Source organism: Nicotiana tabacum, chromosome 16 (assembly GCF_000715075.1).
Source record: "Nicotiana tabacum cultivar K326 chromosome 16, ASM71507v2, whole genome shotgun sequence".
Taxonomy (NCBI): domain Eukaryota; kingdom Viridiplantae; phylum Streptophyta; class Magnoliopsida; order Solanales; family Solanaceae; genus Nicotiana; species Nicotiana tabacum.
Window position 1 is genome coordinate 168,445,256 of NC_134095.1, and position 72,089 is coordinate 168,517,344.

A 72,089-nucleotide genomic window follows, 5' to 3' on the forward strand; every position below is an offset into this window, starting at 1 on the left:
CAGCGTCCCCTTGGAAATTGGCCCTGAAGTGACACATCTTAGAGACCCGTGGTATGATTTGTCTCCTGCATACTTTCCTCATAACCCTGAGAGGAGCGTAAGGGTATATGCCCCTCAACCCATTCAACACCAAGTGTGGAAAATCTCTGGACCTGATGATGAACTCATTGGTAGGGTACCACTCGAACATCCACTGGACTTACTCCTCGGTCAAAATTTTGAAAAGTTGTACCCATCCTACAACGTCCTCCGATTGAGCAAACATATCTAGAATGTAGTTCATTCTTTTGGGATGATGGAAGGCTATGTGATCATTCCACGGCCTTCGTGGAAATTCCTGATGGTATTGTCCCTTTTGGAGATGTTCCAACAACTAGACCTGTAACAGCAAGTTGCAACCCTCGAAGAACCTGAACCCTTTTTGACACCGTTCCAAATCCCAGTAGGAACGATAGTGTATGTCTCCCCCTCGATCCCATCCATCAGAGCTTTGGTTACCATGGTCAGCCTAGTATGGATTCTATCTCCTTGGATTGGGAATACTAGCATGCCCAAGAAACACATAATAAACACGAAGACCCTACGATGAATCCAACCCAGGGAGGTGATTGAAAACTCATCGTCAAAGATACGGTAAGAGCTGTTGTGATCGTATCTTATATAAAGGAACTCAAAAGGTATGTAGGAGTCTTTTAGGCATTTCAAGTTTTCATTCTTCTTTAGCCCTACCACTTTCAGAAATCCCCTAGCAGTGCGATTTTTAGGTGCTAACAGATTAGGGCTATCCCAAGGCAATCCAGCAAATCCTCCTATTTCTTCTAGGAGGGGAGTCATTTCTATGTTCCCAAAATAGAGCACAACCCTTTTCTTGTCCCAAAACATAGTTGTAACCTCGATCAGCATTTTGTTGAGTTGAAGATCCATCAGAGAAGACAAGTTTCCTAAGACTCGTTTCACATGGTTTTGGTCACATGAAGGAAGATCCCTCCACCAGTCTAGCAAGAGTGAGGGTGTGCTAACCATACCGAATCTGGGGACCTCGTGCCTCATTTTCTGCAAAACAAAGAGAGTTAGGCCCTTTCCCCCTCCAGGTTCATCTATTTATATAGTAATGATTAGCATATTGGCACTTACTTCTCCAAATTAATGCACATAATCGTGGTTACATCCGTTGGGATTATGAAAAACCCGATGGACTTTTGGACAAGGCTTGTTTTAAAGGGTTATTATGCGGACAACATATTAACCCGGCTAGGTTTGACCATGATGCATGTACAATTGACCAGAGTAAGGCTGCTAGAAGTCTAGACTGAGACCCTCAAGCGGACAACTTGAGGGGGAAAGGCATGAAACCGTCGAACGCACCGCTGATCGACTAGTTTTACCACAAACACACCTTTTCGAATTTAAAGGGTGATGTATAAGAAAAACACAAAAACTCATCAAGCGTTGCTATAGGATTAATTATGCACGAGTGGAATATGATGTTGAGCATGATTTATGCAGCAATAAATAACATGTTGCCAAGTATTTGCACGTAAAAAAATAATAAATGCAGTATTTAAATAATTTAAAGACATTTACGGAAAAAGAAAACAAGGAGACAAGTCAGTTTTTGGAATAAAAGAATCATAAATGCTTGAAAATAGACAGTTAAATTCAAATAAGGGAAAGGGTATGCGGGATGGAGCATACTTGGACTAATTCATAAAAGAAGTTCGTTATGGTAAGAGCCTAAAAATATCCCCAGCGGAGTCTCCATGTTGTTGCACCCCTTTTTTTCCCCTTTTTGATAGGGAAGTCCGGGTTTTGACATTCATGGGGGAAGATAACTCGTTTCCTTTTGGGAATTAGGTATTGAAGAGTCGCCACCTAACAAATTATGGTGCATTAGGGCACCTTGAGCAATTAACTCATGGACTAGTTTCCATTACCAGAGATTTAGGGTAAGGGCTCGAAATAACCTTGAGGGGAAGGTGTTAGGCACCCCTCACGGTCCCAACGGTGGGTCCTGGCCGAACTCAAACTAAGTAATGAAACAAGTAAAATGGCTCGAACAAGTTATACATATATAAAGAAAAGTAAATTTATTTAAACAACGGGAATTGGGAAAGAGGGGTCCTATGTTGGTTGGCCTACATGATCATACCCACACAATGCCCAGTAATCACTCCTCAATGAGGGGCTACACGTGACATTAGCGCGTAGTCATCATATCCTTATTACCCATATCACTCCCCTTGGTCCTAGCCTAAAACGTTCTATCAACCTTGAAAGATATCCTATGCGTGCATTACCCGTCCCTTCCTTATGGCCCTGGAGGTATTTAGGACCTCTAATTTAGGTAGTTCTAGACCATCCTAAAGTACTTAAAGGAGAAAAATCTAGGCGTCACTCAAAACAGTTAGGACTGCATTAAAGAGAAAAATTAAAGACTCATATTTACCTCCACAAACATAACAAGTAAGTGCACGCCTCAAACAATAGTTTCAAGTATTTAAGAGAAAACCCTAGAACATGATATCTAGGTGAGCAGAGATTATACAGCATTGGATTAGGACCAAAAGTGTCAAATACCTATTCAGCTTGCCTACTGATTTTAGACCTGTTTGAATATGAGCAGTCACAGATAACAGAACATAGTTTTACAGTTGCAGGATTTTAAGTGCCCTGTAGGCTTGCCTAGGCGTGTGATAGTGATGTCCTATGAGCATGATATCTATTACTTATTAGGAACACAGTAAAACAGTAAACAATTTTTAAACGGGCAATTTGGATCCTATAAGCATACTTTCTAGTGATATTGATTAACACGAAAATAGTAAGTTATTTAATTTGATTCGGAAGTGACAGGAACGAGTCAAACTGATTTTAACTAAACTGGTTTTAGATCATATAGGCATGATTTCTATCACAACTGATTTTAAATCCTATTGGCATGGTATCTAATTATTTAAAGGTGATTTTTTTATCTTATAGGCATGATTTCTAAGGAGACGAATTTGAATACATGCTGTAATGGAAACTGAACTTCAATTACTTTACACCCTATATGCATGATATCTAATTATAAAGCTGATTCCGGTCATATAGGCATGGCTTCTAATTGTGTGAAATTAAAGCATGCAGAATTTATTTAAACCCAAGCAGATCCTATAGGCATGTTATCTAACAAACACATTTAAATCAAAATAGACCCTATAAACATGTTATCTACCCGATTTTACCCACAATATGCAACTACCCACCCTTTTTCATTAATCACCCCACTATTTGTTTTACAAATAATTATCACAGACCAATAAATTGAATAAAAATACATAATTAGAATAGAAATTAATCTATAGTGAGCCTGAAGCAGGCCCAAATGATTTCCAAGTTTCCAGTAGTCTCAAATGCCAAAGTTCCATAGCCAATTTCATGTTTAGGTGTGTCAGAGTTCCCTAAGGACCTCAAGGATCCCAGGCAGTGCTCACACCTAGACCTTTCTCAAATAACAACTGATTATTGTGCAATGTGGAAGTGTCAGTCCTGATATGCCAGAGTTCAAAGAGATCTCAAGGGTCTCTAAGTAGTACATATACCAGAGGGGCATGACCTAGTATTCTAGGAGTAAGTGAAAGTGAATAATGGTTTGAAAGAGTTTAAAAGAAAAGTCTTAGGATTGAAATTTTTTTCTTAAAACCATTAGTGATAAAATAGTTTTGAGGAAAGTGTAAAGAAACAATTTGCAATAAGAACACAAGTCATAGAACAAACAGTTTTCGGGAGCACTTTGGCAAGGATCTTTCACATAAGGAAGAGGGGTTGGGAACATAGAGAATACACCTTAATGGAACACATAAACAACAGGATTCATAGAGTTCTTAAGGTGTTCTACAGAACTAGTAGGTTAGATAGAATGCATGTCATGCAGCAAAGAAGTATGTTGAGGCCATTCTAGGGAGAGTAACTAACTTAGCAGGAGTGAGGCAGAATAGGCAAAGACTTAGATGAACATATTAGGCAAGTGTAGGCATGCTATTACACAAAAGTAAGGCTTAGATATGCTAGATGGGCAATAATCAGTCAAAACAGGCTAGTTACATATGTAAGACATGTTAGACAGACAAGTAAAGTGGAGGCAAGCAAATTACATATTTAGATAAGGCAGTATTTGGCATGCTAGGCAAGCAGTAAATAGAAGCATGAATGAGCTCAGGGTTGATGAACTAATGCAGTAAATAAACACATAGGTTTGGGTTCTGAAATTTAATCAGAAGCATACCAGTTAGAGGAAGAAAACACAAGATATAAGACAAGTGTTGCACAATCCAGCCTTGGCTTGCAGCAGGCTAGAGTGACAAAGATCACAAGTAGCAGAGAGAGTAGAAAGAGCTTTTATAGTGTAGAAGTGATAGTAGTGATAGTTTTTTGAATTATTGTTCGTGTCAAAAGTTAAAATAAGAGGGAGTTTATATAGTAATCAAGAGTTAAACAAAATAAGGTAAGGGATCAATTATGTAGCAATTAGGGAAATTCACAGAATCAGTCACACACACAAAATCAGTAAGTCTTCCCCTTAATCAAGGGATAATCAATCAACGGTAAAAGCATAACAAACATTTAAGGAAGGGAATCAAGTAAGGCTTGGGTATAGAGTAGGTAATTAGGGGTGAATGAACAGGAGTTTCAATTAAGGAAACAATCACAGAGAATTAGCAAATAACAAATAAGGCAAGGGAACTAATTAAGGCAAGAAGTTCAATCAAACCGAGTAGAGAAGTAAGAATCAAAGATTTTGCTAAGGAAAAGAGTTCAAATCAAATTAGAAAATAAGAACTTCAGAATAGTCAAGGGTTCAAATAAAGAGAAAATCACGTAAAAAGTCAGCAAGTCTCGCAGACAAAATAAGGCAAGAAATGAATAGTCAGGATTCAACACATAGGTCTTAACGAAGCAAATTGGTAAAATCAAACATTCAAAAGAACTCTGATTTAAGGAGAAAAATATGTTTACCATGAATAGCCAGAAAGAACATAGACACATAGAATCAATAGAAAAGTTGAACCAAGAAACTTTAGTAGAGGAATATTAGGATAAAAAAAATCACGAGACATCTAATTGGCTAAAGAAAAATCACAAGAACAAAAGTAAGAACAAAGTCAGTACACAAGTAACTCAGAAACCAAACAAAAAATGTCGAGAAATTAGGGCTTTTAGAATAAACGAGTTAAGGTTAGAGCAAACCTTACGAAATCGGTTAAAACATATGAGAAATAGAAGATAAAACACTCAAGATTATCAAATGTTTTGGAAAAAAGAAATTTCCGGAAAACCCTAGTTTAGAAAGATGGAAAATCGTTCGAAAATCAGATGGTTCTTGTAAAAATTGGAAGGTTCTCGTAAAACTCATACAAAATAGGTTCAAACCCTCTCAGATCTGTATAGATCTAAGAAGTTTAGAAAAAATTAAGGTTTCGAGAGGAACAACACAGAGGTGAAGAAGCAAGCTCAGAAACCCATAGATCTAAGGCAATATAGGAAGCGCTTACTCGGAATCACATCGGAACAGCCTGAAACATGAGAGAAAGGGCCATATATGCAAGCAGACTAACCTTGGCCCCTTGAGGACCCTAGAGATGGTGATACCAGTAGAGGAGAGGTCGTTAGAGGCCTGGGGTAGGTGAGAAACCACCACGAATAGCTATAGATGAGTGACGATGAGGTCCGATTAGGGTTAGGTTTTGAGAGCATTGGAGAGGAAAGGGATTTCAAGGTGACTGTGTGGGTGAGAATGACCGGGTTTGGGGAGTCGTTTAGTTTAATTTAGGAAATGGTTAATTGTGGTCGTTGATCTCTGTGATCAACGGCCGAGATTGAAAGAGTTTGGGGCCATGTCGGGCATTAAAGCTTGGTCTAGGTAGGTTTAGCTTAAAATTGGGCTGGGTATTGGGTCAAATTAGGATCAGAATTGAATAGAAAATAGGGCCAGATTTTAAATAGCCAATTTTAATGACTAATAATTTACAAAAAATAATAAATGAGTACCAAAAATATATTTGTGCACTAAAATGACTTAAAACAGTTATTTATCATTTTAAAATATAAAATATCATTTTATGCATAAGCAATATAATTATACATTAGTATGGGCTATTATTGCAAAAATATACAATTTAGCCTAAAAATATAAATATAGTTACAAAAAATACACTAAAAATATTTAAACACTATGTTGGCATAAATAATGAATTTAGATGGCTAAATCATCACAAAAGTAATTTGAAGGATAATTATTGGATATTTATATAGTAAAAGAGAAGAAATAAATTGATTTGGAGCTTTTAAATATATGAAAAAATGATAAAAAAATTTATGCATGCTTATAACTACATATGTACTATTTTGAAAGTATATATATGTGTTTAAAATATATGAGAAAAAATTGTGTATCAACAGTTATATTCGATGAAAATAACCCCTCGGTCGAGAAAGGAATTACTGCAGGTGATGAAGATCAAGCTCTAGAAATTCAGGAGACAAGCAAATCTCAAGAGTCAATTGATAAATCAGATGCTACGATAGAGTCAACTAATGAAATCAGCACCAGTCTACTAGATCAGCCGAACGAGTCGACTACTAATGTAGTGCGTCCAAATGAATGGAGAAGCGAACCTGAATATCTTCAAAAATTCATCATAGGGGATCCAAATGAAGTAATGAAAATCAGGGGAACTCTAAAAAAGAAAGCAAACATAGCATTAATCTCCCAGGTTGAACCAAAGAAGATAGAGGAAGCTCTAAAAGACTCAAGTTGGGTATAAGCAATGCAGGAAGAGTTAGATCAGTTTGGCAAAAATCAAGTGTGGAAACTGATACCCAAACCTGAAAATATTTTTGTAATTGGAACAAAGTGGGTCTTTAGAAATAAATTGAATGAGTATGGAAAGGTCGTAAGGAACAAAGTCAGATTAGTTGCTCAGAGATATTTACAACAGGAAGGAGTCGACTATGACGAAACTTTCGCTTCAGTAGCTCGTTTGGAGTCTATACGAATCCTTCTGGCTTATGCATCATTTAAGCTACTGTATTCATGAATACAATAGCAAAAATAGGCATGAATCAGGGAAGTCCAGCTAATCAGTTGTTGTATTCAAATGTATTCAACTGTGTTCATAGCGTGAAACATGAGATTACAGCTGGACAACTTATTGTATTCGACTGTACAGGGGATTACACTGTTTTTAAACGGAAAGTGAATCAACTAACATAATAGACTCCTAATATAACTCAACAAACTCAATTATAACACACAAATTTTGTATTTTCAGTTATAAAAAGATTCTCAACCAAAAAATACCTCAAAAACATAGCAATCTTCAAATAAATTATATAATACATCTGAATACATAAATTATATTAATTAAAAAAACACATGAATACATTCATGGCATATAGAGAGATAGTGAATACAATAAAATACAACGGGATACATTGAAATGCAATTGAAAAAAGACAGTGAATACAATGAAATACATAGAATACAGCGAGATACGTTGAATTATAATGAAAAAAGACAATGAATACAATGGAATACAGCGTGATACGTTGAAAATACATTGAAATATTAACAGAAAATCAAGTTGCTCGGCCCCAAACTCCGTCGTCTTTGTTCAAGAAAAAACCCTAGAGGAGATAGTGCCACCAAAAGCCCCAAACTCCGTTGAAATTGCTTGTGGCTTCTTGTAGTTCATTGTAGTCAAATACGTGAATTCCGAAATAGTGTGAAGCCTTTCCAGGGTCCGTTATTGAGGAGGGATAAGAAAGAATGCTATTGGAGATCAAAGACGAACCAACATCACTTTTCTTCTGTCGACGACGATAGAGAATGAAAATTACACATGCCACAAAGGCAGTTAATGACTGTAATTGGGTACAAGCATCAGTCAGATACTAAAGATGGCAGCGATATCTGTGGCGACATTGGTATTCTTGGTAATGCTTGGGCTTTTGGTGGCACGATCTTTGTTGAGATTGAGCATCGTGTTTTCAGGAAATGGGGAAGAGAACGCATGCAAGTAAAGAGAGAGAGAGAGAGAGAGAGAGAGAGAGAGAGAGAGAGAGAGAGAGAGAGAGAGAGAGAAAGAAAGAGAAAATAGTGTAATTGAATAGCGTATTTAGTGGCTTAGGGGTAGGAGGTAACCAAAATTAGATATTTTGTTATAAACATTAAAAGGTATCTATAGAATATAATTTTTTAAATGGTATTTATTTAAAATAAATAAGGTGTTAACCTTTGCTATAGGAGGTAAAAATTCCATTGAAAAATAGCTACATTCAAAGTAATCGAAATATAGCCACTTTTCATATAAAGATAAAATTTGAATAAAAAACACTCTTAAAATTCCGAAACTATTCTAGCATAATATGCTGGAGTTCAATTTTTTTTTACATATGAGATTCCAGCATAATGTGCTGGAATTTCATAATGTGCTGGAGCTCCATCATAATATGCTGGAAGTTTTTATGCAGAAGCTCCATAATCCAACATATTATGCTGGAAACTTTCTTTGTGCTGGAGTTCCAATATAATATGCTGGAAGTTTATGCGCATTAGCTCCATAATCCAGCATATTATGCTGGAACTTTACGTATTGGCTATTTTTCAATGACTTCGCAAAACACTGGCTATTTTTCAACTATCACTCCGAAATCTGGCTAGCCCGTGTTATTTTCACCAATTTTCATTTAGAAATGACACTAGGTAGCCACTTTAAATGGATGCTATTAAGGAATTAGCCAATGCATCCTGAATTTTAGTTTTTCAGTTCAATTTTTCGGATAAAAATATCTTGAATTGTCCAGAAAAATAAGATTATTAGTTCAAAATTTTCGGACAAAATAAGTACTAGTTAATCCATAAATAGCATCTTTAAAAATGGTCGTTTATTCACTTTGCCCAATTTTCATCCTAATTTTGGGTTCACATGTTAATTTTCGAGGCCCATAATTTCAATAAATAAAACAATTGTAAGAACAGTAATATTATACGGAAGTAAACGTTGTCCAATAAGTAAAAGGGTGTAAGTAACACGTATTGGGGACAAAAAGAGATTGCATATTGAGATGATTTGGTTATGTATGAAGTTGTTAAAAAAGGGACAAGGTAGACCTAAGATCACGTGAAAGAAGTTATCTTGTAATACCTACAATTCCCTAAAATACCTACAGACTTAATAAAAATAAGACACAAAATACAATGAAAGATAAAATGTTTATATAGAAGATACCGATTAGTTAGAAATATGTTTTAGTTATCTTGCTATATTTACTTTAATCCTATGTTTTTAAGAGTCTTAACCTTATTTTGTATATTCTAAACTTTTTATTTTTATTTTATATAATATTAACCTGAAATAAATTTAAAAATAAAAATATGATCACTAAGAATTCATATAACTAACTTCAATTTATTTGCATTGAAGCGTTGTTATGGTAAAACTTCAACAAATAACTTACACATAAAGTTTTGTCCACTTTTGCTATTCTTTCCTTGACTTCTATGTCTTAATCCATTGAGTTGATTTTTCATTTTTCAGAAATCTTTTCAGTTGTTGATTTGTCTATTCTTGAGTTATTGGCCACCCAATTCCAGATCATCAACATAAATAAAGTAACAAAAAAATAAAAATATTAAACAAATGACCACTACCCAACAAATAAAATACACCTAGATCCAAATTGAAAAAAAAAAAAAATTAGAAAATTTTGAGTCTTAAAGTATACCTCTCACCAAACTGCTCCAACTGAAGTTAACCTTCAAGCTAAAGCAACTCCCACCCCACCCCCCACCCCCCACCCCCAATCCATCCCTTGTCGGCAAACACAAAAACACTCATTTTGTAACATTTCGCATACTCTTAAAGATTCAAACTTTAGTCAAATGCTAGATTTAAGAATCAAGACTTGAACTTTCTCATATAAAGATTCAAATTTTAGTCACATTTTTGTGTACTGTGTGTGTGTGTGAATTGTGGAGGTGGGATTTCAATGTTAGTCCAAGATCGTGAGGGTTCTGGTCCTAAATCACCAAAAGGACCAAAACCCACTAGGGAAAGATCATCAATTCCCTTATCAGTATCATCAAATGCCAAGAATCTTGATTTTTCTACATGGGTTTCTGAAAATCTTTATAAAGTTCTCACCTTTTTATTCTTAATCTCCACAATTGCCATTTTTTTCTACCTCCATAGTGCTGCTGGTGACACCACTACTCTCCTTTGTTTGCAGTCAACTCAAACTCACTCTATTAAACCTGAATTTCCCAGAATTAAGTGGAATGATATACCAAGAATCTCAGATAAGTCTACACCTTATGCAAATTTTAAATCTGAGAAATGGATTGTGGTTTCTGTTTCAGATTATCCATCAGAAGAGCTTAAAAAGCTGGTAAGGATCAAAGGGTGGCAGGTTCTTGCAATTGGGAATTCAAAAACTCCTAAAGATTGGATTTTGAAAGGTACAATTTATTTGTCTTTGGAAATGCAAGCTAAGTTAGGATATAGGGTTGTTGATTACTTGCCTTATGATTCTTATGTTAGAAAAAGTGTTGGTTATTTGTTTGCTATACAACATGGTGCTAAAAAGATTTTGGATGTCGATGATCGCGGTGTTGTGATTGATGATGATATTGGTAAACATTTTGATGTTGAATTGATTGGTGAGGGTGCTAGGCAAGAGGTGATTTTGCAGTATAGTCATGATAATCCTAATAGGACTGTGGTGAACCCTTATATCCATTTCGGGCAACGTTCCGTTTGGCCTAGAGGTTTGCCATTGGAAAATGTGGGTGAGATTGGACATGAGGAGTTTTACACTGAGATTTTTGGTGGAAGGCAGTTTATCCAGCAAGGGATCTCGAATGGTTTACCGGATGTGGATTCGGTGTTTTATTTTACTAGGAAGTCAGGGCTTGAAGCGTTTGATATTAGATTCGATGAGCATGCACCGAAAGTGGCGTTGCCCCAGGGTATGATGGTGCCAGTTAATTCGTTTAATACGATTTTTCATTCTTCTGCATTTTGGGGTTTGATGCTGCCAGTTTCTGTTAGTACAATGGCTTCTGATGTTTTAAGAGGATATTGGGCGCAGAGGCTATTATGGGAGATTGGTGGATATGTTGTAGTGTATCCTCCCACTATTCATCGGTATGATAGAATCGAGGGATATCCTTTTTCAGAAGAGAAAGATCTACACGTAAATGTTGGCCGTTTAACCAAGTTTTTGGTAGCGTGGAGATCAGGTAAACACAGGTTGTTTGAAAAGATATTGGAGTTAAGCTATGCAATGGCTGAAGAAGGCTTTTGGACCGAGCAAGATGTCAAGTTTGCCGCTGCATGGCTTCAAGATCTGCTTGCTGTTGGGTACATGCAACCTCGACTAATGTCTTTGGAGTTAGATCGGCCAAGGGCAAGTATAGGCCATGGTGACAGGAAGGAATTTGTACCTCAGAAGTTGCCATCTGTGCATCTTGGTGTAGAAGAGATAGGTACAGTGAATTATGAAATCGCCAATTTGATCAAATGGAGGAAGAATTTCGGCAATGTTGTGCTCGTAATCTTTTGTAGTGGACCTGTTGAACGTACTGCCTTAGAGTGGAGATTGCTTTATGGAAGGATATTTAAGACGGTTATCATATTGTCCAACCAGAAGAATGTAGATCTTGCCGTTGAAAAAGGAAATGTGGATTATATTTACAGGTTAGTCATCAATATCCTTTTTCTTTCAATTTTTAGTTTTTTGGGAAAAAGTCTCTGGTTTCCGTTGAATGTTTTCCTTTCTCAGAAAAAATTATTTGTTATACATTGGTTCCCATTCTTTTGGTAGAGGTGATCAGTAGATAAATCAGTGAGCGCACTGAGAGTTGTCATGCGAGAGTGAGAACTAATTATTGATGGAACTCAGTAGTCACAATGCTGCCTTCCTAATTAAGTAATGGTTGTACTGATACAATAGGAAAGTCAGGACCCTGTATACAAGGCGTATAAAAAAGGTAGAGAATCTCAAAAAAAATGTAAAAGAGTAACTAATGCTGTTATTAATCAGATCCCATAAGTGCTCCAATAAAAAAATTTAACAAAAGGTAAGAATCTGTGGAGTACTTCTAGATCCCCTCCGGCGACCTTTGGTTTCTCTCTTCTAAATGGTCCACATGAGTGCTAGAGGCGCCATGTACCATTCTCTATATCTCCTTCTTCTCCTCTAAGCTTTCCCAGCGAAGAGGCATATCCTTACCCACCATTAACCATTCACTTCCGCTATTCATGCCTTTTTGTCTGACGATCTGCTTGCTGTTGGGTACATGCAACCATTACCCACCATTAACCATTCACTTCCGCTAGTCAAAAAGGTTTTGTGATAGAATCATATTGGAGCTGTTTCTGCACTTGATGATATCAAAGTTACCAATTTCTTTATTTTTCCTGGAAGTTTAGCTTATTACTAGCATAAAGTGTTGAGTTGACTTGAGGATTCTCTACAGATGATGTTGGAGAGTGACCTAAAACTATTAAATTGTAACAACTTGAAAGCCATCAATCGCTATTCCTTAATATAAAGATAGCTGATTCATAAACAACAACAACAAAAAAAAAACCTAGTGTAATCCCACAAATGGGGTCTGGGGAGGGTAGTGTGTACGCAGACCTTACCCCGACCTTGAAGGTAGAGAGGCTATTTCCGATAGACCCTCGGTTCACGAGAGACGAAAAGAAAGCAGTAGCACCCAGCATTAACAACAATAAGATAGTAGGAGATAGCTGACTCATAAAGTGAAATAGGTCAGTAAAATGCAGTTCACCATACAAGGAATATGTAGTAACCTTAACATATTAATGTGTCCCCATTCTATTTACGTGTGAGCAGAAATTTTGTCTGTCGGAGACTGTGGCACTATATGTTGGTTTAGGCGATTGTCATTGCATATAATTGTTCCTACAAACAGGAAGATCTTGTGCGAAACAGGACTTGCTGCTATAATGGTGCTTGCCCGGAGAATTTGCTTCTGACTTATTACTCCACTCTTTGATTGTTGATAAGCTCATTAAATGAAATGTGAAGTCTTTTTCTTAAACATCTAGTTTCTTTGCTTCGTATTCTAATTCAGTTCTGGATAGAACTTCGGTTGCAACCCTTGTTGCAATCCGTGACTCTTGTTGTACCAACCAGTAAATAAATGCTAGCAGTAATGGAAGATACTCCTACCATAGCATATGCAAAAATACCATGACTTTCTAGTTTTTCTTTATTCGAGAACTATTCTAATCATGTTTGTCTAAATTTTTCTCTTGGCTACATGAAAGTTCCAATATTCTTGATTTAAATAGAATGTTGGCAAATTTTGTTTCAGGTATGCGCCAAAGTTATTTGATAGATACTCTAGTGCAGAAGGCTTTCTATTTCTTCAGGACGACACTATCCTTAATTACTGGAACTTACTTCAAGCTGACAAATCTAAGCTCTGGATAACAAACAAGGTAAGTACATATATGAAATCCTTATTTTTGGTATCAATCTTGTTAGTGGGAGGTATCTATTTTTTGTTTCTTGTTACAGATTCAGCCAATTCCTACTTTTTATGGTTTAATTAAAGGCATTTTACTGTTAAATTCTCTCGTTTCTTATGTTATTACTTGTACTTCTTTCTGTTATTCATAGTCATCGCATCTCTTTCTTATTATGCAGTTATCCAAGTCGTGGCACTCTGTTTCAGTTGCTGGCAATTCAGACTGGTTTGTGAAGCAAGCAGACGTCATTAAGAAAGTGGTAGCAACAATGCCAGTACATTTGCAAGTCAATTTCAAAGAGTCGATGAAAAATGACGAGACCTTAACACTATGCAGTTCAGAGATATTCTACATCCCTCGACGTTTTGTATCCGACTTTGTCGACCTCGTTAATCTAGTGGGGAATCTAGACATGCATCATAAGGTTGCAGTGCCAATGTTTTTTATGGCGATGGATTCTCCGCAGAATTTTGATTCAGTGTTGAATTCAATGATTTACAAGAAGAAGTCTCAGGGTAATTTGACAACATTTTATTCAGCCGAAGCGCCTGCAATTCACCCGTGGAAAGTATCAAGTGAACAAGAGTTCATAAAGCTGATCAGAGTTATGGCAGCAGGTGATCCCCTATTAATGGAGTTGGTATAGTATAATGATAGATTCAGTAAAGATACTTGAAGGATCCCACAGGGAAAATGTAAAACATGTAAAGTTTATGTGCAGCTGAATTCTGCTATTCTTTTATACCATTCTTTAGTAGGGGGAATGGGGTGAAAGGAAGGTTTTGTGCTCTTGTAGATTTTTGTTGTACTACTATTTTAACTCTCAAAATTTTGTGGCAAGAGAATTGAAGGAGAAAACAGTGTTACTAGCTTTCTTCCGATTTTCAATTTTTTTTTCATTTTGCTTTTGAATATGCTAAAGTTCCACAGAACAATCTTTGTACATTTTCAGTCCTGTACATGTATACAGATGAGAAAGTTAATATTGCTTTCATATTTTTTTTTAAAATTTTGATGTTCGAACAGTTCTTGAGCCGAGGGTCTGTCGGAAATAGCCTCTCTACCCCCTCGAGGTAAGGGTAAGGTCTGCATACACACTACCCTATCCAGACCCCACTAGTGGGATTTCACTGGGTCGTTGTTGTTATTGTTGCTGCTGATGTTCGAACAGTTGAACTATAAATGTCCCAAGACTATAGTTGACACATTTGGAGTGTGCTTGGTAAGACAGAAGTCATCTCCATGAAAAGTATCCATTGTTTGGTTGGTGAGTGAAACATATTTTGCAAATATCCATTGTTTGGTTGGTGAGTGAAACATATTTTGCGCAAAAATATATATTGAAGAGCTATAATATTATTAGCAACCGAGAGTTTTATGATGAATCTTTTAGGTACTAATTATTAATAATAACGTCTAAGTGTTAGTTGGAACAAATAACATGAAATTAATAGTCAAGATAATTGTAAGTAAAATGATTTCCGACCATTCTCCTCTTTGATGGATATGTTTTCCTTGAAAAATGATTTCTAGTTACCGATCACCAGAAAACGATTTTCTCATAAAAAAAATCTTCCTAGAAAATGACTTCCGTCGTACCAGACCTACTGTAGAAGTAACATTTTGAGAAGACGAAGACAATTGCAAGTTTCAAGCTCAAATTTGATTATAAGGAAGCAGTATTTTCTCACAGAAGTAGAAGGACATCCCCAAAAATGAACAAAATTACACTGGGGACTGTCAAAGGAATTCACATCAGCAACAGTTAGGAAACAGAAAGGCAACAATCAGAGATCATTTTATTTGCTATACATTTATCGATCGATTCCCTCAATCTTGTCTTCAACTTCTGAGTATAATTGCTTGAGTTTCTCAATGTTCTCTTCAGAAGTTTCCCAGTATCCACGCCCGTTGGCTTCCAAGAATGTCTGAAGCAACTTCCTGAAAGAATTTGGGTTTGTGTTCATGAGCCTGTTCAACATCTCCTGATCTTGAATGAAGGTTGTGTTGGCTTCTTCATATACCCAATTATCAACTTGGCCTGAAGTTGCACTCCATCCCACTGTGTTAGTTAATCGTTTCTCAATCTCACGAACTCCTTCGTAGCCAGTGGATAGCATGCCTTCATACCACTTAGGGTTCAACAACTTTGTCCTTGCATCAAGCCTCACAGTCTCAGACAACGTACGTACCTGAATCATCATGTAAGTAGGCATTAGACATAAAGTAAAAGAGCTTCTGTGAACTGAATGAGTTACATATTTCGAGTTATCAAACAAGTGATAACACTCACCTGAGCATTAGCAGTAGTGGTGTCAGCAATGTATGCACTAGGCTTCTTCCCGTCTTTCCTGAGGTTCTGCACAAGGTTGGTTGGGTCTGAATCGAAGTAGTGACTCACGTCTGTGAGTGAAATTTCTGATGAGTCAAGGTTCTGGAATGTGGCATCAGCCGTGCTAAGAGCCATCTCAAAAACTTTCCTCTTCTCAGTCATGCCAACACCAGGAGCATCACAGTCAAATGCAAATGACTTTCGGCTCAAGTACATGTCTTGAAGTTGCTTCTCATCATTCCATGTTGAATTCTCAACAGCAAGGTTAATGTTGGAAGAGTAAGATCCTGAAGCATTTGAGAAGATCCTTGTAGCAGCTTCACGAACATCAACTCCGAGTGTTTTTGCTTGTTCAAGTGCATGTTTCCTGATGTAGTTTTGGTCTTCTGGCTCGTCGAGCTCTGCAACCATCTTGACTGCTCGGTCAAGGAGATTCATCTATTGGAACAAAAAAAACAATAATCATCATCTGTGTTTGTAATCTAATAGAACAAGCAGAAGATATTGTAAATAGAACAGCTTGATATTGCACTAGTGCCAATACCTGATTAATGAAGAGATCTCTGAACACCCCAGAGCAGTTGACAACAACATCAACTCTAGGCCTTCCAAGCTCTTCAAGACTAACAGGTTCCACCCGGTTAACCCGTCCTAACGAATCTGTAACTGGCCTAACACCAATCATCCACATAACCTGTGCCAATGACTCTCCATAGGTCTTGATGTTGTCTGTTCCCCAAAGAACCAGAGCAACAGTCTCCGGGTACTTGCCACCGTTGTCGGCCTTTTGCCTCTCCAACAATCTTTCAACAACAATTTTGGCACTCTGCACTGCTGCTATTGTGGGAATGGCTTGTGGGTCCAAAGCATGGATGTTTTTCCCAGTAGGCAAAACTTTCGGGTTTCTGATGGGATCCCCTCCTGGACCTGGTTCAACATATTTCCCTTCTAGAGCCTGTTTCAAGCTTCCCACCTCGTTGTTAGCGACAATTAGCTTCAGACACTCTCCCAAGAACTGGAATAGAACTCTGAGCTTTTCCCTATCAGCTCTGTAAAATTGGGTGTTTGACAAATACTGGATCCATGGTTCATTTATACCAAAACCAAGGATTGAGGTTAGCTTGTCATTGACATTCACAACCTGACCCTTGTTGTTTGTCGTACGTTCGACAAATGCTGATATTGCTCCACGTGATGCCTCAGTAATTTGACGGAGCAGCTCCACATCTCGTAAGATGCCCTGGTCATTTCCTCTGTAAATCTCCTCAATGCTTCTTCCAACCGTCGCAGCCAATATAGATGGAAGGGCAGAAATACCCTCTTCAGGTCGGTCCAATGCAGCAATGTTGACGAGAGTAGCAACTGCTTCCATGGCTGTTGGAGGTTCACCAATGATGTGAAGTCCACATGGCAGAAGACGAGACTCGATCTCCATAATCTTAGAGTATACTTTTCCTACCACAAGGTCACGCTCTTTGGCCGAGATTTCCTCCCCTTCTTCTGGAAGATCAACATCCTTGTCAAGATTACACTGTCTAGCTGTACTGATGATAGAGTTCACAATCTGTTGGCCACGGCCTGAGTCTTTCAAAGATTGGTATGAGGAAATGAGCTCGCTGAGCTGCTTGAGTCCCTTGTAGAGTCCAGCATTCTCAGCCGGAGGAGTCAAGTAGCTAATGGTATTCGCGTAACTCCTTCGTTTGGCAATAGTTGCTTCAGATGGGTTGTTTGCTGCATAGTAATAGACATTGGGAATGTTCCCAATGAGACTATCGGGAAAACAAGCATCGCTCATCCCCACCTGTTTACCTGGCATGAACTCAAGAGAACCATGAGTACCAAAGTGGAGAACTGCATCAGCTTTGAAAATTTTCTCCACAAAGGAATAGTATGCAGCAAAACCATGGTGAGGGCTAGCTGATTTGGAGAACAGAAGTCTCATCGGGTCACCCTCGTATCCAAATGTGGGCTGAACACCGATAAAGACATTACCATACTGTTTACCATATACCAAGAGATTTTCTCCATCAGAGTTCAAATTACCAGGTGCTTTCCCCCAGTTCTCTTCAAGAGCAGTAGCATAGGGTGTTAGCTTCTGGTATTCTCTAACGCTCATCTTGTAAGCTATGTTAAGATTTGGGCTGCTGAACTGAGCTTCTTTGTCGTGAATTACTTCTTCAATCAGTTCTGCAGAAGTCTCAGGCAGCCCCTCAACATTGTAGCCGTCTTTCTTGAGATCTTTGAGCACAGAGTATATGGAGGCAAAGACATTCAAGTATGCAGCAGTTCCAACATTGCCTTTGTCTGGAGGAAAGCTGAAGACAGTGATTGCCAACCTCTTATCAGCCTGCACATTGTTAGGTTACACATTGAGCATCAGTAGCAGAAATTGTTATAATGCAACATAATTAGATTAAAAAATCCACCAAATAATTCTAGCTAATAAAAGAGCAGCCCAGTGCACTAAGCTCCCGCTATGCGCAGGGTCCGGGGAAGAGCCGGACCACAAGGGTCTTATATATGCAGCCTTACCCTGTATTTCTACAAGAGGTTGTTTCCACAGTTCGAACCCATGACCTCCCTGTCACATGGCAGCAACTTTACCAGTTACTCCAAGGCTCCCCTTCTAATTCTAGCTAACAAAGATCATAATACACATTTAGGGAGAATTATGAAAAGGGAACCACAGGTCTCCAAGTTTCAATATTGTTGTCCCTTTAGTCTATGACCATTGTAAGATAGAGAAATTGTACAACTCTGACCCTAAACAGGAAAATGGAAAATTCCTGGTAGCGTACGAGAATTTTATCCTAATTTGCAACTTGTGATCATGATAAAATATCAAAACAGTCATTTCAGAATCCATGAGACTTGCTGAAGTCCTAATGAAAGTGATCAAAGTTTAAACAATAGAAGAAGGGAACTCTTAAACATCTCTACATCAAATAGTATTTCTAAGTGAAAGATAAAAGAGTTCTATCAATGGTCCATATTAATTTCCACTTACTCAAAGAAATTGGTTCATGTTAATCAGGATTTGTGAGTAATTGGGCAGCCCGGTACACAAAGCATCCTGCAGGGTCTGGGGAAGGGCAAAGGGGCCTACCCTAGTGCAAGCATCAATGGCTGATTCCACGGCTCAAACCCGTGACCTATAGGTCACACGGACACGGAGACAACTTGACCGTTGCTCTAAGACAACTTGATATTGTCAATTACTTGTCAAGTATTTGCAAGCAATTGACAATGTTAATTACACTTTCTCATATCAAATCAATTGTCATTGGAATAACTAAGTTATATGACCATTTGTGAAATTTACCCTTGGTCTAAGCACCGTTTTGAGGTGTTTCATTATTTCTATTATCCAATGCATTACCTTAAAACCAGTAAAAAAATCTTATCTTTTAATCTAAACCAATATGAATAGAACCAATATTTCAAGACTAGGGGGCAAGAACCAATATTTCAGCACGCATACCTTTGTTTTTCTCTTTAGCTCTCCCCATTTGATTGCCCTGGTGCAAAGCTGCTCCACTCTTTTGTGAAGAGCATGTGATTTCCCTGCATATTTCAAGTAATGTTAGGAAAACTAATCAAACTAAATATATTTTTGCATTTCATATCTAATAAAAATGGAAATCAACATTGCTAAGGGAAAGAACAAAGAAGTATACTTGCCTGTTCTTGGATCGCGACCGGCGAATACGATGGGCTCCATGCCTCCATCCAGCTCAGGGAGAGCAACTTGTAGAGCCACCTGAATAGGATGCAGCCCCAAAGTACTGTTCAACCATTCCTCTGTTGTTTGGAAAACCAAAGGCAATGCCACAATATAAGGCACATCTAGCTTCATCAAAGCCTCAATAGCCCTTGGATGATCTTGTCTTGCTGGCCCTCCAACAAGTGCAAAACCAGTAAGTGATATTACTGAATTCACAAAAGGCTTCTTTGTAATAGGATCAATGAAGTATCTCTCAACCGGCCCCGAAAAGTCTAGCCCACCGGCGAAAATTGGGATAACTTTAGCCCCTTTTGCCTCCAATTCCATGATCACAGCCACATAATGACTCTCATCACCAGTAACAATATGACTCCTCTGCAAAACCAGACCAACAACAGGAGCATTTGAACTCTTGAGTTTCTCATTAGTATCTCTCCTTGTTGCATACCAATTCAAATACTCCTTCACATCATCATACATACAAGGAGCCAAAGGATGCCAAATTCCACTATCCAAGTACAAAACCGGATCCGAATAGTCGATTTTCATCCCTTTAAGAGCAGGAACATAAGAACCAGATATCATTTTCAAGAAATTCACCAAATTATCAGGTGAACCTCCAAGCCAAAACTGCAAACTTAGTATATACAACCTAGCATCTTGAGCTTTATCACTTGGTAAATACTTCAAAACCTTAGGCAATGTCCTCACAAGCTTCAACATCTGATCAGAAAAACCAGCAGAAGAAGATTTCTTCTTCTTGAAAAGCTCAAAAAATGGACTTTTTGATTGCCCCAATTGTGACATACTAAAAGATCCCAACTTGTTCAACCTCATCACCTCAGGCATTGATGGAAACACCAAAACTGCATCAAGCCTGTCCCTTTCTTTCTCCACTGCAGTTTTCACTTTCAAAGCCAATTCTTCCACAAAAATCAATGAACCAATAAACACATTTGCATCCTCAAGATCTTTACAAAACATTTTATAAGCATTCTCATCTCTAAGCTCCTCAACCAAATACCCCACAACCTCAAAAGAAGCAAACTTACCATTCTTGTTCAGTGTTTGAACAGCAGCAGTAAGTGATGCTTGGTACTGGGCTTCTAATACAACATACACTATTTTCACAGTAGCAAGTCCCTGAGTATTTTCAGGTACAATTCTCCTAACTTCTTGAGTTGTTTGAGTGAATAAACCATTGCCAATAGCATTACATTGGAATTTCTTTGGTGATTTTGAGTAAGTGGGGTTTGTTTTCTTGGGAAGAAATGAGTGAAGAAAGTAATGTTTTTGAGAAATGGATGACAAATGTTCAACTTTTGAACTTGGTAATGTAAATGGTGAAGAAACCAAAGAAGCCATTGTTTCAAACTTGTAAAAAAGTTTCAAACTTTAACTCTTTGGTTTCTTGATTCTACACAAAATGTACAGAAGAGTATAAAAAACTCAAAAAAAACCAAGAAAAAAGACTAAAAGAAAGTTGAAACAAGAATCTTGGGAGTGTGGAAGTTGAATTTAACTTCCTATAGATTGTGTTTTGAGAAAAGATTTGTTCTTCAGTTTCTCTCTTTTTTTTCAAGTGAAATGTTCTAAGTTTATAGTTTTATGTGGAGAGTAGTGGCTGTTATGGAAGTTAAGAAATTTGAGTGAAAATATAGCTGTTTTTATTTTATTTGAGGGGTTTAAGTTAGTGGTGAGACAAAGGGACACGTGGCAAGAAGGGTATGTATCAAAAAGTTGGAAGTAAAATTATGAGATTTTGTACCTTTTTGTTGTATTTTCTATCTGATTGGGGTCATGTTTGATGATGATTCTTGAGTTTCTATTGGTCAGTTTAGATTTCCTAAAATAAAGGAATGGGCAGAGAGAGAAGAGGGAGTGTGGAGTGTGGATTGTGATGAGAGAGAAAATAGGGAATTTTTTTTTTAATTTTATTTTTTGGTGAGTCATTTAGTTTCTTTTTGTTTGTAAAAATTCTGATTTTTTTGAGTTTGTGACTCTGAGTGAAAAGGAAATGATATTTTATGTGTGAACCTCAATGGGTCCAGGTATCTTACTTTTCTGCCAGGTAAACTACCAAGCAAGTTTTGTTAAAAAATAAAAATAAAAAGTAAAATAAATGGAGTTGGAACTTGTATAAAAATTTTAAAAAATATTACACTTGTACAATTCCACATTTTGGAATATGCCAAACAGAGTAACTTTGCTTTTTATTCTGAGGCTAAGAATTTACTGAGTATATATGTGAATTTACAAGCAAATTCATATGATAAGTATTAATTAGATTATTTATAAGACATTTTCAACCGATTTTGAAAATATTTTTGTTGAGACAAGAGTCTATTAAATATAACTTCTCTATCGATCACAACGAAGAAGTAAGGTTTGCATATACTCACCCTCCTCGGACCTTACTTGTGTGATTTCACTGAAATATTGTTGTTGTTTGAGGTCATTTATAAGATAATTGCATGTAAATCTATATAATAAGCATTAATTGGTATCATAATAAAAATGATATAACATAGAATTAAAATACGGTGATATGAAAAGATCTTTACATTGACAACGTATAAACTTATATCCCTAGGTAAAATAACAAATAATCTGTTATCACAAGTTAAACTATACTGTTAGTGTAAAAAAAATTACATTTGTGTATATAACAAATTAGTAGCTAATGTGTCCATAATTACGTAAAAGAAAATATTAGTTCAAAGTGCCCCAACTCATGATGAAAAAGAAATATAATACAGCATCGATAGAGACTTTTGAATCAATTATTACCAATTATCTCACAATGAAGACGAATTCTCCCACAGTTTCTCCCACAATTGATAGGAGCATAATTTGGCCCATAGGATTCAAGAAAATAAACCACTTATGGCTGGTGGTAACAATTGTATTGATTATAAACTCTACTATTGTCTACTTTATCTGTTTCATTTTATATGGCGTTGTTCGAGTTCATTTTATATGGTGTTATTTGAGTTGACATGAAGTTTAAGAAAGAACGGATAAAAGATTAAAGTGTTCTTAGAATTTATAGTGATTAACGCTAAAATCTCTCTTGAATATTCAGACTCCCTTTTTTTTGGGTCGCATTCCAGGTTTCTAGAGCACAATGAGAAGGTGGTGAAAAATATAGCTAAAAGCTTGTTCAAACATTGGAGACCAGGGTTCAACATAGTTAAAACTAAACATGTGGTTTCTTTCTGCTTGTCTAAGCCTTAGTGACCAGAGTTAGCTAATACCTGTGTTGCTGGGAGAAAGTAGATATTCAGTGGAATAGTTATGGCGCGCACAAGTTGGCCCGAACATCATCATTAATAAAAGGAAAAAATGTAGTTGAGAAATTTCTAATAAGTCATGAGAATGTAGTATTTTGAAGAAATCACTACACAATATGGTATGCCCTCCCCTTCAACCATGTTTACTAACACCAGAAAATGTCAACAGAAGTTCTACAAAATAAAATATCACCCCCCAAAAAGACTTGGTCAAACATGGTAAAACAACAATTCATCCACACCAGCTCAACAACAACAACAACAACAACAACAACAACAATCCAGTGGAATCCCACAGGAAGTAAAGTGTACGCAGACCTTCCGAAAGACCCTCGGCTCGAGAGGAATCCACAGCAACCTCTATTTGCAAAATTACCACAAGGCACTTCTTTTTCGGTTTCTTTACAAATGTAAACATCCTAGAGCATGAATTCAACTTTCAGCTAGTACATTATTCAACTCTCATCGGGAATCAAAGAGAAAAATTCCATTAAATCATTTTCACCAACTACAATGCCAAGTTTCTCGGCGAAAACGACATTGACATTATCAGCTCCGACATTTTTCACAACATCGTCTGGAGAGACTGTAATATACTCGTTCAGGTTGTGTATGGTTCCATCTGTACAAGGAAAATGCAAAACGAAATAAGCAACTATAGCTCAAATAAACGAGAGGTCACCATGTTTTCTCACTAAATGCACCAAATGACCCTAGATCACATGAGCTACCTATCAGATTTATAATTAATGTAAATTTGTTCTTCCCTATTTTAACAATGAACAAATACTAGCTCAGATATATTGGTTCAAACTGGTAGTTAGTTTGATGAGGGATACAGTAACATATCCAAATGTAGTGCAGCAAGTTTAAGTGGAGCAAACTAATCGACTGTCAAGCGAAAAGGTAATATTGAGATTTATTACGTCGATAATGAACCAAAGTGAAAAGAGAACAATCGAATTAGAAGAAGCATTTGAGTATTTCTAAGTTGAAAATTATATCGAGGGAACAAAGTTATGTTTACATACCAAAGATCAGAATAAACTTAAAATCAGAACGGAGAAGAAATATACCCCCGTGTTTGAAGTGACTCCCTCTGCACACCGAGTTAACAGGAAACAACCATAGTCGTAGCGACTTATTTTACACCTTACTGAGCCAAAACATGAAGATAAAGTTGTTTCGTCAATTAAGGTTCAACTATCCTAGCTCTGAAATTTTTTAGTATGAATCTTCTTCCAGAAGGGGAGTCAGCCTTGACATAACTGGTAAAGTTGTTGCCATGTGACCAAGAGGGCACGGGTTCGAGCCGTGAAAATAGCATCTTGCAGAAATGCAAGGTAAGGATGCGTATAATAGATCCTTGAGGTCCGACCCTACCCCGGACCCCGCGCATAGCGAGAGCTTAGTGCACCTGGCTGCCCTTAATCTTCTTCTAGAAATAATGATGTTTAAACTTATTTAGAGTTTCCAATGTGTAAACTACTAGGGAAACCATAGATCCTAAATGAACCTTTATACAGAACATATTCAGGTACACTCTGAGAAGCTAAACTTTGAGGATTTCAACTATATAATTCAAAAGGTGATCCATGATTAGGTTCACTGAAAGGTATGCTTTGAGAAATCACCAAAGTTCCTTGAACTTCTAAGAATTTCAAAATGGCCCGAGTATTTTCATAAATGCAGAACGCATTAAAGAAATGCCACTATTTTTTACTGTAAGACATAAATTGTTTTGAAGAGAGTTTTTTATGCATAGATAACCAGAGTTTAGGTGCCTAAAGTAACATGCAGGCTATGAAACTTTAATAAGTGCCCGACTTAAGAGAGCAACAATTATTTAACCTAGACGTCCTTTCATTCATTAAAATGAAGTTACCCGCTACCAACAAATGGCAAAAGCATAATTTTGTGAACTTTTATTTCCTGTATTTACCTTCAGCAACAATAGCTTCGTGCAATGGCGGTTCAGCAATCCAATTTCCAGCAGAATCCTTCATGTGTCTTCTATCAGATGCAAAGTGTCGGAGAAATATAGGGGCATGCACAACTCGAAAGAACCTGAAATTGCCAATTTTGGTTCATGTGGTTGCAGTTAGCTTATTACTCCATGCACGATATTGGCAACATTGCTTAAAACCAGAAGAAAAACATTTTAGTTATTTCTTCAGAGAGGTCAGTAAAGGAGCATTATTTATTTCATGAGACCACCATTACAGGATCGACCACAAATAAAGCTAATTTATTAAACATAAATAGAAAAATGAGATTCACTAAGTAGAGCTTAAATGTTTAACATGTAGTATGAAGGAAAGTTAGAAACGTTTTAAGGTCAGGATGACATCAGGCGGGAACGAAGAATAACACACAGAAAGGCAGTACAACTACTTTTGCATCACAAGTTTAAGAATTCTAAATTTGAGCACATATGAAATATCTAGCTCCAACGGAACTACGGAAGGGAATGAAATAACAGTTCTTCCTCATTTAAGAACAAAAGTTCTAGTGATATGTAGCTTTATCGATGTATTCAATGAAGTCATGTTTCGTCTTGGGACTAGAAAAGTTATTACCTTTTGAATTCTGAAAATATTTGAATTGATGGACGAATGCTCTCAGCAACATAGGAGCCAAGAGGAGATGGAATCGGAAGGCTTGAATCTAAATCCCACACTAGCGATGAAGAGTTCTCATTTCCCTTTTTCTGCATTAGCATTGCAACCAGATATACTTAAGGACATGAAATCCCTAATAGCTTTACAGCTTATACTAGAACTAAGTAGGTTAATCTGACCTGTACACAAATGACGTGATAGTCCCACAGAATAACTCCCTCTGCTCGCTGGCTAGCCTTCTGATGCCACAAAGGAATCTGAAAGCATGTCATTAAACTAGTGAATATGCCCAACACATTTTCTAGGAACAACTTAACTGTCGTCCATTCCGTCTCTCTCCTTTATAAACCAACTAAGCTGGAAGGCAACAAAATACTAGAAAGTTTAAGTCATATTTATCATTAACTCATTTAAGTGCCCTGGAACATTTTCAGATACGGGTATACATGAAATTCCCTTCATCCTTTTTTATTTGTTGGAGTTGGGGATAGAGAGACAAATTGAACTGTTAATGTAATACAAAGAATTGTCAAATGGCAAGCAAAATGCGAAAGACCAAGTTCATCAAATGTTATAAACAATTAGTCTATTCTATTTGCAAACAAAGGCTTGTAATTAACATCATTTTGTTATCCAGTAAACTATTCGCTAGTATAACGGAAAACATTACCATGACTAGTAGCAAAACACATCTTATACGAGTATCATTTTCACTGAAATGAAGTATCATCGAAGTGCATGAACTTCTTAAGAGAGTAACGAGTAACCAAAGGAAGAGCAAAGAGTAGTTACCTGCTTCTTCTCATTGGAAATGAAAATAATAAACAGATCAGAACCATCGGTATTTGCCAGCCCATCATCACATAGCTTTTTGCATAGCAGGTAGACGTTTTCCTCGCTGAAATAAAAAGTAAATATAGAAAGCAGACAGAAAACACTTCTCATTAGTGCTAGATAATCTTAATCACTCTATCAACTGTGTCAATTCTAAATTAGTTGGGTCATATGAATCCTCTATATCCTCAGCACGTAAGCTTAAAGTGAATGGAAACTAAAAACGGACATGTCAAATTTGAGAAGAAAAATACTTAGGTTGAATAATTCTAAATAGAGAGATTCCACAGGTTTCAAAAGTTCCCTACTTGCTATGACCATATATTTTTACAAAGGGAGATAAATTTCTTCCTGAATAAGCTCAGAATATACCTTCAATTTATTTTGCACTAGTACATTAAACTTCCTCAACCAAATAAAAGATTGACAAGTTATTATCTCGTTTACTTCTTTTACAACAACAACAAAGAACCCAGTGTAATCTCATAAGTGGGGTTTGGGGAGGGTAGTGTGTACGCATGCCTTACTCCTACCTTATAAAGGTAGAGAGACTGTTTTTGATCGACCCTCGGCTCAAGAAACAATAAAAAATAAAGCAACAAACAATAGTAACAATAATGTAATAGGGTAACGGAAGCGAATGATACAACATGTAATAATAAAGAACCAAGAATAAGAAAATACAAGAATAGTACTAGTACGTTTACTTCTTTTAGCTAAAAAAATAATTATTCCACTTTTCTACTCATTCAACTATGGTTTCAACTACCGAAATGGTGTGCGGTGGGATAGATACCAGAGGTCTCGGGTTCGAGCTCTGGATATGAAAAAAAATCCTGTTAGGGAGCATTTCCCCCTTGAGTGGGCCTTATCCGGATATAGTTGGGCTCCAATGAGGGTATCGGACACCGGGTGGGTAAACCCGACCAAACCAAAAACAATACAAACTATGGCTTCAACTGTTTAATTCACATTACAAAGAAAATTTCAGCTCGTTCTTTATTCATTTACAAATTTTCACAAATATATTTGGTTTTCGTAACAGTGGTGTCCTACCAGCTTTCTTGACCAATTTTCATATATACTTTCTAAAACTATTCAGCTGTGAAATTCACTTAAAAATTAGGTCTTTAAACCAAAAGGGTATCATCATTTATGCATCAAATTTCATAAACAAACAGCAATCGCCAGCTATGTCTATTTTTCAAGAATGCATATATACCCCACCCCCACCTCCCCCCCACCCCCACCCCCCACCCAAAAACAAAAAGAGGAAAAAAAAAAGGAGAGAGTGTACCAATAATAAGGGGTATGATGAAAGGTGGGAACTTGCAAAGGAACTTCCAAATTTGAAGTCGTCATTTTCCTCTAAAAAAATTTATTCTGCAGTTCTTGTTTTAATGTTATTCATTCTTCAGTAGAGAGAGATCAGCAGGAAAAAACACATAAGTGGACTATACGACGTCGTGGCACCCACTTCTTTATTTCTAAGTCCAAATTAATGTTATTGGAATTTAGGGTATTATCACTTTTAGCCCGCGCCAAAAACTATTTATATTCGGTAGTCGAAAAATAAATAAAATTTGTATATTTTTTATATATAACATAAAGAATGTATATATATACATAAAATATACACTTTTTCGGTTATTATTTGGAGAGCGGTTGGAATTTTCTTATTTTGTCTTAGGAAAAAGGGAAAGTAAGGTGTCAATAAAGGTTAAAGAACCGGAATTTATTTGGGATATACAGTTTAATAGCCCTTAAAATAATAGTCAAAACATATATATTTTTATATTTGAATATAATATATATATTTTTATAATCAATATATACATTTTATATTGGGAAAAAGGCCAAAATTGTCCCTATACTATCGAAAATTAGTCACGTTTATACCCGTTTCTACTTTCGGTCCAAATATACGCCTACCGTTAGTAAAGTAAACAAAATCATCCCTAACCCTAACAGAAGTCCACCGTGGCAGCGGGACCCTTCTCTTAAGCTGCCAATTAGGCAATATTAACCCAAATATTAAAGGTCCATGCCTATTTCTTTAACCAACTTATAAAAATACCTTATGGGTCCCACCTTTCTCTCTCTCACTCTCTATCTCTCTACCAAAGCTCGCCGGCAAACCAGACCCCCCAACACACCCATCTCTTATGCCATGTCATCTGCCCTCTCCACCGCCCAAATATAAAAATTTGTTTCCCAAATCGTCACTTTCCATCTCCCCGTCCACCCTATATTTTCTTTTCTTCTCTTTTTATTATTCTCTAATCTTAAAGCTTGTAGTGTGCTCCAATCAGATGTTCAAGCATGATTAAGAACTATCAGTGAAGAAATTCATCGGAGTTAGGTCGGAAAAAGCTTCGGCAACTTCTCCTTTCTCTGTCTTGTCATCAGTGAAGATACTCATCGGAATTTGGTCGAAAATCCAGCTTCACTGGTGATTTTAGATCTATTGGGACCTTTGGTTCATTATAATCCTTTTATGAATCCAAGATGATGATTTGAAGATGGAGAGACCAGCGCCTGATCAGATTTTTTTTTATCATTTGTACCCTTTTGTTAGAGCTTGATCGGAAAAAAGAAAGAGTATTTTATCCACTTTTTCTGATCTGCCGAAGACGTTGCAACTTGTTATTTAAATTAGAATTGGTTAAATCTTTGTGCCTTGAATCTGGAAAGTTAGAGCTCCAGTGACGAATTTTTTGTCATTTCATTTTGCCAGAAAGTTTGCTTAGATTTCTGATTTTGAATGGAATTGTGCTAAGATAAGGATGTAAAGGAAAAAAATGAAAATAAAAAGAATAAAGAATAAACAGTTGAGGGGAGTGGGTGGATCGAGTATGGATTTGTAAAGAGAAATGAGTATAAATTGGAAGGGAGGGGTCAAAAAAATGAGCATGGGTCAAAGAAATGGGCATGGATCTTTAATATTTGGGTTAATATTTGCCTAGTTGGCAGTTTAAGAGAAGGGTCCCGCTGCCATGGTGGACTTCTGTTAGGGTTAGGGATGATTTTGTCTACTTTACTAACGGTAGGCGTATATTTGGACCGAAAGTAGAAACGGGTATAAACGTGACTAATTTTCGATAGTATAGAGACAATTTTTGCCTTTTCCCTTTTATATTTGGCTAGAAGATATAATTATTTATAACCGACCAATCAAATATGTTAAAATCCCTTTACTTAAGGGTAGTTTTGTTCACTTATTAGTTATATAGAATTATAATGAATGTATATTTGTATATTTTTTTCGTTTCAATTTACGTGCACGAAAGAAATGTAACACTTTAGAAGCTTGTCCTTTGAAACAAGTTTTAGAAATTTGTGTAACTATAAATTTGGTCCCTCGGTTATTTGTAAATTCTTATTTCTGTCCTTGTAATATATGACTCAACACATTGAATCTTCAATTAATTAAAATGTATGTTTTTGGTCCCTATATGTAAGAAATATGTTATAGTAATTGGGCTATGTTTAGAATCATATTATCGTCAAATATGGAGTAATAACACAAATTTTACATAATACATGGATAATTAAATGGTAGAACGATAAACAATTCTAGTAAATTTGTAAATATTCCCAAGGAGAGGGATTAAAAGTGCACATTCCAATTAAGTTAAATATGCTTAGTCAGATATCACAAAGACTAAAGTCAGAATTTATCAATAGTTGAAAGACTAAGGCGACCTCAACTTGTTTGAGACTGAGACGTAGAAGTAATAGCGGTTGTTGTTGTCCCCCTAGTTTTCGAGGATTCAAATAAACAACCTCAACTTGTTTGAGACTCAGGTATAGAAGTAATAGTAGTTGTTGTTGTCCCCCTAGTTTCTGAGGATTCATATAAACAAACTCAACTTGTTTGAGACTGAGGTATAGAAGTAGTAGTAGTTGTTGTTGTTGTTATCCCCTAGTTTGCAAGGATTCATATAGCCGACCTCAAGTTGTTTGAGACTGAGGCATGGAAATAGTAGTTGTTGTTGTCCCCCTAGTTTGCGAGGAATTTCTGCATTTGATTGAGTAGACAAGCTCGATTCACTAGATGAATAGTGGTTCCCTAATTCATCAGAAATTACTTCATTTATATTAAACGCGCTTGTAATTGGGTTCTGGCGTGCGCCTAGTTTGCGAGGAGTTACTGCATTTGCTTGATTTGGCCTAATCGAATCACTAGCTGAATAACAGCTCATGAAATGCACTTAATATCCACATATATTTGATTGTGAACCCATTTATTACTGTAGTATTAACTTGAGGTCGCCGTAGGAAATCACAAACTTCAAATCCCGAATCTGCCTCTGCCTCTGATTGTGTGCTGTTGAGTCCTCAGCTCATATGCTCTGTCTCTTCTATAAAATAATATGAAAGTGACCAGTTTTAAGGTCCTTTAAAATGTGTATATGTAGAGATTCCAATTTCGGCAAATTAAGATTTCATGCTCTCTATGCAGCTAGAATGGAAGATAACAAAACACACAGAGCATAGATAGTATTAATACAACACATTTAGATATACAAGATAACCATGATCTCTCATGGAACATATACTTATTATACATAGTGGGCTCGATCGAGCAGCCATTAGTTATTATGAGAAGTTACTTCAAACTGTACTGGTTGGTACAATTTTGATGGGAGAAAAACAATCCCCTAGTCGTCGTGTCCCATCCCTGGTTTACGAGGAAGAACTACATTTGCTTGAGTTGGCGAGCTTGAAACATGTCCCGTCTCATCTGGATCGCGAGGAAATACTCTATTTGTTTGAGTTGGCGAGCTTGAGATGTGGAAATAATGGAGCCCTGATTCAAACGAATCAGCTGCTTCATTTGTATGTGGCGAGCTTGTAATTATAATTGGGTTCTGGCGTTTCCTCAGCTTGCCAGTAGTTGCTTCATTTGTAATTATAAATGGGCCTTTAGGAATTATTACACTTGTCTTAGCTAATGAGCTTGAAATGGGAGAATCCTGGTATTTTGATCCACCAAAGTTTGTTGCTTTATTTGCATTACGCAAGCTTGTAACCGCGTTATGGCGGGCCCCAAGCTTGCGAGGAGGTGCTTCATTTGTATTTGGTGAGTTTGTAATTCCACCCAGGCGTGCCCCAAGCTTGCGAGTAGTGGCTTCAATTGTAATTCCACCCAGACGTGCCCCAAGCTTGCGATGAGTTGCTTCATTTGTAATTCCACCCAGGGGTGCCCCAAGCTTGTGAGTAGTGGTTTCATTTGTAATTCCACCCTGGCATATCCCAAGCTTGCGATGAGTTGCTTTATTTGTAATTCCACCCTGACGTATCCCAAGCTTGCGATGAGTTGCTTCATTTGTATTCAATGAGTTTGTAATTCCACCCAGGCATGCCCCAAGCTTGCGAGAAATTGCTTTATTTGTAATTCCACCCAGGCGTGTCCCAAGCTTGCGAGGAGTTACTTTATTTGTAATTCCACCTTGGCGTATCTCAAGCTTGCGATGAGTTACTTCATTTGTATTCGGCAAGTTTGTAATTAGACCCTGGCGTACCCCAAGTTTGCGAGGAGTTGCTTCATTTGTAATTACACCGTGGCGCATCCCAATTTTGAGAGGAGTCGCTTCATTTGCAATTATAATTCCATCTTGAGGAGTTATAATTGCATTTGCATGAGCTGACAAGCTTGAAATGTAAGAATACCGGTGTCCTGATCCACCAAAAGTTGCTTCATTTGTATTTGGTAAGCTTGTAAGTTCGAGTTGGCGTGCCCCTAGTTTGCGATGAGTTGCTTCATTCGTACCAATTACTACGATTGAAGCGGACGATTGTTTCGTCGCCAGTGCAAATATCATGAGAAATGCAGCTACAGAAAATAGACCACTGATTTTGGCCATGGCTTAAAATTTTGCTGTCTGTATAGGCAAGAAATTACCAAATGTTGCTATGGCAATGCCTCATAGAGTTGTTATATATATAGGGAAATAAGACTTGACGCTACTTATTATAATCAAAGATGACCACTCTATGTAAATAAATTATGTATAGATGCCAATTTCGGCGAATTAAGAGTCGTGTTTTCTATATGCAGTTAATTAGTTTCTTATAATCTTAGGCTTAGTTTATGACTGGATTTGATCATAAAGCTATGTTTATATTTTCCTTGTTATTGTTTCTGTTTCGAACATTTTGATAGATTTGTTTTGTTTGCTTGTGAGCAGTTGGATTCGGTTTGATACTTAAGAACGAATAGTAATTGTTACTATACGATAAGGCTGTATTGTGGTTCGGGCCCGGGCCTAAACGAGCCAAACGGTCCCGGACTTTGGCGGTCCTGGGACTAACGGTCCAAATGGGTGGGATCGGCCCACTGTGGTCCTAAGCCCACATGGTCCCAGGCTAAATGGGGCGGGCCCATTGGCCTAAACGAGCTTTTTAGTTCCGGGCTATTTTTTTTGAATTTTGTTTTTTATCTAAGGCAATTTCTTGACCCTGTACTAGGGTTAACCGTACTATCTACACTTGTTCCCTCTTGCGCAACTTTCATTTGTAAATATCTAACTTTATCTCTAGGGTGTGTCTTTATGTGTCTAGTCAAACTACCCGTACCGCTACGGTCTCCAGTAAATTTATGAGCCATCAAAGACCCACAAGTTTTACACTTAGCCTTATTTTGTTCTCTTAGTTGAGTAAAAAAGTGCCAAACAAGAGATGTTTCGGGCCGTTTAGAAGGTTGTCTATTAAAAGTAGAGGTTACTTCAGGCGGGGCATCAGTTGGGTTATTAACAGGACAAGTAGGTGTATCATCTAAATCCGGTTGTGTTTCATCTAAATCATCATTTTCCTCTACATTTTCAAAGATAGTTTGATTAGGATAAAGAACATTCATAGCTTCTTCATTTAATTGTTGACCTGGTGCAACATCATGGCAAAATTGACTATAGAAAAATTGAAAACAAGGGTTATCACTATCAAGAATAACATGTGGAGGAGGACGGGTAACAGATCTGGGTCGGGGAGCCGGGGGAAGAGTAGTAGTTTGGCGACTAAATTCACCAATTTTAGATTTTCCCTTACCCTTACCCCCAAATATTTTTTTCAAAGAAAAGTCCATATTAATTATAATTATACTAAATAAAATACACAAAACTATAATATTAAAATTTAAGAGTTGGAACGAGTTTACCGAATTGACGAACAACTTCTTGAAAATTGAATATCGTTGAAGACTTGAAAACTTGAATACTTCAATTCACCAACTTCACAATTTTTCACGAAATTGCAATAATAAAGTAAGCAATTATAGAAGAAAATTAGAGAGAGATTGATGAATTTGTGAGTAAAAATGAAAGAATGAGAGGGTATTTATAGTTGAGAATAGGGAAAAGTGTAATTATAAAAAGTTTGGGGTTAAAACAAAGTTTGGGAGCCAAATGGCTATTTTTTTAAAAAGCCAAACGGCTAAAATTGCAGGCCAACGGCTAGTTTTTAAACTTCTAACCGTTGGCCTTTTTTAAAAAAAAAATAAAAAAAATTAGCCGTTGGGCCCGTTTAGCCCGGTTGAACCGGCCCAGGCCTGCCTACCTGTCCAGGGCTAAACGGTCCCGGGCTCGCGGGCTTTTTGGCAAGGACCGGCCCACTATGGGCTTTTGGACCGCTAGAGACCGGCCCATTTGAATAGGCCCTTTTGGCCCGTTTGGCACGCGGTCCCGGGCTGGGCCCAGCCACAAAACACCCTTACTATACGATAAAGTTGACATCTAATGTAGAAATTGACCAAATATTCTGCAAAATAATGGCAGGAATTGATCAGCACCAAACATGACTATCGGGTTATGTCTTTAGCCAGAGGCAGACCTATGCTATACTGAGAGGGGTCATCGGCATCGATAAAGTTCGACAAAAACATATTTGGGTTGAACTCAAAAGTACACCTCCAACTTCAAATCCTGGGTCTGCTTCTCTCTGTAGTAATAAAAATAGCACGTGCTCTCCATGGGCAAGGACGAATCTATTCATTGAATTTGGGTGCTCGAGCACCCATTAATCTTAGCTCCAAGTATATATAATTGTGTAGAAATTTTGAGAAAATGAATATAAAAAAACAGAAAGCACCCAGGAGACAAAAAGTCTAGTGGGTTCTTTGGTTAAGGAAGGGTGCTGGAAGTTTATGAATATTGAATGAGTGAGGGTTCAAATCCTTCTCCCGACAAGCCTTTTAAAACAAACAAATTATTCCCTTTTTTTCTCCTCATATTATCAAGCAACTTTCTCTTTTTTCATTCTTTCCATCACAATTTTACGGCGTCTATAATATTAATACTATGAGTTTTCTCGTTAACTTTTTTTATCATCGTGTTCCAATAGTTATGCATTTATGTAATGTGATTGCTAATAACTTTATATCAGAAAAAGCTAAGCACCCACGAACTTAAATTCCTAGATTCGCCACTGGCCACAGGCTTACTTGCCTGGTCTGGAGCAGTCCTCTTCATCCTAAAGGTTCAACGCCCCGTATCCAACTTCTTTCACGTCCAACTCTACGATGAAATGTTCATTACTAAACTACTTATGGTGTTACGTCAAGTAGAGGCGGATACAGGATTTAAACTCTATGAGTTCAGCTTTTAATGTTCTTACCATTGAACCCATTATATTTCTGAAATTGTGGGTTTGTATCTACTATTTGTTAGTAGAATTTTAGTAGATTTTTCACAAAAATTTATGTTTCGTGTCGAAAGTTATGGATTCAGTTGAACCCGATGTCAGAAGTCTAGATTTGCCTCTAAGTCGTCAGGGAACTTGGACATGTACATCCTTCCGTCACGGGCGTGTCTAGCCCACGATGCACACTTGTTGGCATATCCGATCGAGTCTAAGGGAATAAGGTTGTGAGTCCTATGGACTCTTCAACCAACCCCGAGATATTTGGGGCGAGTATTTTGCCCCACTCGCCCCAAACAGTCCACTATTCTGATGTAACTTACATTTCAAGAGAACTCTGTACCATCAATAAAACAATACACTCATTGTTTCTCTTTATTTTCTGTATTCCTTAGAGTTTTTCTTTTCAATTATTTCAATTCCCTTTATTATTTGTAATGCTAGTGCCTATTTCCCGAACGTGTGTAGATCATATATACATTAATAACTTAATAACTTATACATTATAGTAAGTTTTCTTTTTATTTTTGTTCATTAACTTATTATACACAGTTATCTATGCAATCAAACCTCTCTATAATAGCCTAATTTGTTCCGGATTTTTTTTGGTTGTTATAGCGAAGTGTTGTTATATAGAACATACATTATAACATATCATAGAATTTGGTTCCAAAAGAAACTTGGTGTTCTGATCTGTGCTAGACCGCCATGCAAGCAAGGTCTCAAGCATCAGTAATGGGGAAATAAGATCAGAGAAGGAAACGAAAGAGAGAGAGAGAGAGAGAGAATCAGATACTCTCATTTTCTGTGTAATGAAAATCTGTACAGTACAAACTATTTATACTAACAGCTAACTCACTACTAACCACCTAACTAACTCACATTACCAACTTAACAAACTTCTTAACTATAATTAACTATACAACTAACTATTATATAATTCCCACGTGCCTAATCTCCAATTGTCTCAATACTCCCCCTCAAACTGGTAGGTGCAAAAACATTGGGCACTCCCAGTTTGGACATCAAAAATTCATGTTGCTGTCTTGCAAGCCCCTTTGTAAGAATGTATGCAAGTTGATCTTTGTAGCAATATATTGTTTGTATCTGCCCTTCTTGAATCTTCTCTCTAATGAAATGATAATCTATTTCAATGTGCTTTGTCCTCTCATGATATATGGGATTTGCTGCAATCTGTAGTACAACTTTGTTGTCACAATGTACCAAAATTGGCAACTCTATTTCTGCTCCCAACTCCTTGAATACTCCTGTTAACCATACTAATTCTGAAACCACTGAAGCCATGCTTCTGTACTCTGCTTCTCCTGAGTTTTTTGACACTGTATTCTGCTTCTTTGATTTCCATTCAACTAATGAATCTCCATGTTTCACAATAAAGCCTGTTACAGACTTCCTTTTATTTGGACAAGATGCCCGATCAGCATTACAAAAAGCAGTCAATGTGTTCTTCTTATTGCTGCTCATCAAAATTCCCAATCCTGGTTCCCCTTTCACATACTTAACTACTCTTATGGCTGCTTCCCAGTGTGACTTCTTTGAATTTTGCATAAATTGACTAAGTGTCTGTACAACAAAGGCAATGTCTAGCCTGGTCAATGTGAGATATAACAACTTCCCAATCAACCTCTGATACTTTCCCTTATCTTCCAATAATTCATCATTGTTTGATCCTGCAACCTCATCCAGCTCAGTAGTTGTGAGCTTTTGGTTGCAATCCAATGGCGTCCAGCTTGGCTTAGCTGTACTTAAGCCCATTTCTGATATAAGCTCCAAACTATACTTTCTCTGATTCATCATGATTCCTCTATGAGATCTACAAAACTCAATGCCCAAGAAATACTTCAACTCACCCAAATCCTTCAGCTTGAAGGTCTGATGCAACTGCTTCTTGGTTTCTTCAATGAGTGTTAAGTCATTACTAGTAATCAGCATGTCATCCACATAAACTAGAATGACTACAACTTTACTGTCATGCTTCTTAGTAAATAAAGAATAGTCTAGGGAGCTTTGCACAAAACCTTGAGATACCAAGGCTTCAATAAGTTTTACATTCCACTGCCTGCTTTCTTATTTCAACCCATAAAGAGATTTGACAAGCCTATACACCTTGCCTTCATTCTCCCCCTGGCTGATAAATCCCTCAGGTAGATTCATGTACACTTCATCATAAAGATTCCCTTGAAGAAAAGCATTATATACATCCATTTGATGTATATGCCACCCTTCAGTAGCTGCAATATAAATCACAGCTCTATCTGTAACCATTTTTACCACTAGTGAAAAAGTTTCATTGTAGTCTAGGCCTTCTTTCTGGCTATATCCCTTAGCTGCCAACCGTGCCTTGAATCTCTCAACATCCCCATTGGCTTTGTACTTCACCTTATATACCCATCTACAACCTATGGGAACTTTCCCTGCTGGTAATGTAACTAACTCCCATGTCTTGTTGTCTTATAATGCTTGAATTTCTGCCTTCATGGCTTCAATCCATCTCTTGTCTTTAGATGCTTCATGGAAAGTCTGTGGTTCAGTGATAGCTGAGAAAGCTGTCAAATAATGTTGATAAGATGACTTCAATCCATCATAGGAAACAGAGTTGCAAAGAGAGTAAGGCTTATCTGATTGATCTAGTGCAGCAACGGTCACATAATCAGTCATCCATATTAGCACTCGTTTGTCTCTGGCAGACTTCCTAGGCCCATTTCCATCACTGCTTGGGACTTCATTGGCTATTTGTTCTGTCTCTTCTTGATTGAATTATTGATGATCTGCTAGAGTTATGCCTTCCCCATTATCAACTGTTCCTAGAACATCATTAAGGACAGTCTTGTTCCTCAGTATTAAGAATTAGTGAATGAACTGGTAGAGAGACTTCTGCATCATGTGCTTGAATGTCTATGTCTAAGAACATAGGCTGTTTCTCTTACTTCTTGAATTTGAAAGGAAAGAAAGACTCCTTAAAAACATCTCTGTTTATGAAGAAACATTCCTTAGACAAATCATACAGGATATAGCCTTTTGTAACTCCTGAATAGCCCATCAAAACTACTGCTGTTGCCCTAGCTTCAAACTTGTCATGTATATTCATTCTCTTTGCAAAACACAAACAACCAATGGTCCTTATATGCTCAATGTTTGGCTTCTTCTGATGAAACATTTCATAAGGACTTTTTCCTGCTAATGCACTTGATGACAGTTTATTTATGACATAAACTGCTGCTAACACAGTGTCCCTAAAATTTCAAGGGTATATGTCCTTAGAACCTCATGGCTCTTGCTATTTCTAGCACATGTTTGTGCTTCCTTTCAGCAATTCCATTTTGTTGAGGTGTATAGACACAAGACCTTTGATGAACAATTCCATTAGACTGAAAAAGTTTACGACATGCCTCATTCACAAACTCTGTCCCATTGTTAGTCCTGATCACCTTAACTTGTCTATTAAACTGAGTTTGCACTAGTTTTATAAAATTTCTCAGCAAAAGCAACACATCACTTTTCAATTTCAACAAATAAACCCAAGTCATTCTTGAATGATCATCAACAATTGTCAAAAATAATTTATTACCATCAAAGGTTTGCACAACATATGGTACCCATACATCAACATACAACAAGTGAAATATATCTTCAGCTCTACTACTGCTTGTGCTAAATGGAAATCTACAATGTTTAGCTAAAGAACACACACTACAATTGTCTATTTTTCCTTTACAATCATCATATACTAATGAAAACAACTCCTTCAATGCTCCTACTGAAGCATGTCCTAGTCTTCTGTGCCAGAGTTCAATGTCCAGTTCTATCTTACTCACAGCCAAACCTTGAATTATTCATTTATTATTCCTAGTTGTATTTTGTGGTAATAGGTAGAGTCCTCCCTTCTTCTTACCAATCACCTTCACCTTCCCACTGCAAAGGTCCTGAAGTAGATAAAAATAAGGATAAAAAACTGCACAACAATTTAACTCCTTTGTGATCTTAGACACTGACAACAAATTATACTTAAACTCAGGTAAGTATAACACATTGTCAATTCTTCCTGCATTTGCTATATTATAAGACCCTATGTGTCACATTTGATACTTCTCCATTAGGTAAGTGTACCTTTTTTCGTATGAATTCCAGCTACTTCTAATTTGTGTTATAACATTTCTAATTAGAGGTCATGTGATTTGTAGCTCCAGTATCCACAATCCATTCATGATCATTACCATTAATAAAGTAAGCACTAATACTACCTGCCATATTAGCTGATACTTCTGGCACATTCTCCTTGTTGAGCAGCTTAAGGATCTGACTGTATTGTTCTATTGTGAAATGTGAAATTGGAGGAACTTTGAAAGCATCTTGGCCTCTTCCTCCTGCAGCTTGTGGTCTGAAATCCATTGTCATTGCATTGTGAGCTGTGTTGCCTCCAAATTTCTTCTTGAACTTGAAATCATCAGGATATCCAATCAACTTGTAGCATCCTTCTCTACTTTGTCCTTTCATTTTGCAATAATCACATAACACATTGTAATTTTTCCTAGGTTTTTGATTGTTGAATCCTTTTGTTGTTAATAGAGTTGTCATCTCAGCATTTTCAGCGGGAACTACTACATTTGCCATGCTTCTTTGGCTCTCCCTTTCCATCAACATAAAGTTAGCCTTATTCAAAGCGGAAATGTATCCATCATCATGATCTGTTGAAGTTTGGCAAAATGCCAAAGTCCCACATTGGTTGGGAGTTAAGTTTGGAGGGGATTTTTCCCCTATAAAAGAAGGCCTAATGTTTAGGATTGAAACACACCTCTCATTTGCCTTCTCATCTGTTTAAGGCATTTGTATCTTCTCTATTTAGTATTATTTCACTTGTATTTTTGAAGTGAAATAAAATATTGGTTATGTCCGAGGAGTAGGCAAAATTAGCCGAACCTCGTAAATTCTGGTGTTCCCTTTATTGTTGCTTTATTGTCTTATTTATTATTTGGTGGCTGTCATAATTTTGGTATAGTAGTTGTGACTTATTCACACTATATACATTTGGCTTCCGCAACAATTGGTATCAGAGCCAAGGTATTGTCTAAGTATGCTCTGTGGTTGCAGCATAGTCTGATCTTCCACATCAAAAAAGATTTATCTTGGTAACTGAGTCAAGGTTCTGTCTGAGTATGCTCTGTAGTTGCAGCTTAGTCTGATCTTCTACATCAGAAAGGAAATAATCTTGATTTGTGTCGTCAGCTATTAAATAATATTTGTGTCAAATATGGGGGACAATAAACAAGAAGAATCTACATCAAGTGTCAACAATACGTCATCATTGGCATCTTCGCTTATGACAAGAATTGTGTCAAATGCGAAATTTGCGGTAGAAATTTTTGACGGGTCCGGACATTTTGGGATGTGGCAAGGCGAGGTTCTAGATGTCCTTTTTCAACAAGGGCTAGATCTGGCCATTGAAGAAAAGAAACCAGATGTTATTGGAGAAGAAGATTGGAGAATTATCAACCGTGTTGCTTGCGGTACCATTCGATCCTACCTTGCTAGAGAGCAGAAATATCCATACACAAAGGAAACTTTTGCAAGTAAATTATGGAAAGCACTGGAGGATAAATTTTTGAAGAAAAACAGTCAAAATAAATTGTACATGAAGAAGAGACTGTTTCACTTCACCTATGTTCCTGGTACCACGATGAATGAACATATCACCAGTTTCAATAAGTTGGTCACAGATTTGCAAAATATGGATACAACTTATGATGATGGTGACTTGGCCTTAATGTTGTTGGCGTCACTTCCTGATGAGTACGAGCACCTTGAAACTACTCTACTCCATGGAAATGACGAAATTTCTCTCAGAGAAGTTTGTTCAGCTTTGTACAGCTATGAACAAAGAAAGCGAGAAAAACAGAAGGGCGGAGAAGGAGAAGCACTGTTTGTGAGGGGTCGTCCTCAAAATCAAACGAGGACAAAGAAGGGAAGATCCAAGTCAAGATCCAGACCCAGCAAAGATGAATGTGCCTTTTGTCGAGAAAAAGGGCACTGGAAGAAAGACTGTCCGAAGTTGAAGAATAAGGCCAAACATAACAATGGAAAGGCTATTATGGATTCAAATGTAGCTGATTGTGATGATTCAGACTTCTCATTAGTTACAACAGAGTCATCAACATCATCAGACATATGGTTGATGGACTCGGCTTGTAGCTATCATATGTGTCCCAACAGGGACTGGTTCGTGGAATTTCAAGAAGGAGAATATGGAGTCATCCACACAGCGGATAATAGCCCTCTTACCTCATATGGCATTGGTTCAATACGATTAAGGAACCATGATGGAATGATCAGAACATTGATAGATGTTCGATATGTACCGGATTTGAAGAAGAATCTCATCTCTGTGGGAGCCCTAGAATCAAAAGGGTTCAAAATCATTGCAGAAAATGGAGTGATGAGAGTATGCTCCGGTGCACTAGTGGTAATGAAGGCTAATCGGAAGAATAATAATATGTACCGCTATCGTGGCAGTACAGTTATTGGGACAGCGACAGTAACATCCAGTGACGACAAAGAGGCAGAAGCAACCAAGCTATGGCACATGCGCTTGGGACATGCTGGAGGAAAATCCTTGAAAACTCTATCAGATCAAGGATTGTTAAAAGGAGTAAAGGCTTGCAACTTGGAGTTTTGTGAGCATTGTGTTAAAGGGAAACAGACAAGGGTTAAATTTAGTACAGCGATCCATAATACTAAAGGCATTTTGGATTTTGGGGTCCTTCCAAAACACCTTCATTGGGTGGGAAGCACTATTTTGTAACCTTTGTTGATGATTTTTCCCGAAGAGTATGGGTGTATACAATGAAGAGCAAAGATGAAGTGTTGGGAATTTTTCTCAAATGGAAGACGATGGTGGAGAATCAGACAGGCAGGAGAATCAAGTGTATTCGCACAGACAATGGAGGTGAATACAAAAATGATCATTTCAATAAGGTCTGTGAAAATGATGGCATCGTCCGACACTTCACTGTTAGACATACACCACAACAGAATGGAGTGGCAGAACGTATGAACCGGACCTTGCTGGAGAAGGTACGGTGTATGTTGTCCAATGCTGGCTTGGGCAAAGAATTTTGGGCTGAGGCAATTACATATGCATGTCACCTCATTAATCGTCTACCATCTGCTGCTATTGATGGCAAAACACCATTTGAAAAATGGTACGGAAAACCTGCTGTAGATTATAACTCTTTGCACGTGTTTGGCTCAACTGCATATTATCATGTGATGGAGTCAAAATTGGATCCAAGGGCAAAGAAGACTATTTTTATGGGAATTACTTCTGGAGTCAAAGGATATCGCTTATGGTGTCCTATGACAAAGAAAGTAATATTCAGCAGAGATGTTACCTTTGATGAATTTGCTATGGTAAATAAGGTAACAGAAGATACCAAACAAAATGAAGGTGCTTCCAAGCAGGTGGAGTTTGAGGGAAAATTTATTTTTCCTACACAAGAAGCAGAGGAGGAAACAAATGAAGATTACCCTCTGGAAGGAGAGCCAGTAGAGGAGATTCCAACTCAGGAATCTCAACAACAACTTGAATCAATAGCAACCAGCAGGCCAAAAAGAACAATAACGAAACCTGTTCGTCTCATAGAGACGGTTGCTTGTGCAACCTCAATTGTAGCTGATGATGTTCCGACTACTTATAAAGACGCTGTCCAAAGTTCAGAAGAAGATAAGTGGAGGATTTCCATGAATGATGAAATACAGTCCCTTCATCAGAATCATACATGGAGATTGGCCAATCTCCCGAAGGGAAAGAAAGCAATTGGGTGCAAATGGGTATTTGCAAAAAAAGAAGGATTTCCTAACCAATTAGATGTTCGCTACAAAGCAAGATTGGTGGCCAAAGGATATGCTCAAAAGGAGGGAATTGATTACAATGAAGTGTTTTCTCCAGTTGTAAAACATTCCTCCATTAGAATTATGTTGGCTTTGGTAGCACAATTGGATTTGGAACTAGTTCAGATGGATGTAAAAACTGCGTTTTTACATGGAAACTTGGAGGAGGAAATCTACATGACTCAGCCAGAAGGATTCAAAGTTGCTAGAAAAGAAAATATGGTGTGCAAACTTGAAAAATCGTTGTACGGATTGAAACAATCTTCTAGACAATGGTACAAGCGATTTGACGAGTTTATGTTGCGGCAAGGGTACAAGAGAAGCAAATACGATCATTGTGTGTATTTGCACAAGCTTAAAGATGGTTCCTTTGTATATCTTCTCCTATATGTTGATGATATGTTGATAGCTTCCAAGAATTTGGAAGAAATTGATAAGTTGAAGATTCAACTGAAGAAGGAGTTCGAGATGAAGGATTTGGGTGAGGCAAAGAAAATTCTTGGCATGGAGATAATTAGAGATAGACGTTCAAAGAAACTCTGTTTATCTCAAAAGGAATATTTGAAGAGAGTACTTCAACGTTTTGGCATAGATGACAAGACTAAGCCAGTTAGTACTCCACTTGCTTCCCATTTTAAGCTAAGTACTACTATGTCGCCAATGGATGAAGCTGAACGAGAGTATATGTCAAAGGTACCATACGCAAATGTTGTTGGTAGCTTGATGTATGCAATGGTTTGCACAAGGCCTGACATTTCACAAGCTGTTGGAGTTATTAGCAGATATATGCACAATCCAGGGAAGGAGCATTGGCAAGCTGTGAAGTGGATTCTACGGTATATTCATAATACTGTAGATGTCGGGTTAGTTTTTGAGCAGGAAGACAATCAGTCTGTAGTTGGATATTGTGACTCAGATTTTGCGGGTGATATGGACAAACGAAGATCAACTACTGGTTATATGTTTACTTTTGCAAAGGCACCAGTTAGTTGGAAGTCTACTTTGCAGTCAACAGTTGCTTTGTCTACAACAGAGGCAGAGTACATGGCTATTACAGATGCTGTGAAAGAGGCAATTTAGCTTCAAGGATTGCTAAAGGAGCTTGGTGTTGAACAAAAAGGTATCACAATTTTTTGTGATAGTCAAAGTGCTATTCAATTAGCGAAGAACCAAGTTTATCATGCAAGGACGAAGCACATTGATGTTCGGTATCATTTCGTACGAGAAGTCATAGAAAAAGGTGGAGTCACGGTGAAGAAAATTCATACTACAGAGAATCCTGCTGATATGCTGACAAAGGTGGTGACTGCGGTCAAGTTTCAACATTGTTTGGATTTGATCAACATTGTTGAACACTGAAGATTGAAGATGAAGACACAACCAAAATTTGTTATTGAGAGAGAATTGAAAATGTGGAATTTTGCCAAGGTGGAGATTTGTTGAAGTTTGGCAAAATGCCAAAGTCCCACATTGGTTGGGAGTTAAGTTTGGGGGGATTTTTCCCCTATAAAAGAAGGCCTAATGTTTAGGATTGAAACACACCTCTCATTTGCCTTCTCATCTGTTTAAGGCATTTGTATCTTCTCTCTTTAGTATTATTTCACTTGTATTTTTGGAGTGAAATAAAATATTGGTTGTGTCCGAGAAGTAGGCAAAATTAGCCGAACCTCGTAAATTCTGGTGTTCCCTTTATTGTTGCTTTATTGTCTTATTTATTATTTGGTGGCTGTCATAATTTTGGTATAGTAGTTGTGACTTATTCACACTATATACATTTGGCTTCCGCAACATGATATGCTCATATGCTTGTTCATATGTCTTATTGAGCTTCATAAGAAACTGCAATAACTTCTGCTTATGCATGAAAACTTCATACTCACTTGACTTTGGACAATCACAACCAGGAGCTGGTGCCAAACAATCAAACTCAGCCCACAGTTCACGCATCTTTGAGAAATAAGTTGCAATTAAACTTGTTCCCTGACTCGCAGTAGCTATGGCTCTGTGCAACTGAAGAATTCTAGGTCCATTGACCTTATCGAATCTTTCCTTCATATCCTTCCAAACAGCACATGCATTTGAGGAATATACAATTCCACTCAGCAAATCACTCGATACACAGTTCATTATCCATGAGAGAACGATTGCATTGCACCTCTCCCACAGATCTGCCAAATTTGTACCATAATCTTCCTTCTTATAGGTACCTTCAATGAATCCTATTTTGTTGCGACCTAGTATCGCAATGCGCATTGCTCTGCTCCACACAGAATAGTTGTCCGATCCTGTTAATTGCAGCGCTATCAGAATTGCTCCTGAATCATATGTTGAGTGTAGGAATAGAGGATGATTATGACTTAAACTTTCTGGCAATGTATCATCTACAATCGCCATTTTTGGATTTCTTCAATTCATGCCCTAAATTCACAAAAGAGAAGATGAGACTACTGAACTAGAAACAAATTGTGAAATTTAAGCTAGGATCGATGAGCTTAGGTCCATATTAATGGCCTCATGACTCTGATACCATGATCTGATTTGTGCTAGACCGCCATGCAAGCAAGGTCTCAAGCATCAGTAATGGGGAAATAAGATCAGAGAAGGAAACGAAAGAGAGAGAGAATCAGATACTCTCATTTTCTGTGTAATGAAAATCCGTACAGCCCAAACTATTTATACTAACAACTAACTCACTACTAACCACCTAACTAACTCACATTACCAACTTAACAAACTTCCTAACTATAATGAACTATACAACTAACTATTACATAATTCCCACGTGCCTAATCTCCAATTGTCTCAATACTTGGCTTTTATAGTGAATGATTGTTATATAACGATGTTGTTATAGAGAGATCTGACTGTAATTATTTTTTATGTAACTTGATAGTTTAATATTTATTATACTTCTCACCAATTGTGTTGATTTTACAGAGTTAAGGTTTTATATTACCACTCTATGATCATGAATTTGCTCACTAATTACTAGTAATATATATATACAACAAGGATCTGTCTTTTATTCCAACTTCTTTGGAAAGAAAAAAAGAACTAGGGACGTAACAAAAATGAAAAAGAAAAGCAATCTACTGAAATGAAAATATAGTAGTAGGATGGAAAATATATAATAAAACACAGTCATTATTAGATAGTATTAACACAACACAACGCATAACATAGCACCGAAGCAGAGTTGTACGATACAAGATAACTTTAATAGGAAAAATGATTCCTTAGTCTTCGACCAGTTCTTTTATTTGTATCAGTTGATAATTGATGAAATGTGTCCCGTCTCATCTGAATTACTAGGAAATACTCTATTTGTTTGTGTTGGCGAGCTTGAGATGGGAAAATAGGGAGATATGGTTCACTAGTATTAGCCGCGTCATTTGTATTTGGTAAGCTTGTAATTATAATTGGGTTATGGAGCGCCCAGGCTTGTGAGCAGTTGCTTTATTTGTCTTTGGTAAGCTTGTAATTGCATTATGTCGTGCCCCTAGTTTACGAGGAGTTACTTCAAATTGTACCAGTTGCTGCACTTGTGATGAGGAAAAATGACTCTTTATGTTGGGAGTAGTTGTTTCATCTGTATCAGTTGATAATTGATGGATCAATGAACCGTGTCCAGGTACATCCCATTCGTGAGGAAATTCAAATTTTGTTTGACTTGGCGAGCTTGAAATGGTTAAAAGATGGAGCTTTGATTCACCAGAATTAGCTGCTTCATTTGTATTTGGTAAGCTTGTAATTGTAATCGCATTCTGATGTGTTCCAAGCTTGTGAGCAGTTGCTTCATTTACATTTGGCAAGCTTGTAACTGCATTATGGCGTGTCCCTAGTTTGCGAGGAGTTACTTCAAATTGTACCGGTTGCCATATATTTGTTGAGGAAAAACAACCCGCTATTTCGCGAGTAGTTGTTTCATCTGTATTAGTTGACAATTGATGAAACATTTCCTATCCTATTTGTATCCGTTGCCCTGTTAATTGGGCCATTAGGCGTTGAAAAGGTTTTGTCTATCCTTGGATTCAAGATGTCTTGTTCATTAATGGAATTTTGACTTGGAGTTGACAAGGGGTGATGTTGATTTGTACTATGGTTGTCTTCTAAAGGACTGTTAGCTTGCAGGGGTGGGTTAGTGATCCTAGTTTGTGGGCTACTAATGTTTTGCATTAATGAGGAGTATTGGTTATTTGTAGGTATAGTAGGATCTATGTCCATGGATTGTTCCTTGTGACTTTCATCCGTTGGTTCCATTAATGAAGGGCCTTTTTGGGTTTTTGTTTGGGAGGAGTTAATACCCAAATGTTTATGTGAGTTAAAGCTCTAATTAATGGAGGAGGGATGCTTTTCTGGGTTGGTTACAGCATGGTCCATTGTGGAAAAGCTTGGGATTGTTTTGTCTTGATGATGTTGATGTCCTAGGTCATTGGGTAGGGTATTGTCCTTTTGTTGGATGTAGTTTACGAAAGAACGTGAGGAGAATCCAATTTTACCTTCTAGAGGCTGAGTATTATCTAGGAGGTATTGGTTTTCCTTTTGGTTCAGTGGTTGCTTCTGGGCAGAAGCTGCGTCTGTTCTTTGCCACAATTGTGAACTTTGGATAGGCGTTTTGATGGTCATTCCCTTAGGGTTCTCTAGGTCTTTACTAGGGTTTGGATTATGGGGATTATTTTGATATTTTTTGTTTTTCCTTTAGTGGGATACAATTGTCCATTGGTCGATCTTTTGTGTAATTGCTTCCACAGTGTTTGGCTTGGATAGGTTCTTGGGTGAATTTTTACCTTCTTGTTCAGCCATCTTAGGGTTTTGGTATGGGCAGCTGCTTAGGTTATGCCCAAAGTCTGCCACAGTTTGTGCATAGGAGATTGAAGCCCTCATAGGTAATTCTTTGTATATGTTTGCCAATCACAATGTAGGTTTTGAGTGGTTTTTCTATGGGTACTAATACGCATAGTCGAGCATACTTACCTCTTAGCGCGGATTTGGTGCAGGCATCAATACGTATTAGTTGTCCTAACTTTCCTCCAATTTTTTGAAGTATGTCGTAGTCATAGAACTCAGTAGGTAATTCCAGGAGTCTTGCCCATATAGCTGAGTATGTTAGCGCAACTTTGGAGGCTACAAATCTGGGCTCCCATTTCCTTACTGTAAGAAATTGATTCCCTATGAACCATTGTCCTTCATGAAGGGCCTTATTATAATTTTCTTTCTTAGAAAATTTTATTAGGTAACAGTCGCATCCTAGGTCCACCAGAGATAGGGTTTCAGTTGGTCTCCATATCGCATGTAGTTTTTTTTTTTTGGAGGAATTGGTAGCCAACTCTTCTGCCAAACATTTTAATAATGAGTGCGTTGGTCCAGTTTTTATATATACGCTCCTTATCCGATGAGGTGATGGGAATGAAGAAATTTGGGTTAGGGTAGTTATCAATTTCATCTTCTGGTTCATAGGAGTCCATGTTTTGTTATAATGTTACTTGGCTACCCTCTGAGTCAATGTTAGCGTTAGTGTCAGAAATTAAGGTATCCAAGAAGGATACTCTCTTTGTAGGGTTGTTAGTGTCGTTTGCTCCTGTTGCTAGTTCACCGGGGGATTGATCTATACTTATTTCCATGTCCATTGGGGGGTAGTGAGGGGTGGGCCTGACGTTACCATGGAGTTTTCTTGCTCCTTCGTTAAGGCTTGGATGATCATCTCTCATGTTAAGGCATTGAGGGTCGATTCCTTTTGGGTTGAGTTGTTTTTTTCTTTTGTCTTCATCGGGGAAAGATGAGAAAAAACTAGGTAGTTTTGGGGAGTTTGATGAGGGAACTATTAGAGAGAAGGTAGAGCATCTCTCTCTAACCCATAGAAAAATTATGTTTGAACATGAATACAATTTGGAGCTGTTTTTGAATTTTTGTGAGTGATTTGAAGTGAAAATTTTGAAAAACAACTTTTTGGAGTTTTTCAAATTTCTGAAAAAGCTCGAAATTCAACCTCAAGTGAAATTTGAAAATTCCATGGCCAAACACTGATTATGAAAAAAATAAAAAATTTCCCCAAACAAAGTGAATTTTTTTTTTTATGGCCAAACGGGCCCTTAGTTAAAGCAGTTCTTGGCTAAATAACCACCGTGATACTTCCTTTTTTTTTTTCTTGGTAGTGCCTAATGTTATCTGGTCTATTATAACTACAATGTTTTTCCAGATCAGGTGCTATGATCAATTTAAGTATAACAGGTATCATATGAAAGGAAAAGGCAAAAAAAAAAAAAAAAAACGTTGAGATTCATATAATAAAAAGTAAGGTGATGTTATGAGTTCTACATATTTTTTCCAAATTTGAATTCTTGTGTGTATGTCTTGATCTTTAGTCGAGGGTCTATCGGAAACAGTTTCTCTGTTCTTTTAGGGTAGGGATAAGGCTACCTAGATTCTACCTTCCCTAGACCAAAGGTGGATCCAGGATTTAAATTTTATAGGTTCAACTTTTAAGCTTCTTAATATTAAAAACCTATTATATCCAAAAGTTATGGGTTCATATCTATAATTTATTACGATTTTAATAGTTTTTTGTACATAAATTTGTGCTCCGCATCAAAAGTTATGGGTTCAATTGAACACGATGTTATTGAGCTACATTCGCCTCTGCCCTAAACCCCATTTGTGGGATTACACTGGGTTGTTGTTGTTGTTGGCAGGGGCGGATGCATGCTTATTGAAGCGGTGTCACGCGACACCGCTTCGTCGGAAAATTTTATTAATATATGTATTAATACTGACGGAAATGAATAAGTAGGAAAAAATGACACTACTTGATATAAATTGTGTTGTGGTTTGTTGGTTATGTGCTTGAATTTGCTCTAAGAGATCAAAGGCTCAAACCTCAACTAGCACATTTTTCTTTTGCAAATATTTGAGAGAGCCTTTGTGGTTAAAAATTGTGATTAGTAGAATTGAACTGAATTTTTTTTCTAACTCAACAAAATCAATAGACTAAGACTATTTCTTGTCTAAAAGTATGATAATCAAAGTTATATTCCAATTTTTTTATATATTTCGACACCGCTTATAAAAATTCCTGCGTACGCCCCTGGTTGTTGTTGTTTTGTGTATGTCTTGATCCAATGGTATAATAAACAATGTAATACTGAATTCGAAATATGCTTGCATGAACTTTTCACTACTATATTTCCTTTCTTACTGCTCTGATTATGCGTGTCATGAGTCGAAGGTCTACCAGAAATAACCTCTTTACCTGCTTCAGGTAGAGGTAAAACTACGTATATCCTACCCTCCCTAGCCCCAACTTGTAGGAATACACTGAGGTTGTTGTTGTTGTTAGAGCTTTGCCAAAAAAAGAGGGGTGGGGGTGGGGTCTTGGGGGTTAATTTGTAGCTTCGGGCTAGAGATCTTACTGACTAGAGTACCCGATACATGTGTTGTTGAGATAAATATCGCAAGTGTTGATATATGTGAATTAGTTAAGGTGCGAGCATGTATAATTTCTTATAACAAAATGAAAAAGAAAAGTAATCTACTGAAATGAAAATATGTTAGTAGAATCTAAGATAACAAAACACAGTGTATTATTAGATATTATTAACACAAGACAGTGCGTAAACATAGCACTGTAGCATAGTTGTACATAACATGATCTCTCACGGAGCATCTATTTAGTGCATATATAGTGGGATTCAGCAGCCATTAGTTATGAGAATTTCCTTCAAAATACCGTATCGGTTCCAACACTTGTGATGAGGAAAAACGATTCTTTATTTTGCGAGTGGTCGTTTCATCTGCATCAGTTGATAATTGATGAATTGATGAACCGTGTCCCATCCCTGGTTCGCTTGGAATGACTATGTTTGTTTGAGTTGGCGAGCTTGAAATGGGCAAAAAATGGAGCACTGATTCACGAGAATCAACTTCTTCATTTGTATTTGGTGAGCTTGTAATTATAATTGGGTTCTGACGTTTCCCAGGCTTACGAGGAGTTGCTTCATTTGCATTTGGCAAGCTTGTAACTGCGTTATGGCGTGCCTCTAGTTTGCGAGGAGTTACTTCAAGTTGTACCGGTTTCCACATATTTGATGAGGAAGAACGACCCGTTATTGTGCGAGTTGTTGTGCCATCTATATCAGTTGATAATTGATGAAACCTGTCATCGCCCTGGTTTCGAGGAATAATCATATTTGTCTGAGTTGGTGAGCTTGAAATGGGCAAAAAATGGAGCACTAATTCACGAGAATCAACTGCTTCATTTGTATTTGGTGAGCTTGTAATTATAATTGGGTTCTGGCGTTTTCGAGCAGTAGCTTCATTTGTATTTGGCAAGCTTGCAACTACGTTACCGCGTGCCCCTAGTTTGCGTGGAGTTACTTCAAAATGTACATGTTGCCACATATTTGATGAGGAAGAACGACTCGCTATTTTGCGAGCTGTTGTGTCATCTATATCAGTTGATAATTGATGAAACGTGTCCTCGCCCTGTTCTCGAGGAATTATTACATTTGTCTGAATTGGCGAGCTTGAAATGGCAGAAAAATGGAGTCCTGATTCATGAGAATCGGTTGCTTCATTTGTATTTGCAGAGCTTGTAATTATAATTGGGTTCTGACGTTTCCCAAGCTTGCGAGTAGTTGCTCCATTTGCAGTTGGCAAGCTTGTAACTGCGTTATGGCGTGCCTCTAGTTTGCGAGGAGTTACTTCAAGTTGTACCGGTTTCCACATATTTGATGAAGAAGAACGACCCGTTATTGTGCGAGTAGTTTTTTCATCTATATCAGCTGATAGTTGACGAAAAGGAATTCCCTCGCCTTGTTTTCGAGGAATTATTACATTTGTTTGACTTGGCGAGCTTGAAAAGGGTAAAAAATGAAGCATTGATTCACGTGAATCAACTGCTTCATTTGTATTTGGCAAGCTTGTAACCGCGTTATGGCGTACCCCTAGTTTGCGAGGAGTTGTTGCATTTCCATGGTTCCAAAAGAACGTAGAAATATCATGAGAAGTGCATATAGAGGAAATAGGGTGATTTTGGCCATGGCTTAAATTAAACTTTGTTGTATATTTAAAAAATAACCAAATCTTGTTATGGCAATATGCCTCAAGGAGGTGTTATATATATAGAGGATTTAATCAAACTTTGCCTGCCGCCCATTTCTCAGCACATATATTTTCGTGTCTCGTCTTTGGAAATAATTTGAAAGTGACAAGTTTTCTCAAATGTGTATTGATGTATAGATGCTCATTTCGGCAAATTAAAGTTCAGTATTTTTACCACCAAGGGTTGTGATGAGATGGATAACTAGAATTCTGACACCTTAACTAGAACTATCGGGTTCGAGCTCTTTGAAATAGAAAAAAATCCTAATAGGGAGCGCTTCCTTTTTATTGGGCCTTATGCAGAGCGAATCTGAATTAGTCGATGCTTTAATACGAATATCGAACACCAGATGGAAAAATCAAAAGAAAGGTTCTTGCTTTCTATGCTACTCATCTTCGATTATGTTTATGAATGTATACACACTGTTTTTCTTGTCAATGTTTCGAATATTTTGATAGATTTTTTTTGTTTGCTTGTGAACAATTGGACACTTATTGTTTTGTCCCTCACATAATGCACTCCAAAATGATTTCTTTAATAGATAATCAGGTTAGAAGGAAAATCGTTAAAAAAAAATTAGAGGAAAAAGCAAACGACTCTCAAATTGTAAATTTATGTGGAACGAAAGGATTACTGGTTCGGAAACTACATTAATACTAAGGGTATTCTTAACAATCCGAAAAATTGAATCAAACCGAAAATCGCATCAAATCGATCAAAAAAACGATACTTTTTAGGTTTGATTTGATTTTTTAATTTTGAATTTTAAAAACCGATCAAATTCGGTTTGGTTTTGGTTTTAATAAAAAAAATAGCCGAAAATACCGAATCAAACCGACTATAAAGTATCTATTTAAAGTTATTATTAAACCTATATATATGTATATTTTTATATAAAGTTTCTAAAATTTTATGGTACATATTAGTAATTTATATTTTTAGTCTAGTTCTTTGATATTATAGTAATCTAATTCTTTGCCTTTACATTCTAGTTTGATTGGTAGTTTTCTTTTACTAAGTACAAGAATTTATTTCATTTCTTCGTAACCATTTGATTCAATTATCATCAATATATCTTGAAAATGATAGATTTCTCAAAGAGAAATTAATTTGATAGTGTTACGTTGAAAATATAGTCGTCGGAATATGCGTTTGGTAGTGTATATTTCATATTTAAGAAAAAAATCAATAAATAACTGAAAAAATCGAAAAATCGACAAAAACCGACATAAACAAAATCGATAAAAAAACATGCTCAATTGGTTTGGTTCCAATATTTGAAAAACCGACTTACTTTGTTTGGTTTCTTTTTAGGGAAAAACCGATCCAAACTGAACCATGAACACCCCTAATTAATACTCATGGAATATTAGGCAAAATACCTATATCATTTCTAGGGATGAATTTTGAGAATTAATATAGTGGTACTTAAGGAAAAAAATTCAAAAAATCAACATAATGAGAATTAAATCTCTTAAATCATTCATTAGCCGGCCCTAAATGTAAGTACTTATTTATTCTTGTAATCAAAGGTTTCGGGTTCAAGTTTTAGGTATAAGACTGTCTTTATTAGGAATTGCCTTAATCCTAATAATGTGAAATTTTTCAATACGAATCCGAAATTTAGTTTAGCTCCAATCCAAAAGATGAGAAACCAAAAAGAAGCGGTGAGATTCAAAGAAATAGTGAGCCATAAACCCTTAATCATATGTCTGGGGTAGATATTTATAGTAAAATTGTTTTCTTATTAAATGATCTTTGAATTGAGAGAAAAACAGTCACATTGTAATATAGAATTAATAATCTTTGAATTGCTTATACGGTAGTTTGATTTTATTGGTATTCAAAATGTGATATATAATGCATTATCTAAGACATTTTTTTATTTTAAATTGAATAAAATTCTGCCTACAATTTTAATGTAAATCTTTTTAAAATAACTAGTATTAGAACTCACGCAATTGTGCAAATAATATGAGATGAGATTAATTATATGAAATTAATTATTGAATTGTCACGACCCTAAATCCGAACACGATCGTGATGGCGCCTCTCGTGAAGACAAGATCAGCCAACACAAACCCCCAATTCATTTTTAACAATTATAATAACACAATTTAAGTCATTAACATGCTAATAATCCTAAAATAAAAGTGAACTAGTACAATTTGCGGAAAACCAACACAGCCCGACATCGGGGTGTCACCAGTCATGAGCATCTAACATAAGTCTAAGAGTATGAAAGAGTTTATACAGTCTATTACAAAACTAGAATAAGGAAAGTAAAATAGGAGGGAGAAACAGCGGGCTGCGAACGTTGAGCAGCTACCTAGTGGACTCCGAATAGCTTGCTGGGAGCAATCAACCCTCACTGGCGGACCCGAAGCTCCTGAATCTGCACACAAGGTGCAATGAGTAAAGTGAGTACTCCAACTCAGTGAATAATAAAAGTAAAAGCAGCTGAGAGATAAGAAATCACATAAAGCACAACAACATGCTATAAAGAGGCAGTATAAAATCAATACAATGCAACAAAATAGTGAAAACTTGTAAAAATACCTCAGTTCAGTAAATACCCCTTTAAAACATCTTTTAGCAGTTAAACAGGTGAATGAAAAGCAGCGAGAAAAGATAAATACATAAAATAAGCCCCTCTGGCACAATATCAACAAAAATCAGTCCCTCGGGCTATATCATATATCTCACTAGATACCCACGCTCACTGGGGATGTACAGACTCTTGGAGGGGCCCCTTATGGCCCAAGCGCAATATCAAGACATCTCGTGGCATAATCAAATAGGCTCTTGACCTCATATCAAGCCATCTTGTGGCGTACAACTCAGGCCCTCGGTCTCGTAATCATAATCAGTACAATACTACTACGCGCGTACAACCCGATCCCATAATAATCCTCACAATACAGGCCCTCAGTCCTACTCAATCAGAAATCTCTAAAAGCCACTCAGGCACAATAAAATATGATATTCAGCTCAAAATATCATTTAAGATGTCAAAATAGAGTAAAACATGGTTGAGTTATGAAAACAGTAAAATATAGCATGCCTGAGTACAAGTATAAAGTCAAACTAGTGAGGAATAGTAGTGAAAATCCCGTAAGGGTCCAAAACAGTTGTCGCGAGACCCAAATATGGCTTTCAACCCAAAACATGATGATAGCAAACAGTTTTCAATCAAATACGCAGTAAAACAGTCTTATGGGACGGACTAAGTCACAAACCCCAATGGTGCACGACCCTACGCTCGTCATCTAGCATGTACGTCACCTCAAAATAGCATAACGATGTGGAGTCTGGGGTTTCATACCCTCAGGATATCATTTACAATCATTACTCACCTCTATCCGGTCCAAACTCTATCCCGCGATGCTCTAGACTCTCGAATCGGCCTCCGGATGCTCCAAATCTAACCAAAATCAGTGCAAAACCATCAAAATATGCTAAGGGATCAAAACCCACTTGAAGAAATCAAATTACAACATAAATCCTGAAATTGGCCAAACCCGACCCCCCAGCCCACATCTCGAAATCCGATAAAAATTACATCAATAGACTTCTTATCGCTCCCCGAGTTCATTCATATCAAAAGCACCAAAATCTAACCATAAACAACCCCTCAAATCCCAAATTCTAGATCTCCAATTACAAGCCCTAGTTCTTACATACTTAGGCTTAATTCTACAAATTCCATGATTAATTAGGTAGAAATCACATTAGGATTGAGTATTAAGTTCATAAATCTTACCTCCAAGTGTTCCCCTTGATTCCCTCTTCAATCCTCTTCAAAATCGCTCAAAAATGGAGGAACTTAGGCTAAAAATTGCGGAAATGGATCTTTTAAACATTCTGCCTGGTACTTAAAAATCCTTAATCGCGAACGCAGATCCCTGTACGCGAACGCGAAAGCTTGACTTTCCCTCTCATCGCGAACGCGGCTCCCCACCCGCGAACGCGAAGAACAAATCTTCTAGGACCCCATCTGCTCACTTACCTCTACACGAACGTGGCAAGAACCTCGCGAACGCAATGACCATGAGCCTCAACCCTTCATGAACGCGGGATAACCTTCGCGAATGTGAAGTCCAATTTCCCAGCCTCACATCTCAACCTTTCGCGAACACGAGGGCCCACTACCTGCAACATCAACAATAGATTTTCTACAATTTTATCCAACTTGAAATGGTCCGTTTAACCATCCAAAACTCACCCAAGGCCCTCAAGACCTCAACCAAACATGCCAACCTATCACATAACATCATTCAAACTTGTTCCAACCTTCGGAACGCTCAAAACAACATCAAAACACCAAATTTGCATCGGATTCAATCCTAAGAATTCTAAAAACTTTCAAATTCCACTTTCGATCAAAAAGTCTATCAAACCATGTCCGAATGACCTAATATTTTGCACACACATCCCAAATGACACAATGGACATACTACAACTCCCGGAATTCCATTCCGACACCGATATCAAACTCTCACCTATCAGCCAGAAAATGCCAAAATTCCAATTTCGCCAATTCAAGTCTAAATCTACTCCGGACCTCCAAGACCCATTCCGATCACTCTCCTAAGTCCCAAATCACCTACCGAAGCTATCCGAACCATCAGAATTTACATATAAGCCCTATTTCACATAAGTCAATATCTAGTTGACTTTTCCAACTTAAGTTCACTCAAAAGAGACTAAGTGTCTCAAACCTCACCAAAACCTTTCCGAACCCGAGCCAACCAACCCGATAACCCATAATACCGATAAAAAAAGTAATAAGAAGCAGAAATGGAGGAAACGGAGCGGTAACTCATGAAATGACCGGTCGAGTCGTTATATCCTCCCCCTCTTAAATAAACGTTCGTCCTCGAACGAGTCAAGAAACATACCTGAAGCCACAAATAGGTGAGGATATTTGGTCTGCATCTCCCGCTCGGTCTCCCAGGTAGCTGCCTCCATGAGCCGACCTCTCCACTGCACTTTTACTGAAGCTATGTCCTTTGACCTCAATTTTCAAACCTGACGCTCCAAAATAGCTACTGGCTCCACATCATAAGTCAAATCATCATCCAACTAAACCGTCCTGAAGTTCAAAACATGAGACAGATCACCAATATACTTCCTAAGCATAGAAACATGGAATACCGGATGCACACTCGATAAGTTGGGTGGCAAAGTAAGCTCATAAGCCACCTCCCCAATCCTCTTAAGCACCTCAGAAGGCCCAATGAACCGAGGACTCAATTTACCCTTCTTCCCAAATATCATAACACCCTTCATGGGTGAAACCTTCAACAGAACCTTCTTACCAACCATGTAGGACACATCCCGAACTTTCCTGTCAGAATAACTCTTTTGTCTCGACTGCGCTGTACGAAGCCTCTCCAGAATCACCTTCACCTTGTCTAAAGCATCCTTGTTACGCCCCGCAATATTACGTCGATATTACGCTTTGCAGTATTAAGTTACGATAGTGTTGCACCGAACAGTATTACATTACGGTGGATTTATGCTTTGCAGTATTAAGTTACGACGATGTTGCACCTTGTAGTATTGTATGTTGGATTTGTCGTAAGGTAATTGACATCAGTCCAAGTAAAAGATTATTTGGAGATTATAAGGATTACACTATTTATACAAGCTATAAATAAGTGTTATGAAGGATAAAGTGGTACATGGATTAAAGAAAACAAGTTTCGTTGAAAGTGGACAATTTGGAATAAAATACGGGTCGAGCGATAATACCCAATAATTATGAATTAGTACCATGCAAGATGCCATGTGACCACGGTAGTATAATATATAAAGTATATATGAAGTATTTTAAAAATAAATAGAGTTTTTAAGTAATTTATGGTAATTTTTAAATTATGCGGGTAATTAATTAATTACCGGGTAACAGAACATTACTCGGTTAACTAATAAGTGGATAATTTTTTTTTATAATTATCCCCCTCAAAACGTGGCAAAAGGCCACAAAGTGAAGGTATGACTCGTGCTATCCATAACTAGGTGGCAATTGGCGGCAAAGAAAGGGGTGCATTATCATAATTAATATAATATCTTCCATCAGAATTTAAAAACTTTACAAAGACTAAAGGATTGTCATCTTGGAGCCAAAAGAGACGATATCCTCCATGGAAATAGTACCATCTTCAAATTTCTTTTCAACAAAAACTAATTTCTGATTGAAAGCTAATTTCGCATGATCTTTACATAATTTTTGTTGAAGCTAATTTCAAGCTTCTAAAAGAGTATGGTGCAATCTTCGCCAGAAATATTATACGGAGTTTTCCCTACTCCAGGTATGTTAAGGCTATCCCTTCTTTCTTTTGGCATGATCCATACGATACGAACGAAACGTGCAAATGCACAAATTCCATAAGTGACTCTATTCATAGAAGTATTAGAAATATCTATGTTCTTTAATTTCCATGTGTCATAATATTTTATCATCTGTTCATGGGTCTCAGAAAAATACGAAAGTTGAAAAGAGTTTACTTTATGATATTACTCAGAGGAAAAATGGTCGTATGACATTCCAAATGATTTTATTGACGTACTTTTCATGCATTGCATTCATGTGCATTGGACCATAACCAGATGGCGTTATATATACGCGTATATATGTAAATATATGTATATTGGATATGGGAAAAGGTTATGGCATTATATACGCATCACCACCTGATCAGCTGGTATATGATGATAATGTTGCCCACAGTTGCTGAAATATGATTCAAATGGCGTTATATACGCATATATATATGTATGTACTCAAACAGCGTTATATATATACGCATATATGTGTATGTATTCAAACGGCGTTATATACGCGTATATATGCATGTATATATATGTATATGGGATATGGGAAAGGTTATGGCGTTATATAGGCACCACCACCTGATCAGCTGGTATACGATGATGATTTTGCCCACAGTGGCCGATATGATATGATAGGATGCCCTCAGAGGCTGATAATGTTATGAAACATGTACCTATGCACGACATGACATTCATACGCAGATGTATGATGCAATAAGTATTTTATGATTTACAAAGTTATTCAGACTTACAGGTTCAGTCATGTACTATATATTTCTTCCATGTCTCTTATGTACTTATTTATGAATCTTACATACTCGGTACATTATTCGTATTGGCGTCCCTTTTGCTTGGGGACGCTGCGTTTCATGCCCGCAAGTCCCGATAGACAAGTCGAGAGCCCTCCAAGTAGGCTATCAGCTCAGCGAAAGATGTTGGTGCGCTCCATTTGCTTCGGAATTGCTTATTTGGTTAGTATGATTTAGATGTGTATTGTGTGGTATGGCGGAACTCTATCCCGACATATATGACATTTATGTACTCTTAAAGGCTTGTTGACATATGTCTTGTACGTGAAAGATTGTACGGCCTTGTCGGCCTATGTTTTGAGTTTATAAAAGATCATGTTACCCTATTAGGCCCGTATGTCATGTGTATATGATAATTTAATAAAAAAGATATATTACGTTGGTACTTGGTTGAGTAAGGTACCGGGTGCCCATCGCGGCCATCGGTTTGGGTCGTGACAAAAGTGGTGTCAGAGCAGTTCTGTCCTAGGGAGTTTACAAGCCGTGTCTAGTAGAGTCTCTTTTATGGGTGTGTCGTGCACCACACTTATAAGCAGGAGGCTACAAGGCATTTAGGACTGTCACTCTTTGTTCTTACTCTAGATCGTGTGGTAAAGCTCAGTTGTAAGAACTCAATTTCCTAAACTCTACCTTATTCATAATACTACGATGCCTACATCCAGAAAGACAGGTGGTAAGATATATAGCTATGGGAGAGTTGAGTCAGAGGAACTCGACTTTGCATCATGTTTATGATAAGTAAATATGAGGTCTTCAGCAGATCACGTGCGTACTAAAAGGTGTAAGCCTCTTGGTAAGGATCTTGAGGCAAGAATACATATCCACCTTAATGGTGAATGACAATGAGAGATTTAGAAGGTAAATACAAGTGTCACCAAGTAAAGGAAGTAAGATGAAGAAAAGTACGAGGCACCCAATTAATGAAGGTTAACGGTGTTTATAATTCAGGCAGAGGAACATAAGCTTTTTGAGTTATATTCAATAGTAACATAAGTATAAACAATTGGTCGTACCCCTTCCAGATATGCCATATGGGGGTTAACAAAAGCAGTATAAGAAGATATGATGGATGAATTGATTGCGTTAGTTGACATTTTCGAAGGATATTGCAAATGTGTTGATAGATCTCTTTATGAGACGCCTAGATGGTGCACTCTAAAATAGTGCAGCCAGATATGAGTGCTACAAAGACATGCACTATAAGCCTTGCAGGGATAAATATTACTGTAGTGTTGCTCGTATCCCTAGTAAAGCGAGAACGTTAAGCAACTTGAAGAGCCACTGGATGGAGCAAACGAAAGCTAAAAGCAAAAGAATGTCGCTAAAATATTAGCAGAATAATGAGAAAAAGGATAAGAAAGCATTATGAATAAGGTGTGATACGTGGATGAAAATGGTAGAGTGTTACAGAACCTATAGTCAAATGAGGGAAGAGACGAAAGGTGATGTGCCTTAAGATAACAAAAGAGTATAGGCCATAAGGTTATATCCTCATTTCGATAAATAAGTTCGTGACTCCAACGCGACTACCAGAGGGGAGAGTTAATCCTTAGAGTAATAGAACCAGTATGGATTGGTGAACAAGATAAACTAAACATGAATTAGGAACTGAGTGACTGGTGATAGTCGTTATCATAAGAACTTTAGATTTTTTTCCGCTAATAATAGAATGGACGACAAAAGAAGATTCATGAGAAATTCAGAGAATGTTCATTCAGGAAGACGCTTCCCTACAGCAAGCAATGTGAGCAAAGTTCAGCTTAAGGGACTGTATATGCCAGTTATACTAAATTTTACCCTCGTGAGTAACGGATTTTGCTATCCTTGGTATGGAAGGATTACCGAAAGGCGAGTAAGAGTCATCGATGATGTGAAAGGATGCCAAAGATGAAAATGTGAAACATCTATAGGCAGGTCGTCGTAGCTGCAATTCTTAGTACTCCCCTAAAGGGGGGAATATAGAATGATAAAAGGTAGAATGCGATAAAAATGAGAAAGGGATGAGATTGCACTTATCCAAATACTACAGATATGCTACGATTCCAAAACATTATGCAAACGTGACGTCAGGAGAAGAAGTAAGGGTTCTTGTCCGAGATGTTATTGATAATTAAGGAGCCAGTGCGAGACATATGTTAAGACCAAGGAAATAACCCAAGAAAGATTTCGCGGAATATTGACATGAGGATGGGCCAACGAGTAGTTAGTAGTTGATTCAAAAAGAGTCTAGCTATGGCTAGTCAAGAGGATACAGAACAAGATAGCAAGTCGTGCAAGATAAAGATAGTAAATACTAATATAGTGAATTTAGCCTCATAGTTATGACATTGTAATACTTGAGAAATATTCAAATAGGAGTTGGGGTATTTAAGGGTATTATGAGTGTTACGGAAAGATAGTTCCACTAGGAAGACAATCAAAACTTCAGTTTAGAAGTAGCCGTACGAGCAGATGAGTATGGAGGTAAGTAACTAAGGATAATTACAGGTGAGCACGAACATCAAAAAATCTATCGGGAATACAGTATAATAAGCTCGCATCTTTACAAGAGTTAGAGGGTCTTCCCTAAATACTACAACGAAAGACAAGTTGAGGAAATAAGGAAGAAGGCTTCAACCTAAGCATAACGACCTAAAGAGAAAATGGTCGTGTAACAACAGTCTCACAACAACACTGGAAGCACTCCAACGGAAAGTGGCACCTACCGTGGCTAATGAACGGGAAGTAAAGATAAAAGTAATATTCAAGATCATATGAGTTATATGAAAACTTTGGCATGTGTGGATACTAAGATAAGCTAAGTATGGATGCAACAAGGGGCAGAAAGACCAGGAAACGTAATAGCTTACGTTGAAAGAAAGCTAAGACGGAATGAAAGAATTATTTGATTAATGATCCAGAGTTAGTACGTTATAGATACACTCACGATTTTGAAACATTATCCAGGTAGCATATTTGTTGACAATCATACAACCATAGAAGACTCCGGTATAAGTTAAAATAAAGAATTGAGCCCAGGGCATAGACAAAGGATTGAATTGTTAGAAGATTGTATCATGGATATTCCATAATGCCCATGAAAGGCTAAGGTAATAACTGATACCATGAGACACAGATCGGAAGATAGCTTAAGCCTACGTAAAGGCTGATTAGAAGGAAGAGGAAACTAAAGAACTACATCACCTAAGCAAATCAGGAGTCTGATTATTGGACCTAGAAAAATTATAGAAGTTGTGCTTGAGAACATGATAGAATCACTCTTAATAATCAGATGTACAAGAGAAATAACAAACAACCATAATCTATAATATCTCTACAAGGAAGCCAGTTAGAAGAAGTACCAGCCTCATAAGAAGTCAGTACGAAGCTCCCACCGGATTTTGTATGTACTAGAGATGCGAGTATTATAATAGAGTTTCAAGTTATGGGCATGAATTACACCTAGGTGGAAGGGAGGTTATGAAAGAGATAGAAGATATGATACGAGATTTTAAGTAAGGAAGGTAAAAGTGAACAATGTACGAGATACTAAAATGCAGAAAGTTGTGAATAGTCCGTACTTCGGATAGACGGTTATAAGCACGGGGATTCAATATCCAGGAATTATAGCGGTATCGTTAGTGGCATATCTTCCAGCCTATGGTTTCTAAGTATCGAGAGGTGTAGTTAAAAGAGTATAGAAGAGTTAGAGATGATGTGACATCTCGCTTGATATTCCAGAATAACATACGGATATCTATGGTGCAAACAAGTTAAAGAAAAGTTGCAAGTAGTATAAATGGATATGTGTAGGTTGCAAGATAAAGTATGGTAGAGCGACAAGGTTTTAGGAAGACAGGAGTAAGGATAAGAAAACGTGAGTGAGAAGGTGACGAGAATGGATAAGTCCTCGGAATTAAGCCCATGAAAACAAGAAGAGCTGATGGTTTCTCTAAGTTATAGAAAGCTCAGTATAGCCTGAATGAACTCAAAGGAGTCTAAGACTAGTAGCATTTAGAAAAGATGGAATGTTGTCCTGATAGTACAATGAGGGTATAATTGTGATAGATAAAGGATGACGTTTAGGCCTTCGAGTGAGTAATGATTTCAAGAGAATTTCAAAGATTGTACGAGATTAAAATACCCATATAAGTGAATCACATTGGGATGCTATAAAATACGGTCATTGAAGTCTAGTATCACCCCTAAGTGGATCAAGAAAATCACTTCAAATATTCCTCGATGGAACGTAAGCCCTAGTGGCAAGGTATGATGTAAGAAGTTTCAAGTTATCAGTTGTATATTGTAGATTAATATTGAGGTGAATCAACAATGGATGGACAAAAGTCACAAAGTATGAGATGAGATTAGGCCGTCATTCTTAAGACGAACGGTAATGAAGGAGCATTGAAGGACTGAGATTTATACCTAAAGAATAGGCAACAAAAGTAACCGGGAGCTTGGTAAGCATACCTCAGTAAAGGTAGATTGAAGCAAAAAATTATGTTATAGTATAACCCATGTAAATGCAGTAAAATCATATGAATGGGTAACCAGATCTATGAAATGAGATATGACCATATTCGCAAGTTCTACAAAGTATCGAGCAAAGGACTTCAGTATACCTATAGAGTCCCAGAGAGGCATCCTATTAAGCCTTGTATATACAAAGTAAGGCCTAGATATTGGCTAAAAGATAAAAGAAAAAAAGGAAAGATGAATCGCATAAGTGCACTTATAAAGCCAAGGTCATACAAGTTGCATGACAGGAAGTAACATCAGTTGCAAGATTAGGAAGATTTTGACCACAGGTCATGATATGAGCAAAAAGACTAAAGGGGGGAGTAACCTACACTTTGGATTTATTCACAGAGTAACTGCTTAAATGGCAAGAAGAGTATTAAGGTATTCACAAAAGCTACAAGCTACGAAAATGATAAGAGCATCAGCCAACATTCGAGGACGAATGTTCCAAAGAGGGGAATGATGTTACGCCCTGCAATATTACATCGATATTACGCTTTGCAGTATTAAGTTACGACAGTGTTGCACCCAACAATATTACATTACGGTGGATTTATGCTTTGCAGTATTAAGTTATGACGATGTTGCACCTTGTAGTATTATATGTTGGATTTGTCGTAAGGTAATTGGCATCACTCTAAGTAAAAGATTATTTGGAGATTATAAGGATTACGCTATTTATACAAGCTATAAATAAGTGTTATGAAGGATAAAGTGGTACATGGATTAAAGAAAACAAGTTTCGTTGAAAGTGGACAATTTGGAATAAAATACGGGTCGAGCGATAATACCCAATAATTATGAACTAGTACCATGCAAGGTGCCATGTGACCATGGTAGTATAATATATAAAGTATATATGAAGTATTTTAAAAATAAATAGAATTTTAAGTAATTTGTGATAATTTTTAAATTATGCGGGTAATTGATTAATTACCGGGTAACAAGACATTACCCGGTTAACTAATAAGTGGATAATTTTTTTTTATAATTATCCCCCTCAAAACGTGGCAGAAGGCCACAAAGTGAAGGTATGACTCTTGTTATCCATGACTAGGTGGCAATTGGTGGCAAAGAAAGGGGTGCATTATCATAATTAATACAATATCTTCCATCAGAATTTAAAAACTTTACAAAGACTAAAGGATTGTCATCTTGGAGCCAAAAGAGACGATAGCCTCCATGGAAATAGTACCATCTTCAAATTTCTTTTCAACAAAAACTAATTTCTGATTGAAAGCTAATTTCGCATGATCTTCACCTAATTTCTGTTGAAGCTAATTTCAAGCTTCTAAAAGAGTATGGTGCAATCTTCGCCAGAAATATTATACGGAGTTTTCCCTACTCCAGGTATGTTAAGGCTATCCCTTCTTTCTTTTGGCATAATCCATACGATACGAACGAAATGTGAAAATGCACAAATTTCATAAGTGACTCTATTCATAGAAGTATTAGAAATATCTATGTTCTTTAATTTCCATGTGTCATAATATTTTATCATCTGTTCATGGGTCTCAGAAAAATACGAAAGTTGAAAAGAGTTTACATTATGATATTACTCAGAGGAAAAATGATCTTATGACATTCCGAATGATTTTATTGACGTACTTTTCATACATTGCATTCATGTGCATTGACTCATGACCAGATGGCATTATATACGCGTATATATGTAAATTTATGTATATTGGATATGGAAAAAGGTTATGGCGTTATATACGCACCACCACCTAATCAGCTGGTATATGATGATGATGTTGCCCACAGTTGCTGAAATATGATTCAAACGGCGTTATATACGCATATATATGTATGTACTCAAACGGCGTTATATACGCGTATATATGTATGTATATATATGTATATGGGATATGGGAAAGGTTATGGAGTTATATACGCACCACCACCTGATCAGCTGGTATACGATGATGATTTTGCCCACAGTGGCTGGTATGATATAGTGGAATGCTCTCAGAGGCTGATAATGTTATGAAACATGTACCTATGCACGACATGACATTCATATGCAGATGCATGACGCTAAAAGTATTTTATGATTTACAAAGTTATTCAGACTTACAGGTTGAGTCATGTACTTTATATTCCTTCCATGTCTCTTATGTACTTATTTATGTGCCTTACATACTCGGTACATTATTTGTACTGACGTTCCTTTTGCTTGGGGATGCTGCATTTCATGCCCGCAGGTCCCGATAGACAAGTCAAGAGCCCTCCAAGTAGGCTATCAGCTCAGCGGAAGATGTTGGTGCGCTCCATTTGCTTCGAAGTTGCTTATTTGGTTAGTATGATTTAGACGAGTATTGTGTGTTATGGCGGGACTCTATCCCGACCTATATGATATTTATGTACTCTTAGAGGCTTGTTGACATATGTCTTGTACGTGAAAGATTGTACGGCCTTGTCGGCCTATGTTTTGAGTTTATAAAAGATCATGTTGCCTTATTAGGCCCGTATGTCATTTGTATATGATAATGTAATAAGAAAGATGTTACGTTGGTACTCGGTTGAGTAAGGTACCGGGTGCCCGTCGCGGCCCATCGGTTTGGGTCGTGACAATCCTGCACCAAGTCTGTACCCAATAGCCTAGCCTCACTTGGCTTAAACCAACCGACTGGAGGTCTACACCGGTTCCCGTACAAAGCCTCATATGGAGCCATCTGAATACTCGACTGGTAACTGTTGTTATAAGCAAACTCTGCAAGCGGTAGAAACTGATCCCTTGACCCTCTAAATCAATGACACAAGCACGCAACATGTCCTCCAGTATCTGAATAGTGCGCTCGGACAGCCCGTCCGTTTGAGGGTGAAAAGTTTTGCTCAACTCAACCTGAGTACCCAACTCTCTCTGCACGGCCCTCCAAAATTGCAAAGTAAACTGAGTGCCCCTATCTGAAATGATGGAAACCGGAACACCATGCAAACGAACAATCTCCCGGATATAGATCCCTGCCAATCGCGCTGAAGAATAGGTAGTACACACAGGAATGAAGTGCACGGACTTGGTCAGCCGATCCACAATCACCCAAATAGAATCGAACTTCTTCAAAGTCCGTGGAAGTCCAACTACAAAATCCATGGTGATCCTCTCCCACTTCCACTCTGGAATATCCATCTGCTGAAGTAAGTCACCCGGTCTCTGATGCTCATATTTCACCTGCTGACTATTGAGACACCGAGCTACAAATCCCATAATGTCTTTCTTCATTCTCCTCCACCAATAATATTGTCTCAGATCCTGATACATCTTCGCGACACCCGGATGAATGGAATACCGCGAGCTATGGGCCTCTTCTAGAATCAACTCCCGAAGCCCATCTACATTGGGCACACATATCCGGCCTTGTATCCTCAACACCCCATCATCACCAATGGTCACATATCTGGCATCATCGTGCTAAACTCTATCCTTAAGGACAAGCAAATAAGGATCATCATACTGGCGCTCTCTGATGTGATCATATAAGAAAGACTAAGAAATCACACAAGCCAATACCCGACTGGGCTCCGAAATATCTAACATCACAAACCGATTGGCCAAGGCCTAAACATCAACTGCAAGAGGTCTCTCCCTAACTGGAATATATGCCAAACTCCCCATACTCACCACCTTCTGGCTCAAAACATCGGCCATCACATTGGCCTTCCCCGGATGGTAAAAAATGGTAATATCATAATCCTTTAGCAACTCCAACCATCTCCGCTGCCTCAAATTGAGATCTTTCTGCTTGAACAAGTGTTGGAGGCTATGATGATCAGTAAACACCTCACAAGACACACCATACAAATAATGCCTCCAAATCTTCAACGCGTGAACTATGGCAGCCAACTCCAAATCGTGAACTGGGTAGTTCTTCTCATGGGACTTCAACTGACGAGAAGCATAAGCAATAACTCTACCCTCCTACATCAACACACACCCAATACCAACTCTCGAAACATCACAATACACGGTATATGAACCTGAAGTTGATGGCAAAACTAACATTGGAGTCGTGGTTAAGGCTGTCTTGAGCTTCTAAAAGCTCTCCTCACACTCATCCGACCACCTGAATGGAGCACCCTTTTGAGTCAACTTGGTCAAGGGCGATGCGATAGATGAGAATCCCTGAACAAATCGGCAGTAATAACCCGCCAAACCAAGAAAGCTGCGAATCTCTATGGCTGAGGACGGTCTGGGACAACTCTAAAATCGCTTCTATCTTCTTCGGATCAACCTGAATACCCTCACTAGACACCACGTCCCCAAGAAAGCCACTGAACTGAGCCAAAACTTACACTTGGAGAACTTTGAATAAAGCTTCTCCTCCCGCAATCTCTACAATACAACTCTTAAATGCTCTGCATGTTCCTCCTGACTACGTGAGTACGCCAGAATATCATCAATAAAAAAAATCATGAACGAGTCAAGATAAGGCCGAAACATGTTGTTCATCAAATGCATGAATGTTGTCAGGGCATTGGTCTGCCCGAAAGACATAATTAGGAACTCATAATTACCGTATCTGGTCTTGAAGGCTGTCTTAAGAATATCTGAATCCCTGATCTTCAACTGGTGATATCTTGAACGGAAATCAATCTTGGAGAAAACTCTCTCTCTCTCTGAAGATGGTCAAACAAACCATCGATACGAGGCAACAAATACTTGTTCATGATCGTTACTTTGTTCAACTGCCTGTAATCAATGCATATCCTCATCGTGCCATCCTTCTTCTTCACAAATAGAATAGGCGCACCCCAAGGTGACACACTAGGCCGAATAAACCCCTTATCAAGGAGTTCCTGAAGCTGCTCCTTTAACTCCTTCAACTTTGCCGGTGCCATACGATACAGTGGAATAGAAATGGGCTGAGTGACCGGCACTAGATCAATACCAAAATCAATATCCCTGTCGAGTGGCATGCCCGGTAGGTCTGCAGGAAACACATTATGAAAATCCCTCACAATAGGAACAGAATCAATACTAGGAGTCTCTGCACCGACTCCCTCAAAAAAGCTAAGCATAAAAGACATCCCTTCCTAACCATACGTTGGGCCTTCAAGAATGAAATCACCATACTAGGGACAAAATCAGTCGACCCTCGCCACTCGATTTGTGGCACACCCGGCATAGACAACGTCACTGTCTTAGCATGAAAGTCCAAAATAGCACGATATGGAGATAGAAAATCCATGCCCAATATAACATCAAAGTCTACCATAGATAACAACAACAGATCCACTCGGGTCTCCAGACCCCAATAGTCACCACACGATTGGTACACACGATCCACAATGATAGTATCGCCCATCGGAGTAGATACACAAACAGATGAAATAAGAGACTCACGGGGCGTATCCAAATAACAAGCAAAATATGATGACACATAAGAAAAAGTGGAACTAGGATCAAATAATACAGAGGCATATATGTGGCAGACTAAGACAATACCTGTAATCACAGCATCTAAAGCAATAGCATCGGGTCTAGCTAGGAGTGCATAAAAATGGGCATGACCACCGCTTGATCGACCTCCCTCTCTAGGGCAACCCCTAGCTGACTGACCTCCACCCCTAGCTAGATGGGTGGGTGATGGTGAAGTAACTAGCGCTGAAGTCGATGGCTGACTCCTCTGCTGAGATGAACCCCCAAGACGACGAGTACATTGCCTCCACATATGACCCAACTCTCAACACTCATATCAACCCTGGGGTGCTGGAGACGGGGACTAAAGGGAACCCCTAGCACCAGAATGACTAGAAGATGCACCTGGCATAGAAGAGCCCTGACCTGATAGAGCACGGGATGAACTCTGAGCTGGGAGAGTACTAAGTGATGACTTGCCCTGATGAGTGTGAGCACGTAATTTTTGCCTTACGAAAAACTACTCCAAAATAAATCAAAAAATAAAATAAATTTCTTTTACTGTGTAATTTCTGAATTTTGCGTGGTGTTAAATATTTGTTTATGTCCGTAAAATGTTTGTTTTGTTATAATTAAACAAAATAAAAATAAAAGTACATGTCTCATGTATATCTAGGATTTAAGTACGCATTTAATTAAGTTAATTTAAATAAAATCACAAAAATATGCATTAATTCTATTTCAAATGTTTCATTGTTTGATTGATGTTTTGTCTATGTGTTAAATAATTATTATAAATTGATTAATATATTTTTGAGAAGTTAAAATTATATTATAGTTAATATTATTGTAATTTTGATTTTTTTTTATTAGGATTTTTATTAATTAATAAAATCAGAAAATAAAAAAAAATGCATACAAGTTATAAGATTTGGACCTGGATTAAAATCCAGGCCCAAATCAATTGAATTCCTTTCACAGCCCAATCCAAAACAGCCCTGTCCGGTCCAATTCAAAGTCAGAACCAAACGACGTCGTTCGGTCATCTCTCATCAAGGGCCGTTGGATTAAATCCAACCAACGACCAAGATCTCATCACCCGAACCCAAGACCCTTACCCGATCCATTGACCCGGTTCAACCCGTCCCCCAACTTAAACCAAACGACATCGTTTGGTTAAGTGAATAGATCCTAGCCCTCCATTCTAATTGATCCAACGGACGATACTAATCCACCCTACCCCTATATAAATCCCAAACCTTACCCAGCCCCTAACTGAACACCCCCCTCTCCGTTCCTGTTCATCATCGTTCCAAACAGACCCCTAACCCTAGCCGCCCCTATTCCCCTTCGCCTGAAACCCGGCGGCATCAACGCCGCCGGTCACCAACTTAACACCCTAGGACCTCCTTAACCTCCCCTACACGAATCCAATCTTAGTTTCCTTCGAATCAGACCACAACTCTTCGAATCTTAAATCGAAGGTTGGCCTGAAAACTTGATCTAAACCAATCAGCCCCAAATTAACACCATGGCTTCCCCTAGTCATCCTAAGTATGGATCTGTTGGTTGTTAGGTTCGAATCCGTTCGGAACTTCTCGAATCTTCTTTTGAAGATTCGGACCAAACAAAAATTTTACCCAGATCTGTTTCAAACTCACACCAGTTACCCTCCTGGCCTCCCTCGTGCCTAGAATATCTTTGGTTCTTCTCGAATCTGACCAGAAATGGTTAAATCCCAAATCGAGTTTTTAAGAACCCTAAAAAATACCAAACTTCCGGATTCGGTTCAGATTATGATGAAGATTGAGGTTTAATCGACCTTAGTCGAAGTATTTTCAGTGGAAAATACTTCGACTAAGGTCAGTTTGATTTCAAACAAAAAATCCGAAATCCAAGTTGAGTTCGTGTCAGAATAAAATTAAAGTTCAGAGGTATTTTTCTATTTATTTTTTGTGTATTCTACGTGTATTGTTGTCCGTATTAATAGCTTGTTAATTTTTCATATTTGTTTTGATCAATTCTGTCATTTCTGTCTATTTAATCCGAATGTGAATTGTTTCTGTTGGTTGTGGTTATTTACAATATGTGTAATCGACTCGATTAAGTTCGTCGATTAGGTATATTACGAATTTTTTTTATTTCTGAAAATGTTGACTAAAACAGTCTGCTTCTATTTTAGACTAGTTATTGACAAATGTTGTAAATAGTCAATTGATTAATGCTCGTCAATTAAATCATGATTGTCTGTGAATCAGTGAATTCAAATGTATGTTGTATATGTTATTGCCTGAACATTAAAGTTTCAGGGCATTGTCAGTATTGACAATGATCCTGTGTGTGTTTGATTTTGGTTTAATGTTAAGTCCAGTCTGAATGATTTTGATAATTTCAGAAATATGCTGTTATGATGTTAGTTCTGAATTCAGTGTTGTAATGTCCAGTTTGAATTCCAGTTTACAAAAGTTGGTCAAATACAATTGTGTTTAGGAGGTTAATAGGATTGATTTAGCTGTAAATCAGAAAGATAACTGAGTCTGTACAGATTTTAGAATATGTTTTGCTGAAGGTTCTGATTTTTCAGTAATAACATTAGGATTTCAGGGGCACTTATGGGAATGAAACAGTAAAAACAGGGTGTTAGTACTAGTATATTATAATGTAATGTTAGTTGCTATTAGTTAATAATACTAATGGGGAACAAGGGATAATGGGCTGCTGAAAATCAGGGAAAAGGTTTTACATAATGGGATTTTCTGTTTTTAAAAAGAAGAAGGGGGTCCAAGAAGCACTTAAATTGCCTAGGACCAGCCCTGTATAAATACAGGAGCTGGACAGACAGTTAAGGAGACAGAATTTTTGAGTGAGAAAGACAGAATTTTAAGGGAGAGAAACAGAATTTTCAGAGAGTTTTTTTTAACATACAGAGAAATTTTTTAAGAGAGAATTTTTAAGAGATTTTGAGGGCTGAGATTTTAAAGGAAGGAAACAGAAAATAGAACATTCACATACACACTCACATACAGATACAGCAGCAGAAACAGAAAATCAGAAACAAACTGAATTTGAAACTGAAGAAAAAAACT

At 37.5% G+C, this 72,089-nt stretch overlaps 4 protein-coding genes and 1 long non-coding RNA gene across 5 annotated transcripts; 2 read left to right on the forward strand and 3 right to left on the reverse strand.

The window, feature by feature from the left end:
* Positions 1 to 9,784: 9,784 nt before the first annotated feature.
* On the forward strand, positions 9,785 to 14,405 carry LOC107791853 (putative glycosyltransferase STELLO1). The gene is made up of 3 exons (XM_016613993.2): positions 9,785 to 11,741; positions 13,391 to 13,517; positions 13,726 to 14,405. Exons 1-3 carry the CDS (start codon positions 10,033 to 10,035, stop codon positions 14,191 to 14,193), a joined length of 2,304 nt encoding a protein of 767 aa, XP_016469479.1. The 5' UTR covers positions 9,785 to 10,032; the 3' UTR covers positions 14,194 to 14,405.
* A 783-nt stretch (positions 14,406 to 15,188) lies between these two features.
* Positions 15,189 to 21,265, reverse strand: LOC107791852 (magnesium-chelatase subunit ChlH, chloroplastic). Its single transcript, XM_016613992.2, has 5 exons — positions 19,561 to 21,265; positions 19,361 to 19,443; positions 16,424 to 18,226; positions 15,841 to 16,317; positions 15,189 to 15,739 (listed from the first exon to the last, which is right to left on the reverse strand). Exons 1-5 carry the CDS (start codon positions 20,966 to 20,968, stop codon positions 15,362 to 15,364), a joined length of 4,149 nt encoding a protein of 1,382 aa, XP_016469478.1. The 5' UTR covers positions 20,969 to 21,265; the 3' UTR covers positions 15,189 to 15,361.
* A 1,691-nt stretch (positions 21,266 to 22,956) lies between these two features.
* On the reverse strand, positions 22,957 to 27,808 carry LOC107791851 (protein N-terminal glutamine amidohydrolase-like). Its single transcript, XM_075233616.1, has 6 exons — positions 27,649 to 27,808; positions 26,310 to 26,415; positions 25,697 to 25,774; positions 25,476 to 25,606; positions 24,839 to 24,963; positions 22,957 to 23,518 (listed from the first exon to the last, which is right to left on the reverse strand). The coding sequence occupies exons 1-6, from the start codon at positions 27,711 to 27,713 to the stop codon at positions 23,352 to 23,354; spliced, it is 672 nt and encodes a 223-aa protein (XP_075089717.1). The 5' UTR covers positions 27,714 to 27,808; the 3' UTR covers positions 22,957 to 23,351.
* A 9,652-nt stretch (positions 27,809 to 37,460) lies between these two features.
* On the reverse strand, positions 37,461 to 45,287 carry LOC142170509 (uncharacterized). Its single transcript, XM_075232439.1, has 5 exons — positions 44,774 to 45,287; positions 39,251 to 39,694; positions 38,902 to 38,932; positions 38,015 to 38,242; positions 37,461 to 37,701 (listed from the first exon to the last, which is right to left on the reverse strand). Exons 1-5 carry the CDS (start codon positions 45,285 to 45,287, stop codon positions 37,461 to 37,463), a joined length of 1,458 nt encoding a protein of 485 aa, XP_075088540.1.
* A 19,463-nt stretch (positions 45,288 to 64,750) lies between these two features.
* On the forward strand, positions 64,751 to 66,104 carry LOC142170605 (uncharacterized). The gene is made up of 2 exons (XR_012699872.1): positions 64,751 to 64,991; positions 65,849 to 66,104. It is a non-coding gene; the product is annotated as an uncharacterized LOC142170605 (long non-coding RNA).
* Positions 66,105 to 72,089: the final 5,985 nt, after the last annotated feature.

Bases quoted from the DNA above. Each gene is read 5' to 3' on its own strand.
- LOC107791853 (XM_016613993.2), top strand. From the start codon at position 10,033: ATGTTAGTCCAAGATCGTGAGGGTTCTGGTCCTAAATCACCAAAAGGA. The intron at 11,742-13,390 runs GTTAGTCATCAA...ATTTTGTTTCAG, and splicing joins AATGTGGATTATATTTACAG to GTATGCGCCAAAGTTATTTG. The intron at 13,518-13,725 runs GTAAGTACATAT...CTTATTATGCAG, and splicing joins AGCTCTGGATAACAAACAAG to TTATCCAAGTCGTGGCACTC.
- LOC107791852 (XM_016613992.2), bottom strand. From the start codon at position 20,968: ATGGCTTCTTTGGTTTCTTCACCATTTACATTACCAAGTTCAAAAGTT. The intron at 18,227-19,360 runs GTATGCGTGCTG...AACAATGTGCAG, and splicing joins AGCTAAAGAGAAAAACAAAG to GCTGATAAGAGGTTGGCAAT. The intron at 15,740-15,840 runs GTGAGTGTTATC...ATGATGATTCAG, and splicing joins CCACTACTGCTAATGCTCAG to GTACGTACGTTGTCTGAGAC.
- LOC107791851 (XM_075233616.1), bottom strand. From the start codon at position 27,713: ATGACGACTTCAAATTTGGAAGTTCCTTTGCAAGTTCCCACCTTTCAT. The intron at 26,416-27,648 runs GTACACTCTCTC...TTTTTATTTCAG, and splicing joins CATCATACCCCTTATTATTG to CGAGGAAAACGTCTACCTGC. The intron at 25,607-25,696 runs GTCAGATTAACC...ATGCTAATGCAG, and splicing joins ATCACGTCATTTGTGTACAG to AAAAAGGGAAATGAGAACTC.
- LOC142170509 (XM_075232439.1), bottom strand. From the start codon at position 45,287: ATGGCGATTGTAGATGATACATTGCCAGAAAGTTTAAGTCATAATCAT. The intron at 39,695-44,773 runs GTGAGTATGAAG...AAACTTCAACAG, and splicing joins TTGTGATTGTCCAAAGTCAA to ATCATGATGATGGATACATT. The intron at 38,243-38,901 runs GTAAGAAGAAGG...TTGAAATTTTAG, and splicing joins TGGGAAGGTGAAGGTGATTG to GGACACTGTGTTAGCAGCAG.